At 39.0% G+C, this 72,089-nt stretch overlaps 1 protein-coding gene and 1 pseudogene across 2 annotated transcripts; both read left to right on the top strand.

Moving 5' to 3' along the window:
• The first annotated feature begins 12,367 nt into the window (after nt 1-12,367).
• On the top strand, nt 12,368-52,404 carry HPGD (15-hydroxyprostaglandin dehydrogenase). The gene is made up of 7 exons (XM_080674753.1): nt 12,368-12,623; nt 12,943-13,066; nt 16,417-16,523; nt 28,299-28,395; nt 43,559-43,635; nt 48,566-48,729; nt 50,331-52,404. Exons 1-7 carry the CDS (start codon nt 12,531-12,533, stop codon nt 50,467-50,469), a joined length of 801 nt encoding a protein of 266 aa, XP_080530879.1. The 5' UTR covers nt 12,368-12,530; the 3' UTR covers nt 50,470-52,404.
• Nucleotides 37,081-41,067, top strand: LOC308250579 (keratin, type I cytoskeletal 18-like; annotated as a pseudogene). Its single transcript has 2 exons — nt 37,081-37,157; nt 39,784-41,067. The product of its transcript is annotated as a keratin, type I cytoskeletal 18-like (transcript).
• Nucleotides 52,405-72,089: the final 19,685 nt, after the last annotated feature.

Raw genomic sequence — 72,089 nt, 5'->3', positions numbered from 1 at the left:
TCACCTTTCCTCAGTCTCTTTCATGTGTTTGCTTCTCTAATGTTTCCTTTTTGTTTCCTTTGCCTACCTCTGACACTAGGTAAAGGATATGGGAAGTTGTTGCACTTGACCATCACTATCAATATTGTGCTAATCAACTCAAGATAGTACTTTCATGAGAACTGGGGGGAAAAAAGGTTAATGGTGTTTACATGCTCATTAATTTCTTATTACACATTTATGAATTCAATGCTCTATGGATATTTATTCACAATGCTTTTGTTTAAGGGTGGAAAATCTAAGTGTCTGGAGAGGCCTACAGCCTAAATTATCATTTCTTACTCAGGTTGGAGAGTGGATAATTTAGAGGACTGCACCCTCTCACAATCCAGGACCACTGGCTCCTAACCACTCACCTGCCTGATTGCCTGATCACCCCTAACTGCTCACCTGCCTGCCTGATCACCCCTAACCTCTAGTAGCGTAAATGACTCCTGGAATTGTCAAAATAAAGAAACTAGAGAATGATGACGCATTTGTTCTTGTAAAACCCTTACCCATCTCTCAGAACCCAGCTTAGAAAGTATTTGCTTTGGGTAGCTTACCTAATCTATTCTCCATTTACTCCCATCTGTAGATAATTTGTTTCCTCTCACGCTATCTCTATGTACTTTTAATGACTCCTGTACTTACTCTATCTATTGTAATTTATTTATTTGCATATTTGCTTGTCTTATTAGATCAAGAGTTCATTATAGGCATGGATTTTTATAAATCTAGCTTCTAGCTCAATGCTTTGTACATTGAAAGCATTCATTCAAAATGTGTTGATGCATATTGCTAAGTTAAAGAACCAAGTCTGAAAAGGCTACATACTGCATCATCCCAAATACGTGGCATTCTGGAAAAGGCCAAGCTACAGAGACAATAAAAAGATCAGTGGCCAGGGGTTTGGGTGGAAGGGAAGAGAGGTTAATTGTTGGAGCACAGAAGATTTTAGGGCAGTGGAACTATTCTGTATGAGATTGTAACAATGGATATATAACATGAAATGTCAAAATGACATAGCACTGTTTAGCACAAAGAATGAGCCCAGTGTAAACCATGGCCTTTAGTTAATATTAATGTACTGATATCTGGATCACCAATTGTAAAAAATATACCACACTAATACAAGATAATAAGGGAAATGTGTTGGGGCCCAGAACTGACAAGTTGGGGGAGCTGAGAGGGTACATGAAAGCTATGTACTTTCTGCTCAATTTTCCTATAAACATAAAACTGTTCTAAAAATGCAAGTGGGTTCTCCTAAGAAATGTATTGAAAAATAAAATATTTACAGGGCATGATTTGTTTCAAGTTACTGAGCAAGGTTAATTTTTTTCTTGAACATTACAACTGCCATTTTAAACTATATTTAAAAACTCTGATGTCAGCATATTAAGATAAATTTGGCTTGGGAAGTCAGGGAGGTAGTGCCACAATTCAGAGAGATATGGCGCATGGGAGGAAGATCCCATTCTCTGAGCGGTTGGAGGTGAGGAGAGGAGTGATAATAAAGTTAAGTATTTTTCTCATGCTTTGCTCTTTCAGTTGAAACCAGACAAAATATACCATCATCTGCTCTCCTCACTTCCACCAACTTATCAGTTGTTTAAAGTCAGAACTTATTTCTTTATTTTTAAAAATCTTTGCCACCAGTTCCTTTGACTATAAGTGGAAGAGGTAACTTTAAGTTAAACTGAATTGACTTATCCAAGCTGGATTTCAGTTTGTACTGTACTCTATAAAATTAATAATTTCATACTTTTCTTTTTTTGTTCTTTCTTGGCCCAAATAATTTCTTGTTTAGATTTTCTTGAATTTTCAACTGTGCATATGCTTTCTACTCCCCTAGGCCTGCTCTCAGGTCTGTTTCTTTAACACAAGGGATCCCCTGACCCTGCCATATTCCAGTCGGGCTGCCATTTACTAGTTCACAGCAATAATTGAGATCATGTTTATCTATTTATACTGAAATTTAAATTTGATTTTATTCATTAATCACAATCATATTTTCTAGTTGATTTTTATTCTGTTGCTTTCCTTTAAGAATTACCAAGAAACCCTAGCAAAATTGCTATCTATTTTCCCCTTCCTCAAATCCTTTTGCTAAAATTCAGTCTTTGGAAATGTGTTTCAACTTTGCCAGGAACTTCCTGGGATCGATGAACACTGAATGATGTTCCAAGCACAGGGCTGGATACTTTCACACCCATCTTATCACTTACCCTGCCTTTGACATTGTTATAAAAACCATTATCCCCACCTCAAATTTTATACAATAGCCAAGAAGGATTAAGTGACTTGCCTCTGGTTACACAGCTAGTAAGTGGTAAGCTGGGATCCATGTGTATTGCTCTTTCCATTTAGGAAGGCTTACCTTTCCCTTCTTCTTTCTAAAACTCAGTCCAGAAAAACCTGGGTACTCAGCACCACCTAACTATACAGTTACTCAATGCCAGGATCTTATTCCATACAATTCTAAAAATCGCCTAAATATATCAACAACGTCTTCTAGAAATGTTACTCAATTCCAACATAAACCAGAAAAAAAAAATGGTAGTGGGTAATGAGCATCATACAAGTTGGCAGACTTTCAAAGTACAGCAGAATAATATAGCAGTAATGTACAAGATGGCGTCATATTCGACAGCTCTGTCATTTACTAATGGTGTGAAGTTGGATAATTGACTAAATATCTCTAAGCCTCACTTTTCTCTTCTGTAAATCAGAAGAAATCACAATTGCAACTTCATAGCATCATTTTAGGGAATAAAAGAGATAATGTGTGTAAACCTCTATAAAGCCTATTATAGAGTAAGCCCTTTATTAATAACTACCATTTTCATTATCATCACCATTATTACCACTATTTTGGAAACATGTTCCAGGAAACTAATGCACATCTGTTTAACCATATCAAGCCACTGTAACCCTAAACAGAAAAATACACTCCTCTTCCTAGTTTAATGTGAGGTTTCTGGGTAATTTTCAGTACCCATAAATCCCATTAATTTTCTTCAGGAAGATAGCATAAAATGTACTCCCTGGAACAGTGGATATAGCTGATAGAAATCTCCCAGAACAAACAGTTCTTTCCTGTCCTGCTCTCACTCTTTGTTTCTTATTGCAAGGAATTCTAAGCCTGGATGAGAGAGAGCGAGAGAAGAAGAGGAAGAGGAAGAGGAAGAGGAAGAGGAAGAGGAAAGAGCAGGAGGAGGAGAAGGAGAAGGAGAAGGAGGAGGAGAAGGCAAGGGATTGGGGAAGGGGAGGGAAAGCAACTTCCTTTGAGAGATACATGGGCTCTCTTATTAAGTTAAGCCCCAAAGTTACAGAGGGGGAACCTGAGGATATGATTTGCAGATGCCCATGTAGCTTGATCACATCAGCCTATATTAGGGCAAATTCCCTTGACTTCCAAGTCACAGATTCTAGACATTCCAAATCCTAGTGTTCTAATTCTTAGAACCAAAAATAGATTCAATGATGAAAGTTTTTCTACCTTAATTTATAAGGGCTATTACATTTACTACCTTAATAACACTAAGGATTTATGAAACATGGAAAACCATGTATTAAAAAATCTCTTCAATGCCTAGGCAACGAGCTTCTGAAAGTTTGCAGTACCCTCTCCCCTCCTCTCTGGACTGCTCCTAACTACTCTTGGGATTCAGGAGAAATAGCACCTACTACAGGAACCTCCTCTCTCCTCGCCCACCTCACTCCATATGTCTTTCTAACTCACACTGCCATACACCTGCCCATGTCCAAATTATTGTCTGCCTCCCCAGCCAGCCTAGGTTACAAGTGCTATTGAGTGCAGCCATTTGTTTTACTTACTGCATGGCTTCATGTCCTAGTGCAGGACATATCTTTGGTGCCCAAGAAACATTTTTTGTATAAATTGTACAATTTATATATGCTTAACATATGATATGCAAATTACTTTGGAGCAGTTGCCACACGATGTGGGAACACAGGTGTAACAGTTATTCAGAGGTTCCTCACTCTCAATCCTGGGGTTACCTGCAAGAGAGGAATTTCTTCCCCCCACCCTCACCCTCTGTCACATGTCACTGCCACGTTTTTGGCAGCTATAACCTTGGCCATTCAATTCTGTTCCAACTTCCCTTGCCTTCCACTTCTTACCACTCACAGGAATATGATGCCTTGTCAATTACATATCACAACTCTGGCTAAAATGTATAAATTCTTAATACATTTATAAGGTTCCCCAATATAGTTTTGCCAATAAACACATTCCATTTCCAAATTGGAAAACCTATCTTTTATAAGAGGAATTGTGCCCCCACCCCCACATTCATCTGTTAGAGGCCTCACCTCCAGGACCTCAGAATATGACTGTATTTAGAGAGAGGCGTTTAAAGAAGTAATTAAGTTAAAAGGAGGCTGTTAGGATGGGCCCTACTCTAATCTGACTGGTGTCCTTATAAGAAGAGGAAATGTTAATAGGCAGGAAGACTCCAGGGGCTCATGCACACAGAGAAATCATGTGAAAACACAGCCAGAAGGTGGCCATCTGCAAGCCAAGGAAAGAGACCTCAGAAGAAACCAAACCTGCCAACACCTTGATCTTGGATTTTCAGCCTCTAGAACTGTGACAAAATAAGTTTCTGTTGTTTAAGCCACAGACTGTATTGTGTTGTTATGGCAGCCCTGGCCGACTAATACATCATGAAAAGTTAAAATATCTCGCCTGTACTTTGGAACTATAAATCTATCCTTATCATCATTGTTTTTCCATTGTTAACTAAGTGTTTATCTCTGAGTCTAGAAATAAATATAAATATTCAGGAAGAACCTAATGATAATAATTTATCGATCACCAAGGCACTATACTGGGAATTTCATGGAATGTCAATTTATTCCCCACTTGGCAGGAAACCTAGGAATTAGCCAAGAGGAAGAGACTGCATTTAACAACCATTTGTCTAAGACAGCTGAATGTAGTGGAAACAGCAAAGGCTTTGGAACTTCATGAAGTGGGTTCAAACTCAAGTGTGTCGCTAAGTTTCAAAGTGTGACCTTTGGGTAGGTCACTTGTCTTCCATGAGCCTCATCTTTATCTGTAAAAACAAGAATAATAATATTTACCTTGCAGGGTTGGTAAAATGATGACATGAGATAACATGCAAAGAAAAAAAACATAGAAATAATCAAGAATAGTCAGCTCCTCTATTGTAACTTGTGGAGGCAAAGCCAAGACAAGAACCCTGCCCCAATATTAGAAGAAATTGCCTTATTAATGCAGGTTTTTTTTTGTTTGTTTGTTTCAATAAAGAAAAAAGCCTAGCCCAGCCAGCGTGGCTCAGTGGTTGAGCATCAACCAGTTGGATTCCCAGTCAGGGCACATGCCCGGGTTGCAGGCTCAATCCCCAGTGTGGGGTGTGCAGGATGCAGCCAATAAATTATTCTCTCTCATCATTGACGTTTCTATCTCTCTCTCCCTCTCCCGTCCTTTCTGAAATCAATAAAAATATATTTAAAGAAAAGAAAAAAAGTCTATTTCTGTATTGATTTATATGTGATTACTTAAAGATTAAAAAAGCTTATGCTTACTAAGTGACTAATGTGTCTGTCTGAGCTGGGCCTGTGACTAGCTGACACTGGGATGTTGTGCTCACTCCTGGGCACAGGGTGAAGGAAAAGCAGGCTCTGCCTTAGCAGGTCAGAACTGAGTCAACTGAGACTAGCGTGTTTGTGAAAATATATATTTGATCCAGAAATTTAATTAAAAAAAAAAAAGTGCTACTCAGGAGTCAGTCATACATTGAGTCAAAGCCACCTCCTTCAATATTAGATAAGTGACCTTGGCCCAACTCCCTCACCTCTTTAAACCTGTTTGCCTTATCTGTAAAACAACCTCAATAAGAACTACCTCACAGTTGGGTTGTAAATGCAATTATATACGTGTAGTGCTTAGTGATAATAGCATTTACATAACATTTGCTGTGTGCCAGAAACAGGTCTAAGCAGTTGACTTGTATTTATTTAATTCGGTATAGTCTTCATAACACTGTTATGAAGTAGGTACTATTATCATCCTCATTTTATGGATGAGGAAGCTGAGATTCAGGTAAGTTAAGTAACTTGCTCAAGGTGACACAGTTTGGAGGTGGGGGAGCTGGATTCAAACCCTGGCAGTCTCTCTGTGCTAGGCTGTGCTTTTAACCCAGGATGTCTGCTCCTGAATGTTTAATACCCAGTACCTGCAATAGCATGGAAGAAAAATAATCATCCCTCTTAATTTGTCTGTCAGTTCATTTTACATCATTTTATTTGTTTTTATTTTTAAAAACTTTAAACAACTAAATAAAATACAACCTGTACATAGGAATGCTTTCACAAAATTATATGGATGGTGGTTTGTTTCAGATTTAACTTAGTTTTAGTTAAGAATCATGTTTTTTTTTTCCTTTCTTTTTTTTTAATTGTTTGAAGTATTAAAAATAGTAGTACATATGTCTCTTTTTTTCCCCCATTGACCTCCCCCCACCCTCCCCTTCCCCCCAGTACATGCCTTTACCTGCCCCCCCCCCAGTGTCTTTTATCCATTGGTTATAAGAATCATGTTTTTAATAACTCTAATCATGTTGAGGATAGAAATATATAACTAATGTAAATGAAACTGAGTAATGCTGTAAGAAATGTATATCAAACTCCACCTCCCCTCCCCCCGCCTCCCCAGTATGCCCAGCTGGTGTATCTCAGTGGTTGAGAGATGACCCATGAACCAGGAAGTCACGGTTTGATTCTCAGTCAGGGCACATGCCCAGGGGGTTGCTGGCTCTGTCCCCAGTAGGGGGTGTGCAGGAGGCAGCCAATCAATGATTCTCTCTCATCATTGATGTTTCTATCTCTCTCTCCCTCTCCCTTCCTCTCTCTAAAACAAAACACACAAAACCCCTTGGTGTGTGTGTGTGGTGGGGGGGAGGGGGAAGGGGTTAGAGATGTGTTTACTGGTATACTATACATAATGCCCTGTAGAAATTTTTAAGTCAATATGGACATTTAATATAAAATATAATAAAATGTCAAAACATTCTTCTTCATACCAATGATTTTTTTCTTTTTTCTCTTTGGCATTATACTTATGATTACAGTGTTATTATAAAGGATACACATAGGATGAGGTATGGGAGGGATGCAGGGCTTCTGTGCCCTCTTCATGAAGTCAGGGCATATCACTATTCCAGCATATTGATGTGTTCACCAACCATGAAGCTCCACTGAGTTTTGGTGCCCAGGGTCCTTAGTGAGGTTTCATTATATAGGCATGATTGATTATATCATTGGCCGTGTGATTGAACTCGATCTCCAATAACACCACCACTCCCCAGAGGTAGGACTGGCCCAAAGTTTCAACCCTCTAATCATGCAGTTGGACTTTCTGGTAATCAGCCCCATCCTAGAGGTCCACCAAAAGTCACCTCATTAGCATAACAAAGACATCACTCAGGAAATTCCAAGGCCTTTCGGGGGGTCCATGCCAGAAATCCTGGGCCAAGAGGAGACAAATTCTTTGTCATAGCACAGTTGGGAAGATTGCCTAGAAGTTCATTAGATAGACATTCCAAGTGAGTCAACTATTTTAATATGACTGAGGAGCCACTGCCAACCCTGGCTCCAGGAATCATCTCTCCTCACTCTAGCTACCGACCTCTCTGTGAGCAAAACATTGTCATGTGAACAAAACAAGCTCCTATTTCTCTGAGGCCCTGTTACTTGAATCTTCTGTCATATGCATTTGATCCCATTCCTAACAGATACGAGGTTTCTACAGGTCTAGAATTCTAAATACTTATTGAAGACTAATAATGTATAAAGCACTGTGTACGGTGCACAAATATTGTTAAATATAGTCCTGCCTTCCATGAATGCACAGCACTGGGAGGAGAAAAGCTCAGGATCCATGGGCATGTTGCATTCTTTGTGAAGTCAGAATGGTTTGAATCCAGGCTCTGTAACCTTGAGTGAGCTCCTAAGCTTGGTATTCTCATTCACAAAATGGGGAAAATGATGCATTCCTTATTGTGAACTGATGTGTGGAGCGTGAGAGTTAATCTTTTTTAAATTTTATTTTTTAAATTAAATTTATTAGGGTGACATTGGTTAATAAGATTATGTAGTTTTCAAATGTACATTTCTATGATATGTGATCCATCTATTTCATTGTATGCCCACCAACCAAAGTCAAATCATCTTCCATCACCATATATTTGGTCCCCTTTACCTTCCCTCTGATAATCATCATACTGTTGTCTGTGTCTATGAATTTCAGTTTTATATCCCACATATGAATGAAATCATATGGTTCTTAGCTTTTTCTGACTGACTTATTTAGCTTAGCATAATATTCACAAGGTCCATCCATGTTGTTGCAAATGGCAGTATTTCATTTTTTCTTATGTCTGAATAGTATGCCATTTGTCTTAGAGAAGATTTTATGAACCTGATCCCAACGGTAAGGAAAGTAAAGGGAAAAATAAATTAATGGGACTATATCAAACTAAAAAGCTTCTGCACAACCAAAGAAACCGCTAAAAAAAAAACAACAAAAACAAACAAACAAAAAAAAACGGGAACCAAACAAATGGGAGACAATATTTGCAAAAAACAGCTCCAACAAGGGGTTAATATCCAAAATACTATATAAAAAACTCATACAACTCAACACCAAACAAACAACGCAATTAAAAAATGGGCAGAGGACCTGAACAGACACTTCTCCCAAGACATACGAATGGTCAACAGATAAATAAAAAGATGTTCAACTTCATTAGCTATTAGGGAAATGTAAATCAAAACTATGAGATGCCACCTCACACCTGTTACAATGGCTGAGGTCAACAAGACGGATAATAGCAAGTGCTGGAGAAGTTGTGGAGAAAAAGGAACCCTCATTCACTGCTGGTAGGAATGTAAGTTGGTACAGCCACTATCAAAAATTTTTATGATTCCTCAAAAAATTAAGAATACAGTTACCATATGACCCAGCAATTCCTTTTCTGAGCATTCACCTGAAAATTTTGGAAACACTTATTCGCAAGGATATATGCACCCCTATGTTCATTGCAGCATTATTCATGTTTCTAAGACATAGAAACAACCAAAATGTCCTTCGATAGGTGATTGGATAAAAAAGATGTGGTACATATATCCAATGTATTTTCTTCAACCTTACTTTTAAGTCACATTAAAAGGAACCACAGTATATAGGAAATCTCATCATCTGGTTCAAATTTTCTGACTTCTCTTGATTGAACATCCATCTCATGTTTATCTGAACTTCATTCATCAAGTACAAGCACATACTTTGAGCTGGATGCTGGAGACATCCAGAGATAAAGACACAGGTCTCCTTGCAAACACTCAAGAGATAGTGAGATAATTACAATGTGACTGGTGTACTCATGGTAGAGTTTTCCCAGCTGAGTTGGAAGACAAGTGAAGAAAGAGGGAGATGAAGGATAGTCAGGTGAGCAGATGCTGTAAGACATAGGCCTGATGCTGGGAGAGTGGGGAAGGTTTTAACCCACAGGGTTTCCCAGTGTGCAAAGAGGGGCTATGGCAGACATGGGCATAGAATGCCTCCCAAGTTTAAATATCTTAAGGATTTAAAAACGAAGATGTCTACATGTGATCAGATCTATGTTTTAGAATATCTACTTGGAGGACTGTGGAAACTGAATTGGGTTTAAGAAATTCAGGGGTCAAAACTCAGAAGGCTAACTGCTATTGCTATCATCACAGGAAAATGTCTAAGGGTATGAATAAAGACAATGGGAGTGGAAAATGAAAAGAAAAGGGTTAAGAGGTACAAACTCTACCTTAAATTCCAGACTTTTCTATGCACTGAAAACAAACAAAATAAAACAACAAACAAGCAAAACCTCTCACATTTTTCTCTATCTCATGTATTTTATATGAATCCAGAAGTAATTAGTTAGCACTAATTAATATGTACTGTGCCTTGTAAATTTACTAACACTAATTATTGTCATGAAAACTTCAAAGCATTTCTTTTCCTAGCCTTCTTTTCCTTATGTTCATCAGAGCACTTTGCATCATTAACTGCTTCTATCTTCTCAAGACTATTTTTCCCATATATGCTGCAACCCTTTGCTCTCCCAACACGTTCCTCCTCTCTCTCTCTCTCTCTCTCTCTCTCTCTCTCTCTCTCTCTCTCTCTCTCTTTAAGTAGGTCCATGTTCTTTTATTTCTTTTCTTTATTGATTAAGGTATTACATATGTGTCCTTATTGCCCCATTGCCCCCCCCCACCTCCCTCACACTCATGCCCTCACCCCCCTGTTGTCTGTGTCCATTGGTTAGGCTAATATGCATGCATACAAGTCCTTTGGTTGATCTCTCCCCCTTAACCCCCACCCTCCCCTACCTTTCCTCTGAGGTTTGACATCTGATCAATGCTTCTCTGTCTCTGGATCTGTTTTTGTTCATCAGTTTATGTTGTTCATTATATTCCACAAATGAGCGAGATCATATGATATTTATCTTTCTCTGACTGGCTTATTTCACTTAGCATAATGCTCTCCAGTTCCATTCATGCTGTTGCAAATGGTAAGAATTCCTTCTTTTTTACCACAGCGTAGTATTCCATTGTGTAGACGTACCACAGTTTTTTAATTTACTCATCTGCTGATGGGCACTTAGGCTGTTTCCATTCTCCTGTCTCTTTTGTTAGTTCTTTCCTGACAAAGAAACTGCTCCTGTTTTTCTCCTGTGGTCTGTGCATGTGCTAGAGGTGTTGAGCTTTGTTTGTTTCCTCTTATTTTTGTCCGCTGCTGTTCCCTTTCAATCTGATACCTCCACTTACTCTTCACATTACAATTTTAATGATCATGATAGAATATAAATATCTCTCTCCTTGTCTTAATTTCTCAATATTTTTTCAAGACCCATTTTCTTCTCTTTTAAAAAAGAAAAATATTTTTATTGATTTCAAAAAGAAAGGGAAAGGGTGAGAGAGTTAGAAACACCAATAATGAGAGAGAATTGTTGATCAGCTGCCTCCCCCAACAGGGGCACATGCCCTGACTGGGAATTGAACCCATGATCTCTTGTGTTCCTAAGTTGAAGCTCAACCACTGAGCCACACCCGGCTGGGCAAGACCCATTTTCAAAGCAACTTTGAGGACCTGCTTCAGTGGCTTACTGACAACATCCATCTCTCTTACACAGCATCCCCAAGCAGCCTTTCCTACTGAGCCAATCCCCTTCCTCCTGTGTCCTGTAAGCAGCAAAAAAAAAGTACACAAAGGTCACCTCCCCAGCTGCTTAGATTTCTTTGTTCATGAAAATAAATGCCCGCGGGTATTAGGCTTACGGAAAATAGAATTGAAGCCTGCGGGTGATAACATGAAACAAAGGGGAAAGAAAGAAAGAAAAAAAAAGTGACTGGATCACCAGTATAGCCCTGGCTGAGCGCATCTCAGCACACAGCTCCCACTCAAGTTCCTGGAGGACAGGGAGCCTCTGTCCCATACTTAAGTCCGAGCCCTGAAGCAAGCATGATTCAATGGGTAAGCATTCCATTGAACCCACAATTCCCCAGGCGGACAGCGACCTGGAAGTCCCGTGCAAGGGAACGATGCACATTCTTGCGGGGCGCTCTCAAGACGACATGCAGTTGATACTGAACTGAGACAGAAGTGCCAACAGGGTTCTTAAAGAACCAGCCGTAAAATCATAGATTCAAGTTTGTCAAAAACACAAAGAAAGTGAAAAAGAGTGGTGTTACTTAACTCCGCTCCCCCCATCCCCACTCCGAAGGCTCAGAATTCAGACAGAAAAGTAGATTGGGACAAAAGAGCAACATCCTTAAACTTCTGCTTCGTTTGCTTTTTTCATTCTTTTTGGGGGGAGGGGGGCAGTTGGGGAGGGGAGGCGATAAGGGAGTGGAGAACCTGGTCGCGGGAGGGGGGAACGAAGCTCTCAAGCCTCTTCTCCCAAGTCCTTTTATGAAGGTGGTCGTTAGCGCACTGAAGGGACAGATTTTTTATTTTTATTTTATTTTTCAATGACAGTTGACATTCAATAGTAGGTTGTATTCATTTCAGGCGTACAGCATAGTGGTTGACAATCATATACTTTACATTTGTCTCCTCCTCTCCCCCAATTTCCAGTCCCCACCTGGCACCATACATCGCTATTACAATATTAGTGATGGAAGGCAATCTTTTTCAGAAATAGCCTTTCTGCTTTCCCCGTCCGCTCGCGGCCAGGAACGCAGCCAGAGGTGGAGGGAAGGCTGTGACCTGGGTTCAGCAAAGAGTCAGGAAGGCAAAGATCGCGCGGCTTGGCTCCTGGGAGCGCTCGGGGCAAGGTGACACAGCCCTGGGTGCCCTGGCGCTGGCTTGACAGTTTCCTCCCCGCCCACTCGCAGGAGGGCGCCGGGCCGGGGTGCAGGCGCGCGCCCGGGAACATAAAAGCTGCGGAGGCGCGGAGACGCCTAGCAGCGGCCGCACCATGCACGTGAACGGCAAAGTGGCGCTGGTGACCGGCGCGGCGCAGGGCATCGGCAGGGCTGTGGCAGAGGCGCTGCTGCACAAGGGCGCCAAGGTAAGAGCGGCGCCTGGCCGCGGGAACTTTCTCTGCGAACCCGGAGACTCACCTCCCACCCCCCACCATCCCGCCTGCCAAGCCGAGGGGGTCCCAGGGAGCTAGGGACGTTGCGCCCCCAAGTGCCCACCGTGCCACTTCCCAAAGCTGCCGGGGCCGGTACCCTGGAATAGACCTCCAAAGCGGCTGGGAGAAAATCCGACCTTGAATCTCTGAATGTCAGGTGCCAACGGGGAGCGTCCTGTTGTTTATTTACTGTTCGTCTGCGTGTCTAATTCTCGAGCTGCGCAGGACCTGGGCTCCTCTGCTTTCCCCGCAGGTAGCGCTGGTGGACTGGAGTTACGAAGCAGGTATCGAGTGTAAAGCTGCTCTGGACGAGCAGTTTGAACCCCAGAAAACTCTATTCATCCATTGCGATGTGTCCGACCAGGAAAAACTGAGAGGTAAGCGAGGAGATCTGTTCATCAACGCGGGACGCTCCTTGAACAAGCAATAACCTGAAGGCAGCCCGTGCCAGAGAGTCAGCTTGGGGCAGGAAGCTGGAGAGCAGCTACCTCTAAGCTCCAGGAGATAGCTTGGAGTCCTATGCTTCCTACTGACATCCCAACAGCCACAAAAAAAAAACGAAGAGGGAGGGAGCCCAACCCTGAGAAATCCTTTTATTTTAGTCATTTGGCAGCGCATAATGTAATCAAAATCCCTTTGTGTATTCAAAGACAGTGCTGCTAACAGTAATTATTAAATGATTGAAACTGCAGATGGAACCTGGAAAGTTAAACAGAGGCTAAGGGACTGTGGCAAACAGCAACTTCTCCCAGAAAGTTGGAAAACACAGATGACAAATGTGGCAGTGTTTCTCTTTTAAAAAGTACTAGAGTGCAAGGTCGAGGGTCATCATCACAGACATGGTAGATGCTGTTAACCACGTGTTCTCTTTGGTTTTTCCCCTATGAGGTAGTAGTTTAAAAATAATAATAGCTGCGCTACAGTGTTAGAATGGCAGAAGAAAAGTTTCTATCAGACTTTCCTCAATGCTTTCCTGTTTCCGTCTACTCACTTAAAATAAAACAATCTACTTGTGAAATATCAGGGACGATATTGGCATATAAACGGATTTGGTCATATAGAGGTCCAACAGATATGCATGGAAAAAAATGTTTTTCTGGAGAAAAAAATAGAAAAATAAATATTTGTATCTCACAAAGTTTTTTTGAAAGACTGAGTAAAAAAACTTTCATAAAAGTCACTCTGGCCCTAGCCAATTTGGCTCAGTGGATAGAGTGTTGGCCTGCAGACTGAAGGGTCCCAGGTTAAATTCTGGGTTCGACTGTGGTCAAGAGCACATGCCTGGTTGGCTCAATTCCCAGTGGGGAGCGTGCAGGATTCTCTCTCATCATTGATGTTTCTATCTCTCTCTCCTCCCTTCCTCTCTGAAGTCAATAAAAATATATATTTTTTAAAAAGTCACTCTGCTACTCCTGTTCTTAAAGGAACACTGAAGTATGGCTTTCTTTGAAAATGTTGGGCTATTCTGTAAGAGATTAGAAATAGAATAGCATGTTAGAAAGGAAGTGTTCCCCTACAGTTAAGGGAAATTGTTTTAAAGGAAGATATGTAATTAAAATCTGAAAATGCTAATAAAGATTTATAATATGTATTACAAGCATGAGTAGAAGAGAGCTATAAACACAGTGCTGGTGGAACATATTTTGCCAGAGGATAAAAGTTTGTTGATTGCACATGACATTTTGGATCAAGAATAGAGGCATGTCAAATCTCAACATCCATGCAGGATGGAATAATCCACGGTATAGATCATCTGGAAGCTATTTCTGTCTGAATTTGTGTAGTTTCACATGTGACATTTAACCTTAATTGTTTTTGCTTTTCTGTATTTAAAATAAGTACCTTGGCTATAAACACATTCCTTAAGGATAAGTGATTGTGGAGGAGGAAACTTAGACACATAATGAGTGACCAGGAGAAGGCATGTGGTCATGAGAAATCCACATGTTGTCTGGAAATCAGCACGTATTTGCACTTCAGGAAAACACAGCATTGACTCTTCCAATTTCAGGATTTAGTGCTGCCTTTACTTTTCAAATGGTCTAGACATGTGGCCAAGGGAGACTTCATTGAAATCATGCAAATAGAGAGGTAAAAATGTTCTTGGAGAAGAATAAGACAGAACTCATTTTATAAATGAAGAAATGCAACCCCATGGTGGTGGTGTTGGGGGGAGTAGGTAAATTATAAAGAGTACCACAGCATATAAACATCACCAAGAGCAAGATTGTACGTTGCTTGGGCCCAACATTTAGTGGTATGTCAGAAAGAAGATGGTGTATTATACATTGGTAAGGTCAGAATATAAGAAATGCAGTGGAGACTAAAATGAGAAAAGAAAATTAAAGAAGTAATTAGACATACAGGTTTTTTGTTTGTTTTATGATATAGACAGATGATTTATTTTGAAAAAATTCACTATACTATTAAAGAATATCCATACATCTTAGGATTTTAATTTACTAACTCTCTTCATACAAAACACTGGACACTTTATACATTAGCTCAAATGATGGCTAATAGACATACATATTTAACAACCTAATTTCCTATAAGGTGGATGTGGAGTTCTGAAGGCAACATTCTTAGGATGGAATGCAAAAATAAATAAATAAAAAGAAAAGTTTTTAAGTGTTTTCTACTAGAGGATCTTTCCTAGAATCAATTTGAGATCTTAAGAATTATTGTAAAAATTCCATGAAAAAGGAAACAGTTTTTATTTTGTTGTTTTCCATTCCAGTATGGTAAAGGGTACTGGAAAGGGTACATATTAAAAAATCTTGCCACTATTTTTGACAATTAAGTTGCACAAGGAATTATCTTTTGGGGAACTCAGTATGCCTGGTGGTTGTTAACAGTTCTATGATTTTACTTGGATGTACTTTTTTTCAAGGAACTCATAAGTTGGCCCCAAGACCTGAGAACATATATTGTCATTTGGAAGAGCAGCCACAATTGTTATTTAGAGTTTCAAGTAATAGAACTAGTACCAATGGTACAAGGCCCCAGAAAACAGTTTAAATCAATAGAACTATGTAAAAGTCAACTCTGAGAAATGTGTTTCTCACACAAGAATAGGAAAACCTAGTATGAACTGGCTAAGGAGGGTTTGCAAGAACTGGATATGTAATTGGACCATGGAATGAGTGACCTTCAGGCTTCAGAATCTATGCAAACTATACCTTGCTTAAACACAGTGGAGGTTTTGTGTGTGTGTTTGTGTTTGTGTTTGTGTGTGTGTGTCTTTTAAAAATATATATTTTATTGATTTCAGAAAGGAAGGGAGAGGGAGAGAAAGATAGAGATAGAAACATCAATGAAAAGAGAGAATAATTAATTGGCTGCCTCCTGCACGCCCTACATGGGGTATCGAGTCCACAACCTGGGCATGTGCCCTTACTGGGAATTGAACCTGGGACCTCCTGGTTCATAGATTGATGCTCAATCACTGAACTACACTAGCTGGGCAAAATTAAGGTTCTTGATTCAGTAGGTCTGTGGTGGTCATGGATTCTGCCTTTCTAGTAAGTTCCCAGGTGATGCTGACTGATGCTGCTGGCTCACAGGCCACACTCTGAGGAGCAAGGCATTGAGTCACTAAGAATGTAATGTTCGCTATCAGGGTGGATACCTAAAAATGCATGCCATGGCACAGGATATGACTTATGACTTACATGTATATGTGGAAAGTAAGAACATACCTGTAATGTCTCTTTTTTGATATTAGATACTTTCAGAAAAGTTGTAGACTACTTTGGAAAACTGGACATTCTGGTCAATAATGCTGGAGTGAATAATGAGAAAAACTGGGAAAAAATGCTGCAAATTAACTTGGTAAGCCATCTTAGCCATGTTAATTGCCTAAAAGTGTTTAATAATGTTATTTTTCAAGAAAAATTTTTCTTATATTCACAGAAACAATACAATGACTACAGAAAGCCAGAAAAAAAAGCATTTCCTTTTATAAGTAGGAAGATATTTGAGATTTTTAATTATGAAAATATGTCTTAAAGTAATAAAAGAAAATATGAAAAGGAACATAATTTATTGCATTACTTAGGAGTTGGCAGACTATGGCCCACAGGCCACACTAGCCTGCCACCTGTTTTTGTGTGACCTGCAAGCTAAAATGGCTTTTACATTTTTAAGTGGTTGAAAAAAGTGAAAAGAAATGTAAAAAAAAGTGAAAAGAAATGTAAAAAAAAATGCTATAGTTATTCATTTACACACTAGAGGCCTGGTGCACGAGATTTGTGCACTGGGGGGCATAGGAGGGTCCCTCAGCCCGGCCTGTGCCCTCTCACAGTCCAGGACCCCTCGAGAGATGTCTGACTACGGCTTAGGGGTTCAGGCCTAAGCCAGCAGTCAGACATCCCTCTCGCAGTCCGGGGCTCTTGCAGTCCAGGACCCCTCGCTCCTTACTGCCACTGCCGCTGCGCTCGCCAGCCGTGACCCCAGCTTCTGGCTGAGTGGTGCTCCCCCTGTTGGAGCACATTGACCATCAGGGGGCAGCTTGTGTATTGAGTATCTGCCCCCTGGTGGTCAGTGCGTGTCGTAGCGACCAGTCATTCCACCATTCAGTCGATTTGCATATTAAGGTTTTATTATGTAGGAGGATTATCTCTGGCTACTTTCATGCTACAGTAGCAGAATTGAGTAATTGTGACAGAGGCCTATGATATGTAATGTCTAAAAATTTACTATCTTGCCCTTTACAGGAAAAAAAAAATTGCCAGTCATGACTTAACTTATTTATTTAAAAATAAATCTGAATTTAATAAATCTTAATTTATTAAAAATAAATCTTAATCTTAATTCTAGGAATACAACAGAAAACAAAGCCAGTGACTTTTGGACTTTGTAGTTACTAATAATTTTGTCCTGAAAATTGGGGTGTATATGCATGTGTGTGTTTGTATGTGCATGTAGTATATTGTGTAAGTTTTACAATGTTTGATGATTCTTTCACTTTTACTTAAATTATAAAAATGTAAAATTAGGAAGTAAAATGTCTGTTTCATCCATTGTATCACACATTTGTTGGTTATCCCATTTTATATACACACCTGACATGAGATATTGGGGTTTAGTAAAACCCAAACCTTAGCTAAAGGAAAATGTCCCATCTGAGCTGTGCATGAGGCCACCCTGGCCTTGCTAAGGTCACTCTCACTTGCTAAGTGGGTATAGGTAAAGTACAGGGAGTGTTCCCTACTTCATGATATTCAACTAGGAGATTATAAACTCCTTCAAAAAAGGAACTGTGTTATGTTCTTTATATTCCTCTCTCAGTAATCAGCCCAATATCTTGAAAATAGTGCTTGGTCAATAAATGTTTGACTTGAATCAACATTCCCAGAAGTAATTACTTAATTGTATTAATAATTTGATGGGTGTAATGAGAATTATACTAATTCACAAAAGAGCTGAATCTATAAGCATCACTTTGATAAGGGTACAAAGTTGCTCCCCAAATTTGATAGATGCCTAAACTCCTTTAAATGAAAACAAAAGCTTCCATTTAAAAGTACAAACATCCTCCTTGAAATTCTTTTTAAATTTTGTCTCAAGTGTTCCTGGATATCATTATATTCAAAATAATTTAAGACCTATGTATCAAATTTCCTCCGAAGTCTTTCCGGTGTGTGAGTGTGTGTGTGTGTGTGTGTGTGTGTGTGTGTGTGTGTGTGTGTGTAGAGAAAACTAACAACTGCTTTTCCTGAATTAAGACAATTCTATGATTTTTCTTCTACTTTAAACTAGTAATCTATACTAATAAAAGGGTAATATGCTAATTAGAACAGACATCTTCCAGACATCCATCCAGATGTCCTTCCACACAAAGCCACGGTGGCAGGGGCCGAGGCAGCGGTGGTTAGGGGCAACCAGGGTGGCAGGGGAGGGCAGTTAGGGGCAATCAGGCCGGCAGGCAGGTGAACAGTTAGGAGCCAGCGGTCCTGGATTGTGAGAGGAATGTCAGACTGCTGGTTCAGGGACTGGGCCTAAACCAGCAGTCAAACATCCCCCAAGGGGTCCCGTATTGGAGAGGGTGCAGGCCGGGCTGAAGAATGCCCCCCCCCCACGCCTCCCCTCCCCCCCTGCACAAATTTCGTGCTCCGGGCCTCTAGTGTAAGTAAAATAAAATTAAATATTTTATAATTGTGAAACATGCTTATATCTCTTGGCTAAATAATACTTTATCATGGCATATCAATGTTTAATGCACCATTGAGTTTGCTTAGTTATACCTAATTTAATTTTGTATTTGTGTCTCTACTTATACATGATTGTAGCTTATAATTTTATTTTCTTTCAATATTTCTATTTTGTTTGAGTGGCAATTATTTCTTTGCTGACTTTTATCTCCTCAATCTGTCAGTTTTTGAACAAAATGAAATCATATCTCAAAGGAGAGATGTTAATCTGCCTGCCTTTTTCAGTAATTCTGTTAGTTTGGACTTCATATTATAAACCTATAATATTTGGAGCATAAATTGCCAGTGATTATAATTCATTGATGTTTTATTTTATTTTTAAGTTGTATATCCCTTTGCAACCTATGATGTTTTGATCCATTCCATATTTCCATATATGAAATCAGTCATTTACCTAGACATAACATCTTGTATTACATTACTTTGAAAACATAAGTAACATTTTATGTTAAATTTATCTCTTGCTGATAGTATAATATGAGATCTTACTTTTTAAATCCCATCTGGGAACATCTGCTTTTTGTATTTGTGAATTTAAACCACTTATATTTATTTTTACTTTTTTAAAAAATATACTTTTGTTGATTTCAGAGAAGGAGGGAGAGGGAGAGAGAGATAGAAACATCAATGATGAGAGAGAATCATTGATTGGCTACCTCCTGCACGCCCCACACTGGGGATCGAGCCCGCAACTCAGGCATGTGCTCTTGGCCAGAATCGAACCCAGGACCTTTCAGTCCGCAGGCCGACACTCTACTCACTGAGCCAAACTGGCTAGGGCTATTCTTACTTTTTTATTTTACTTCATATTTTATATTTACTAACTTTCCTTTTTGTTTTTGTTCTTTTTCTATTACCTTCTTAAATTCCATTGGATAACTCTAATTTTCTCCTGCTGGTAAGAAAACTGTATGTTTTATATTTAATCTTTGGTGGTTAACCTGACTTATTATGAATTATATTTCATTGTATTCTTTGGTTGAAGGATAAAAAAAAAGATAATACAACCAATTGAGAGCTTCATGAATTTTTAAGAATATATTTTTATGAACTTATGCTACTCTCCAGAACCACAGTGACAATAATTTTTTTTTTTTGCTTCGAGCTAACCTGGTGAAAAGCAGAAATCATGCTGCAGCAGCTTTCTCCCTTTAGCATCACTCTTGATATTTCTATCAGTTCCATCAGTAATACATAGCTACAGATATATAGTCAAAGGTCACTAGGATATAAAGTTTCTATAGTCAATCTATATATATAAAAGCCTAAGCGGCTGTTACTACAGGTTGACCAAATGACCGGCCGCTATGACACGCACTGACCACCAGGGGGCAGACGCTCAACACAGGAGCTGCCCTTTGGTGGTCAGTGCGCTCCCACAGCCAACCTCCCACGGGCAGCCAACCTCCCGTGGTCCCTCCCCTCAGACTGGGCGAGATGGCCCTGATCACTGTCCAGGCAAAGGGACCTCACCCGTGCACAAATTTGTGTACTGGGCCTCTAGTGTATTCACAATAGGCACCTACTGTGTCTTACCTCTGAGAAATCAAATGTCAGAAAAGTGTGCAACAATATAAGAAACATGGAAATAGTAAAGAGATTGTCATGAAGGATTCGAATTGTCTGTCTTCATCTAGCTGAGAAAGCATTTTTGCTTGAACATAGCCTAGGTCAGTGGTCGGCAAACCGTGGCTCACGAGCCACATGCGGCTCACGAGCGGCGGTTTGCTGCTCTGTTGACTAATGAGTTTGCCGACCACTGGCCTAGGTGAATAAACATCTGCTCCAAGCTTGGAAGTTTCCTAAACTACCTGAAAATAGGAAATTCTGGAAGACCAACGGCATTTTATTTGACTCCTTTAGTTACAATTCACTCTCCTGGATTCTTCCTCATTGAAATTTTGCTGGCCTGTATTTTTCTTTGGACTCTTCTGACATAAGCCACTTCTTGGCTTAACACCAGGGGCTGGTGGCATTTGTTTAATCTTACATAGAATAATACATAACCTTTGTTACCCATATATAACTAAAAACATGTTACTGCCCCACCTACTTAAAACACCCATTGTAAGAGATTAGAGTCTGACCAATCATTGTCCTTCCAACTTGATTATCTCTGTTAGTATAATGCAAATATTTGCGTGTGTTTTGTATAATAATATTTTAGACACTGTTCTGAATGTAATTTGCCACACACAATTCTGTGTGTTCTTCTGTACATTTTTCTATATCCCATCCTTGTAAGAAAGTAACCACTTAAAGAACCTTACTACACCTCTCCCTCTTCTGAAATCTCACACAACATATTTATATAATGTACCAACTTTAATTTTTTATTATTTTATTTTAATTTTAAAAAATCTTTATTGTTGAAAGTATTACATATGTCCCATTTTTCCCCCATCAACTGCCTCCAGCCCCCCCAGTCCCTCACTGCCCCATTATCTGTGTCTATGGGTTATGCATATCTTCATACAGGTCTTTGGTTGATTGCCTCCTACCCACCCACCCTATCCCACCTTCCCTCCGAGATTCCAAACTCTGTTCCATGATTCCATGTCTCTGGATCCATTTTGTTCATCAGTTTATTTTGTTAATTAGATTCCACATAAGAGTGAGATCATGTGATACTTGTCGTTCTCTGACTGACTTATTTCACTTAGTATGATACTCTCCAGGTACCTCCATGTTGTCTCAAAGGGGAAGAGATTCTTTTTTTTTTTTAACTTATGAATTGTTTATTTCTGGAATTTCCCATTTAATATATTTTTTAATTTAATAAATCTTTATTGTTCAGATTATTACAATTGTTTCTCCTATTTACCCCCATTGCTCCCCTCTACCCGGTTCCCAACCCACCCTCTGCCTTTAACCCCCCCCCCACTGTCCTCATCCATAGGTGTACGATTTTTGTCCAGTCTCTTCCTGCATCCCCACACCCCTTTCCCCCTGAGAATTATAAATCCACTCCCTTTCTATGCCCCTGATTCTATTATATTCCCCAGTTTATTCTGTTCCTCAGATTTTTAATTCACTTGATTTTTAGATTCACTTGTTGATAGATATGTATTTGTTGTTCATAATTTTTATCTTTACCTTTTTCTTCTTCTTCCTCTTCTTAAAGAATACCTTTCAGCATTTCATATAATACTGGTTTGGTGGTGATGAACTCCTTTAGCTTTTTCTTATCTGTGAAGCTCTTTATCTGACCTTCCATTCTGAATGATAGCTTTGCTGGGTAGAGTAATCTTGGTTGTAGGTTCTTGCTATTCATCACTTTGAATATTTCTTGCCACTTCTGTCTGGCCTGCATAGTTTCTGTTGAGAAATCAGCTGACAGTCATATGGGTGCTCCCTTGTAGGTAACTAACTGTTTTTCTCTTGCTGCTTTTAATATTCTCTCTTTGTCTTTTGCTCTTGGCATTTTAATTATGATGTGTCTTGGTGTGGTCCTCTTTGGATTCCTTTTGTTTGGGGTTCTGTGCGCTTCCTAAACTTGTAAATCTATTTCTTTCACCAAATGGGGGAAGTTTTCTGTCATTATTTCTTCAAATAGGTTTTTAGTATCTTGCTCTCTCTCTTCTTCTGGCACCCCCATAATTCTGATGTTGGTATGCTTGAAGTTGTCCCAAAGGCTCCTTACACTATCTTCATATTTTTGGATTCTTTTTTCTTTTTGCTTTCCCAGTTGGGTATTTTTTGCTTCTTTGTATTTCAACTCTTTGACTTGATTCTTGTGTTCCTCTAGTCTGCTGTTGGGTCTCTGTATAATATTTTTTATTTCAGTCAGTGTATGTTTAATTTCTACTTGGTCCTTTTTCATATCCTCGAGGGTCTCGTTAAATTTATCGGCCTTTTCTAGGAAATTCTTGAAAAACCTTATAACCGTGGTTTTGAATTATATATCCAGTCGTTTGTTTTCCTCCATTTCTTTTGTCCGTGATCTGTTTCTTTGTCTCCACATTTTGGCTGCTTCCCTGAGTTGGTAGGGTGGCTTTGTGTGCTAGATTTCCTATATGGCCCAGTGGGTCGGCCTCCCAGTTACCTGAGATGGATACTCTTGGTGCACCCCTTTGTGGACTGTGTACAGCCTTGTTGTAGTTAAGTCTTGATTGTTGTTGGTGTCACTGGGAGGAATTGACCTCCAGGCCAGTTGGCTATGAGGACCTGCTGTGTCTATAATGGAAGAACTGCTGTGCTGGAGACACACTTATGGGGCAGGACTTGTTTCAGTGGGGCTTTGGTGCTCATTGAGTCTACCTCTTGAATGTGTCACTTATGGATGAGAGTAGTTGAAATCTGGTGTCGTCTCACACTGACCACTAGATACACTAGCTTCTGGATCTCCAATGGGGTGCAGGTCAGCCACTGTCTGAGGCCACCCAGCAGGAGCTACAGTGAGAACTACAGTTTTCTCCTCTTTGCTTGGGGTTTGGAGGTTTTGGAGCTGTCTGACCAGCCCTGCAGTTTGTTAGGTTAAGCTGCGATAGGGCAGGCCATTTATATGCAAAAGCCGCTGCATGGAGCTTGGGTGGGTTTGTAGATTGTGCGGAGCGGGGTCTCAGGGAGTCACTAGGCTAGGGCGTGGCAAACAGCGATGGCTGCCAGTCAGCCCTCTCTGCGTCTCCGCTTTTCCAAGTCCCCGCGTCCCGTGCCCCAGCGCAATAAACAATGATTGCTGCACGCAACTCTGTAAGAAAGTCACCCTCACTTTCCGACCTGATGGCAGACAGCCCAGCTTCTCCCCGTAGGAGTTTGCGTCCCCAGCGTCTCCCCAGAAACTGGAGTTCAGAGTAATCGGGAGCTTGTCTTCCTTCGGGTTGAAAAAAGCAACGCGTCCAGTCGCCCGCCGCCAGCCCGATTTGCACGCCTCTGTACCTCAGCTTTTCAGCGCTTGTGCACGTCTCAATGCTCTTTTCTCTTTCCTTCTAGTTGTAGAACTTCCACTCAGCCAGCTTTCCCGTGGTTCTGGGTGATAGACGTTTTGTCTTTTAGTTGTAGTTTTGAAATTGTTGTGCGAGGCAGCAGTTTAGGTGTTTACCTGTGCCGCCATCTTGGTTTCTCATCTTTTTTTTTTTTTTTTTTTTTTTTTTTAATGCTGCATAGTATTCCATAGTATAAATGTACCACAGCTTTTTTATCCACTCATCTACTGATGGGCATTTGTTTTCCAGATCTTAGCTATTGTAAATTGTGCTGCTATGAACATAGGGGTGCATACATTCTTTCTGATTGGTGTTTTGGATTTCTTTGATGTACCAATTTTTAAATTTTATTAACATTATTATTTTTAGAATGATTTTTAAACATGTGTAATTTATGATAGTATGCTATAAATTCTTCAAGGTAGAAAATTATTGGTTTGTGTATGGAGTAGATATTCAATTAATATTTAATGGATAAACAAACTGCCATCCTATGATACTTTACATCTATGGATATGTAATTTTGGATTTTAATGCAATGTTTGGGTGATTTCCTAATATCTCAGTATTACCAAAAAGTATTATCTTTCCTTTCACCTTGACTCCTTACCAAACTTACCCCTTCCTTATCCTTTGATCTCACCACTCTTCCCACACAAGAGGTACATTAAACCTCTTCCCAGTCTTTTGTTTCCATTAGGTCATTCTGTACTTCCTCCTCAGTCTGAAGCCAACCACAGCAGCCTTCTGTATAGCTGCTCAGAGCTTACTGGGAATGTTCAAAAAGAACTATTTGCATAATTATCAACAGTTATCTTGGCAATTCGGCAAAGATAGATTTAACTTTAAATATTGATAAGGACATTCTGTAATGTACTTATTGTACATTCTGAAGCTTTGATAAACCTAAAAAATTCATCCCCACACAAGTGGGATTTATAATCTAATTTGGACATGTAACTAGCATATATTGAATCCCTTGATATCCTATCTAATAAAAGAGTAATATGCAAATTGACCATCACTCCAACATACAAGATGGCTGCCCCCATGTGGACACAAGATGGCTGCCACAAGATGGCCAGCAGGGGAGGGCAGTTGTGGGTGATCAGGCCAGCAGGGGAGGGCAGTTGGGAGGTGGGGGCCAGGCCTGCAGGGGAGGGCAGTTAGGGGTGACCGGGCCTGCAGGGGAGGACAGTTGGGAGGGACCAGGTCACCAGAGGAGGGCAGTTGGGAGGGACAAGGCCTTCAGGGGAGGTCAATTGGGAGGGACAAGGCCTGCAGAGGGGAGGGCAGTTGCGGGGGGGGGGGGCGGACCAGGACTACAGGGGAGGGCACTTGGGGAGGACCAGGCCTGCAGGGGAGGGCAGTTGGTTGTGACCAGGCCTACAGGGGAGGGCAGTTAGGGGTGACCATGCTGGCACAGGAGGGCAGTTAGGGGCAATCGGGCCAGCAGGGGAGGGCAGTTAGGGGCGACCAGGATGGCAAGGGGGGGAAGTTAGAGGTGACCAGGCCAGCAAGGGAGGGCAGTTGGGGGCAACAAGGCCTTCAGGGGAGGACAGTTAGAGGCAACCAGGCTATCAGGGGAGGGCAATTGGGGGCAACCAGGATGGCAGGGGAGAGCTGTTAGGGGCAATCGGGCTAGCAGGGGAACAGTTAGGTGTCGATCAGGCTGGCAGGGGAGTGGTTAGTGGGTGATCAGGCTGGCAGGCAGAAGTGGTTAGGGGCAATCAGGCAGGCAGGCAGGCAGGCAGGCAGGCAGACGAGCAGTTGGGAGCCAGCAGTCCTGGATTGTGAGAGGGATGTTCCAGATTGGAGAGGGTGCAGGCTGGGCTGAGGGACAACCCCCCGCCCATGCATGAATTTCATGCACCAGGACTCTAGTGTTTAAATAAAAATGAAACAAAATAGATGGTTACTGCTGGTGATTTTCTTTTCAGAAATACAAGATTTGAACTTGGAAAGGGTATACATTTAGAATTAATTAAAACTACATTTTAGTCCTGAATTTGGAATTCATGAACTTTTATTTCTCTGATCTTGAATTTCCTGGTTTGTGAAAGAATAAAGATAACTTCTAGCTTAAATAAACCATGAGTTGTATGAAACATCCAGCACAGTGCTACTACAAAGTATTCACTCAATAAATTGCCTTTCTTCTCCAAAGTATAAAAATCTAAATTTTCTTCTTTCTCTCTGTCTCATTTCTATGTGAGTTGGATTCCTCTCCCCTACTCTACCTCAAAATGAAAAGTTGAAGAAATGGATAAAAACATTGTTGTCAAATGTACTCCCTTTTCTTGGTTACCAAGATGTTGATTACAAATTAAATTAGTAACGACTTTCTATTATTACTACTCTATAATTTCTAAAGATCCAATTGAACTATTATCATAGTTAGGCAGAGCTGGCTAAATTGTAAGTAATTTCTGCAAGGGGGAAGACAATAATATTTACCCCCTAAACAAGCAAAAATGGAAAAATATTGACCATGAAAAAGGGGGGAAAAAAAGAAAGATCATATATATTACTATATTTCTTGAGAACTGTATTGGAGAAAAGACAAGAACCTGAAAGGCAAAGCATTAGACCTTGTGATGTAGAGTTAGTTCAAGAGTGTTTCCATTTGAAAAGTTACTCAGTTCATATCCTGACAATGGATGGGAAAATTACCCTTTGTGCTCCTCCTCCACCAAAGACGTGGAAATCAATCTTGCTTTAAAAAAAAAAAATTGCAATAAAACTTACACATTCCCAACTTTTCTAGCTGGTTGTATCTTGTAGATGTTGAAAACACAAATGTGGGGTGTCAGCAGAGTATAAATAACTGAGAAAAAGCATAGTGCCAATACACATAAACAGAAATTCTGTTCAGAGGTGCTGGAGACTTGGGCAAAAGCTAGCAGCATCTAACTAACTTCAGTCATTTCAGCCAACCACAGTTTTCCCTTCTTATATAAACCATTAATGTTTTGTGTTTCCATTTTAAAGGGAATCATGTGGAGATTTTACTCATTATTCCTAAGCCTACTTAATATCAAAATGACACATGAATCTTCAATTTACTTTTTTGTTCTATACTCCTGTTAGGTAGAGAGGCAACTCTGAACTTTTCAAAAAACTCCCAAAGGACTTTCTAAATTAAAAGAAGGGAAACAGTAATATGTGCCCTCAATTCCAGACTCATTATTGTATCATTTTCTTTGCAGTATTATAGGGAATGAAAAAGGTAGGCGTTAAGATCTCAAAAGAAAATTTCCACCTTTTAGAAATCTGAGTTGGAAGGAAGAGAAGTTCTTAAAAAGGAAAATAGGATTTCAAATATAAGTTTCACATCACAAATTGCTTTGAGTAGTGGTGAATTCTTAAATGTTAGAATACAACAGAAAGGGTGTCTACCTATGGCGATGAGCAGGGAAGCAGAGGAAACCAGCAAAAGCACACTTGTATGCCGTGATGAGCACAATGAAGTGACAGACATTACTGAAGACCGTGTGTCCCAAGTAACAAAATCTCCCATTCGAACTGTGTAAAAGTTATGTGACCTCACACAACAGGGTTGTAGCGTCAGGACTGTTTGATGTTGCATCTCAGTAGTATCATCAGGACCCAGTTTCTTATCTGCTCTTCCACCTGCCATTCTTTATTCTAGTTTCCTCATGAGGATGCTAGCCATCGCACCTATAGAAAACAATGGAAAAGGAGTAATATAATAATTTCTTTCTGGTTTTCTTAAAAGTAACAAACATTTTTCATGAGCATCTTCTTCTACCACCCTTTCCCAACCCAGCTCCTTTCACTCCCCTCCAGCCAGTTGCCCCCCAGGTCTTACTGGCCAGATATGGGTCACATGCCATTTCCTAAACCAGTCTCTGGCAAGGAGAATGGGATTTCCATGACTGAATTAGGTTAATCAGTGTCTACACTAAAGCTGGGAGATCACCTTCCTCTGTATTAACTGGGGGGCGGTGGGGGGAAGTAGATACAAATGCAAAATAGAGTTTTTATTTTCTTAGATCTTGTAATATATAATAGTGGAAATTAAGGGAATTCACTATTATGTATTGATCCAAGGGAATTAAACAGAGCAGATGAATGCAGACTCCCCAGGCATGAGGACCATATGCTTCTAATAAGGGTAAATGAATTTTGTATCCAATCTTTAGAAAAGAAAAAGAATATATAGAATTCTTGATGATGCTGAACATTGAGTTAAAGTTGACAAAACACCATAGGGTTACAATCTTTATCATAAACTCTCAGATTGGGCAACTATGTGAAGTTTTGCAGAGATATAAGTTCCACAACTTTACGCAAACAAAAGAGAATCCAGGTCAATGCAATTTCAAAACCCTTCATTGATAAGAGTTGTTGAACTCTGCCTGGGATAGTAATAAATACATTGATGTATGATTATATGACAGAGTGTAATGTCTGTGTTGCTTTTCCCATTCATGCCCCTGGGTTAGGTTTCTGTTATCAGTGGAACCTATCTTGGCTTGGATTACATGAGTAAGCAAAATGGAGGTGAAGGCGGCATCATTATCAACATGTCATCTTTGGCAGGTAAGGACACTTGTTTTGTTAATAATAATTTCTTATTGGTGATTTGGACCACAGAAGTAAACCTTCAAAGTATATTTATTATCACCTCGGGTTTGAAATTGAAACTTTGTTTTAATTTTTGTTTGTTTTATTAATGGCTCTATGGAATTTTCTATTGCATATCAAACGTTTGAACTATATGTTTACTTCTATTATTTTAAATCGTGACTTCTTAAGTTATCTTACTGAAGTACTCTATAAACACACACACGTGTATTTTCCCAGAGTTACTTTGTCAGTGGTTATTGTGAGGTTCAGTAATACATGTGAAAGCACCTTTGGCAAAGTGAAAAGTACAAAAAGACGTTACGGTATCTCTATGTGATTTTAATAAGCACATAGAGTTTTAAAATATGGCAGAAGTAGTGATTGGGATATGCTGTCGGGAGGCCAAACTTTACTTCTACTTTCTTAGGGTCTCTAGCTAGGCATGAAAATTAAGCTGACATGAAATAGATTCACTGGAGAAAAACATACAGATTTTTATAGGTACATGGGAACCTCCAATGGAAAATGAAGAGCAGAAGAAGTGGCTAGTCCTAAGCATTTATAAATGAGGTTGAACAAAGGATATCAATTGTGGACAAGTAACTAAAATATACAGGAAGGCTAGAGGAAGATAACAGCTATTTTAACAAGGTCTGCTTGTACAGATTTCTCTTGGCCTTGATTCCTGGTCTCTGGTGATAAAAATGTTACTTTCTTGTTTAGACAGGGCATTTTTTCATTAGATTTTTAACTCCTGTTTTCTGGAAGAAAGGAGAGGCCCAAATGCCTTTCATGCACCTGTTGTTTTTCAAGTCTTTTAACCTCAAAATAATCTTTATGCCAAAGTGGCATACTTGGGGGTGGCCTAGCCTGCCACCCTTCAATGCTAATGTGCTATAATAAATAGACTGAAGCACATAATGCCTAAATATAGGCTACTCAGCCCAGGGTGAGGGAACCTCTGCTGTATGCAGTCATTTGGAAAACAAGGCTGGCAGATGCTCTGTCTTCACTATGGAGCCTTCAAGGTTACTGTGGCATTGGTGGACTCCTCTCCAATAGAAGGAGAACAGCAAGGAGGCATAGCTGCTCTTTTGAACCCCTCTCCCTCATCATCACGCCCCCCTGCCCCACCCCCGCCACCCAGTGATGGCAAACTTCACTCTTGCTCACATTCCAGTCTGGATTTGCTCTCATGGTTCATCTAACTACAAGAGAGTCTGGGGAATGCAGTCTAGCTGTGTGCCTGAGGAAAAGTAGATTCCAGTAGACAGTTAATGGTCTCTACCACCACGTGCAATCCAAACTGCTTCACTCAGGGCAGTAGGATCTACTATCAGCTGGTATCATGTTACTCAAAAGTAGCTATCAACTGTCAGCCAGAACTTTTGGAGCTACTTAGCCAGATCCCTTACTTTTAAAATTCTAGAAAAGAAATGAATGATTCTTAACTAGTTCAAGGGATATTATGAAGTTTTAGAAGTCTAATCAATAGTGACAGCAAGTCTAAACTATCCATGTCCACAAATAGTGAGACTTTCTTAAATTATCTGGTTGGTTTCCGTTAGTGTGGTCATTTCACAGCAGGTGCCCTCAGACCTTGTCCCCACCTCCCAGCTCCAATAATGTCTGGGTAGTCAGGTTTGGAGGTACCTATGACCACACCTGTGTCTGATGGTCAGCATTTTCCTCATTCCTCTGGGAATAGACGGTCCTTAAACCACCAAAACCTGCCACCAATGGAGACTTAGAAATCTCCTTTAGAAGTTCTAAAAAAAAAATAAAATAAAATAAAAGTTGCTTAAAGACAAAATGGCATCCCTAAAGTTATTATATACCTAATTCATAATTTGTTCAGGATAATCTGGCTGTTATTCCTAATATGACATCTACTAATTTCAATTCTAAGGCTAGATTAAGAGGTAAGAGCACGGGCCATATATAAAATATTTGACCTCAAAAAGGACCAAATTTCAGTTTCTGGGAGGCTAAAACCTTAAAGGTAAATTGTCAAGGCTAAATCTACATGATTTAGCCTTTACAAAATTAACAAAAAATATTTAATTTTTATTTAAAATGTAAATAAACCTGGGCAGTGGTCAAGAGACAATTGCATGGACTCTCTCTCTACAGCTGGGAGGGTTAGCAAAACTTGAACCAGGAGCACTATCCAGGAAGCCCCTTGTCCTGTGTCGCTGGAGGCATTGATTTCTTCTTAGGAAGGCTGGAAGGCCTCGGGTTGGATCAATTTAGGACTCTCTGGAAGTCATTCTGTGCCATAAGAGGAGGTTTCCTTCCCTAAAGACCATAAATAGAGAAATGCAATGTATACTGCTTTTTTTTCAATAAGAACATTCATTGAGCACTCACTGTTTCCATGATACTAGTTTAAATATTGTGTATGCAATTATCTCATTAATATTCACAACCCTGTGAAGTAGATTTCATAATCTCCATTTGGTGGATAAGGAAACCTCGACAGGAGAGTTTAAGTTTCTTGCAATAATGTTTAACATCAAGGAAGCAGTAGAGCTGGAATTCATGTGTAAACAGCCTGATAAAAGACCTCGTGTCTTATCTGAATTATCTAATTCTTCAATCTATGGTGTATCTGTTAACCTCTCTAAGCATGTCCATCTTAGCCCATGAAATAAAATTTTTTTTTTAATAATTCTTACAATGTGATTAAGCCAGTGTAATTTGCTAGTATCTTCAGGCCTCTTGGGCACTGCTTTAATATATTTTTAATGCTTTATTGATATATTGGTGAGATATATTATTAACAAGAAAAATACCATAGCTTTCTTGAGGTCTACGGATCTTTCTTGTGGAGCAAATATTTCAGATTAAAAATAAAAAATTGTTGAGGAGAAACCAAGATGGCGGCATAGGTAAACACCTAAACTGCTGCCTCGCACAACAATTTCAAAACTACAACTAAAAGACAGAACGGACACCATCCAGAACCGCAGGAAAGCTGACTGAGTGAAAATTCTACAACTAGAAGGAAGGAGAAAAGCTCACAGAGAATTGGAGGTACGGCAAAGGGTCTTTGTGCGCGCAGAGAGGAAGGGCGGCGGAGTGCCTGGCTGGCTTTCTCTGGCGGAAGGGGGAAGGGAGCCCCCGACCGCATTGAACCCCAGTTCTGACTGCACTGAACACCTATTCCGGGCGAGCCCCTGGGGACCCACGCTCTTGTGGGGGGAGTCTGGACTCTCGGGCGGAGACTCGGGAGCCGGGGAAGGCGGAAGACTGAAAGTCCGCTCACGCCAGTGCGCACAAAGGCTGCGGGAGGCTGCCACAGGCTTTCCCTAGCGGAAGGGAGTGAGAGGCTCCTGACGGCACAAAACCCCAGTTCTGACTGAAGTGAGCCCCAGTTCTGACTGCAGTGAACCCCAGTTCCAGGCGAGCCCCCGGGGACCCACGCTCTTGTGGGGGGAGTCTGGACTCTCGGGCGGAGACTCGGGAGCCGGGGAAGGCGGAAGACTGAAAGTCCGCTCGCGCCAGTGCGCACAAAGGCTGCGGGAGGCTGCCACAGGCTTTCCCTAGCGGAAGGGAGTGAGAGGCTCCTGACGGCACCGAACACCAGTTCTGACTGAAGTGAGCCCCAGTTCTGACTGCAGTGAACCCCAGTTCCAGGCGAGCCCCTGGAGACCCACGCTCTTGTGGGGGGAGTCTGGACTCTCGGGCGGAGAATCGGGAGCCGGGAAGGCAGAGGACTGAAGGCACACACGTGCTAGCAAGGGCAAGGCTGATGGGAAGCCAAGACTGAGACTCCACCCCATCCAAGCAGAGCACAGAGGCTATTGCAATTTGGCAAGTCTAATCCTATAAGGCTGTCTCCAGCACCGGACTTCTCCCAGCATAGACACAGCTGATCCTTACAGCCAACTGGCCTGGAGGTCAATTCTTCCCAGTGATACCAACAACAATAAAGACTTAATTACAACAAGGCTGTACACACAGTCCACAAAGGGGTGCACCAAGAGTGTCCACCCCAGGTTAACTGGGGAGGCAGACCCACTGGGCCAAATTGGAAACCTAGCACACAAATCTACCAACTCAGGGAAGCAGTGAAAATGCGGCGTCTAAGAATCAGATCACAAACGAAAGAAATGGAGGAAAACAAACGACTGGATATAGAATTCAAAACCACGGTTATAAGGCTTTTTAAGAATATCCTAGAAAAGGCCGATAAATATAACGAGACCCTCGAAGAGATGAAAAAGGACCAACTAGAAATTAAACATACACTGACTGAAATAAAAAATATTATACAGAGACCCAAAAACAGACAAGAGGAACACAAAAATCAAGTCAAAGAATTGAAATACAAAGAAGCAAAAAACACTCAACCGAAAAAGCAAAAAGCAAAAAAAAAAATCCAAAAAGTTGAAGATAATGTAAGAAGACTCTGGGACAACTTCAAGCGTACCAACATCAGAATTATGGGGGTGCCAGAAGAAGAGAGAGAGCAAGATACTGAAAACCTATTTGAAGAAATAATGACCGAAAACTTTCCCCACCTGGTGAAAGAAATAGACTTACAAGTCCAGGAAGCCCACAGAACCCCAAACAAAAGGAATCCAAAGAGGACTACACCAAGACACATCATAATTAAAATGCCAAGAGCAAAAGACAAAGAGAGAATATTAAAAGCAGCAAGAGAAAAACAGTTAGTTACCTACAGGGGAGCACCCATACGACTGTCAGCTGACTTTTCAACGGAAACTATGCAGGCCAGACGGGAGTGGCAAGAAATTTTCAATGTGATGAATAGCAAGAACCTACAACCAAGATTACTCTACCCAGCAAAGCTATCATTCAGAATTGAAGGGCAGATAAAGAGTTTCACAGACAAGAAAAAGCTAAAGGAGTTCATCACCACCAAACCAGTATTATATGAAATGCTGAAAGGTATTCTTAAAGAAGAGGAAGAAGAAAAAAGGAAAGATAAAAATTATGAACAACAAATACATATCTATCAACAAGTGAACCTAAAAGTCAAGTGAATTAAAAACCTGAGGAACAGAATAATCTGGTGAATACAATAGAATCAGGGGCATAGAAAGGGAGTGGACTGATAATTCTCAGAGGGAAAGGGGTATGGGGGGGTTCATAAAGAGACTGGACAAAAATCATACACCTATGGATGAGGACAGTGGGGGGTAGGTAAGGGCAGAAGGTGGGGTGGGAAATGGCTGGAGGGGAACTATGGGGGAAAAAAGGAGAAATAATTGTAATAATCTGAATAAAGATTTATTTAAAAAAAAAATAAAAAAAATAAAAATAAAAATAAAAAATTGTTAATATATAATGAGTTAATATAACTGATAATAAACCTCTATATTTTCAATTAAATGGGCAAAAACATAAACCTACAATTCACAGAACAGATAGAACAAAATGGCTGATAAACAGGAATAAATGGTCAGTCTCATGAGTAATCATGATGATGCAAATGGAAACAAAAATAAAATTTAATGTGTTAGCTATCAGATCAAATAGTCCTGACTGGCCAGAATGTGGTGAACAAGGATTGTCAAATACTGCTAGTGTATGGGAGCCACTGCTTTCATCTTACAATTATGTTACTAAACCTGCAGTGGAATCTTAAATTTTTTCCCCATTTTACACACAGAGTAAAGCCCTGAAAATATTTGGGGAGCTTACCAAAGTCTCAAGTCAAAACATGCCATTGAGAAGAGCCATTTGGGGATTACAGTTAGAGTTCCATTGGCTTTCTTGGCTAACAGCTTCATTTATCATACTACCCACCCCCGGGTGTTAATTCTCTTCTTACCTAAGAGCCAATATTTGAAACCATAATAAACAGTTTATCTTTTTCTCTTCTACTTGATTCAGTACCTTCATCAGTATGAAGGGAGACACCCTCTCTTCTTGATGCTTGGCCTCCACACCTGGTGCATTTACACTGTTTCCTATTGCCAGGGGCCAACCTGGACAGCCTCTGCTACCTCTCTGCTCACCCAGGGCTTTGTCACTAAGGTGCCCTCATCTCAGAGAGAATATTAAAATGTATTATCTTGTATTTTGTCCACTCACCAAAAGCTTCTATTCTTTCCATAACGAGATTAGTTTGACAAAAATTCAAAATATTATAATAGTAGAAGATAAGTGTGTAGACCTCTCTGGATGCACACTCTCCTCAGAAATGTTATCAACAATTTTATACCCTTGAAGTCATAGCATGTTGGTAGAGGTCAGCCAACCAAAAAAGTCTTTGAGAAGTTCTAGAGTCAAATTATTTTTCACCCAGCTTTATTGAGGTATAATTGACAAAATTGTAGAAAAATTATTTCCAATCTTTGCTTCCTTTTGTTTTCCAAACTTCCCTTCCTCACAGATTTGTCCTGTGCCCACCCTTATGCCCTTCCTCCCCACCCCCACTCCCACTCCCCGCTCACTCAATTAAAGGCATAGCTGTGGGTTACATTCAACTCAGCCAGTCTATCATTATGATCTCTTGCATAGATTCAGTGGAGTCCTTCACTGTCATAGTAAAAACCTTGACACACTGGTTTGGGCAGAGAAGTTAATGAGTAATGACCACTGACGCAGAGTAAACCGAGTATCAAATGCAATTAATAAGTTTAACAAACATAGGAGTAAAGTGGAGAATGATTCCTCAGCATGTTGAGGGAAGGGTGTGCTCTAGTCTGGAGGCCCAGAAGTTGTTCTGATCATTGTTAACCACACAGACATTTCGATATGAGTTTTTATTTGTAAACATAATGTATAAACCTGCACTCACTTTGCCACATTCATCCTTAACTATCAAAAGAGAAAAAGTTGGAAGGAACAACAGGAAAGAGTGAAGCTGGTTTAATGAGATAATTAAATGTCTGTGTTCCCATAAAACATCCCATAAGAGTCAAATATGCTTCTTAAGTACTCAGTTGCTAAAAATGGTATGAAGGACAAAGTAGTTGTCACAGGAAAAGGACTCTAAATTCCTGCTTTCATCTGCCTACATACTCAGCTACTGAGGTCTTGGTATTTGGGGGGCATCCTCTGAGCCTCTAAGTCACAAAGTGGCATTTTGTGGGAGATTATTTACTCTGAGCTGAAAACATTAGAATCTCAAGAAAACACTTGAAAATCATATATTTTTTAGCATGTCTTAAATATCAATCCAGGGACATACTCACTTGTGCTATAAGTTTTACCTAAAACTAGAGGCCTGATGCACAAAATTCATGCAAGAGTAGGCCTTCCTTCCCCCCACTGCTGGTACTGGCTTCTCTCTGGCACCCGGGACCGGGCTTCCCTCACAGCCCCAGCTTCGTCCGGAAGGTCATCTGGAAGGATGTCCAGAAGGACGTCCAGTCAAATTAGAATATTACGCTTTAATTATTATAGATAATATAATCAACTTGCAGTTTGTGTTAAGGTGGAAGTGCTAAAGTTACTACTTTAAGTAACAAATTCAATTTAATCAGACATATGTTGAGCATTTACAGAAAAAAAAAAGGAGGGGGGGACATAAAAGTAAGTAGGCAAAGTTTCCACACCAAAAGCGATGTAATCAGTATCTTATATCAATATGGCAGAACGAAATAGCATAGCACAGGCCATTTAAAGAGAAACAGGACATTGAGTTGCAAGGTCCTGGGACTCTCATAGCCTGAAGAGCAGTGGTTGGACTGAAATGTCACAACAGACCAGAATTTTCAGGCAAAAAAACATTGATCACCTTCCTTCATCTCTAGGCTAAAAATAAAAAAATCATGTGGTTCCATCTCTGCATATATGCTTGATACAAGTCACAGGGCCTAACAGAGTTAGCAACTGCCAAGTCCCAGGCTTTACGATAAACTATTGGCTCTATGATATCACATTTAACTTTCCAAGTCCCTTTAATAGAGGTCAATTTAAAAATTTTCAATATATAGTTGAACAACTAATACCAAACAAGCTTCATAACTTGGAAAGTGTGGTGAGAATTAGCAGTAGTAATAAAGGTAACTTTATTTGCTATATTTTAGTGTATATCATGGATGAATGAGCCTATATTTCTGGATCTTAATTGGTCAGATGCCAATGGTTATGAATATGTGAGCTATATTTCTTGCTTAGTCCTGGCACAGTTCTCCATGGTGTTCACTTTGTAATCTTATGGCATAAAATTATTAAAACTAGAAGGAGTAAGTAAGAATGATTAAATAGTTATAAATTGACCTTTTGAGGAATGGATAAATGATGTGGTTTCCTAGCCTGGGGAATGAAAAGACTACTAGGTAATATCTTCTAGGATTTACCCTGCATACATAATACCTAAGGACTTTGTTTGTATACAGATTCTGACTCAGTAGGTCTGGGAGTGTGTCCTAAAATTCTACTCCTGAAATTCTGATTCTGGTCCTTGAACCACACTTTGAAGAGCCAGCCTCCAATTTGCAGATGGATCTTCTTTGAGGGGCTAGGAAGCTCATCTCAGCATAGGCAATTACTGAATTTTTAAGAAGGTGGATTTTGGTGGAACGTTAGGAGCAATTTTCAGGGAATTAACAATGTTAATTCTTAAAGTTACCTTTCTGGAAAGATTTTAATTATAGAAATGTAGTTTTATGAAAGCTTATGTCACTTTTTATGTCAAGTCACACTTCGGTCCTTATGATATTTGTTATGATAAACATGAGATTGAGGCTAAAAGCAGCATCAGATAACATGTCCTATGATGTGGGAAAATCACATAATGGGGAAGTCCACCAGTAACTTTGGTCAGCTTTCTGCACGAACATTGATGAATAGATTTTCAGTGGTTCTCTTTTTTTCCTCGTATTAGAGAAGTGATGGTTAAAAACAGAAAGATGAGTAGACCGTTTTGTGTTTGTGGGATGGTTTTTTGGACGGTAAAGAAATGTGAGGAATACAGATTTCTGCTTTCTGGCACTGCTGCTGAGTTTGAGTTGTCAGGGAAAGATCATTATCCTTAGATTCTCAACTTATTTTTCTAAGTTGAATTTCTTTCGCACTTCTATATAGTCTATTTTACAGGGCTTCTCTTAATTTAAAAGAAAATGATGATATAGTACACTTTCCCTATCTAAGCAGATACCAGTTTTTAAATAATTTTTGAGCTTTTTATCTTCTATAAGATGTAGGGATCAAAGTTATCTCTTTTAAATATGGGTAGAAAGAATATTAAAGATGGAAAAACAAATATGGAAATTATGTTTTATTTTTTCAAAATGACTTCCTTATTTCTCCTATAATTACACATGTAATTTCCAGGTATTTATTTTTTTTATAATTATCTCATCAGTCTGTGGCCATTTGGTGTTATTATCCTGAGTGGTTATAGAAAATATGTCTCTGTCTTATGGGTAGACTCTCTCCCTCTATTGATATTTTTTTTCTAAATCTATAGTTATGATAGACATACACCTGTTACTAATTACACATGTTATAGTTTGAAAGCCTTTATACAATTCTATAAGTAAATTTGCACAATGGTGGGCCTAGAATAAGTATTGAAAAATGTGTACTTTTAAAATTCATTTTTAAGCACAAATAAAATATTTCTCACAATATTAAACAAAATTATATTTCTTTAGAGTCTACTTTCTCATTGTCACAATCCTTTGCTTTGTTGTTACTCTTAAGTCCTTTAACCGCACACATTAGGGGGTGCTGTTTATGCAAACTATCACATGAATGGTGTCCCCAGAATCCATACCATGCACACTTGGCACACTTAGCACAGTTCTCCGTGTTGACCTTTATTACCAGCATCAGAAGACAAATAGGTTCCCTGTGCATATGGGAATTAATTTGCAAGATTTAAAAAACCCAAATTAATTCCAGCAACTAATTGGTCCTGTGTCATTCTACTGGCCAACCTTCCCTAAAGTTGGATAGGTTTGATCTGGCTGTTCTATCAATGAAGTGCTACCCTACCCCTGTACCTGGCGTCCTCCCATTGGTTTTACACTTTTCAATAGAGTATATTTAAATATTACTTCATTATACTTTGTACTTGAAAGGTACTATACATAGATCTTAGATAAATGCACTTCTATAAATCCTTTTGAACTTGGATTAGCAGCAGTCCACAACTTGCCAAAATCCAGAAACTATTCCAAGTTAGGATTCTCTACCAGATTTTAGTGGCATTTAATTAATATTTTTATAAAAAGAATAGCAAATAGTAGTGCTTATTATTTGCCAGGCCCTGATTTCAGTATTTTATGTAAATTATCTCAAGCAAGACTCAACAGTAATTACTATTCCTATTCCAGTTCACAGAAGAAAAACACAGTGTTACACAGCAGTTACCCTTCCAAAGCTAACATAGCTCATTATGGTGGATTCAGGATTTGAACTCAGCCAGTCTGACACCCAAAGTCCAAAACCACTGTGCTGTAATCCCTCTTGATAAACTTGATTAAGAGGACATTTTTAAATGATTAAATATGATAAGAAGTAACACTCTGGTGAAATTTATTGGGGTGACATTGGTTAATAAAAGTATATAGGTTTCAAAATATACAATTCTATAATACATCATATGTATATTGAATTGTGTGTTCACCACCCAAAGCCAAGTCTCTTTCTGTTACTGTTTATTCCCTTTACTCTCTTCTACCTACCCCCATCCCTGTTATCCCTCTGGTAATCACCATACTGTTGTCTGTGTCTGTAAGGTATTGTTTTTTTTTCCTTCCTTTCTTTCTTCCTTCCTTCCTTCCTTCCTTCCTTCCTTCCTTCCTTCCTTCCTTCCTTCCTTCCTTCTTTCTTTCTTTCTTTCTTTCTTTCTTTCTTTCTTCCTTCTTTCTTCTTTCATCTCTTCACATTTTCTCAGTCTCTTTTGCTTAGTCACTTTCCTCTACCATAGAGGACTGCTCTATATAGTTGTGTAGGTTGTAAACCGCACACATTAGGGGGTGCTGTTTGTGCAAACTACCACATGAATGGTGTCCCCAGAATCCATACCATGCACACTTGGCACACTTAGCACAGTTCTCCGTGTTGACCTTTATTACCAGCATCAGAACACATTTTGTTTGAAGCACATGGAAATATTATATTTTGGTGTGTGGGTTTAACGTAAGTAGTAGAAGTATGGTTAACCAATACTGAAACCAAACCACAATAGCAATAATGCTATACATATAAAGAAAAAAATGTGTCTTAAGAACCAATGGAAAATGTTTGATTTCTGAAAATTTTTCACCTAACTAAAATTTTGGATGCGGTTGATCTGGCTTGAAAAAGAGTTTTTCTTCCTCCATTTAATATACCTTTTCAAAGCAGCAGACCAAGGTAGATAGTAAATCTCTCAACTGAAAGTCAGTTGAGCTGCTTGAACCTCTCACCTTCCTCCCTGAACGTGAGTTTCAGCACCTGCTTTAGCTTCTCCACAAACTACTGGACCCTGAGCTCTGTGCAGTTAGTTGCCAAGCCATCGGGCCCAGCTGGCCAGCAGCCTGTCCGGTGTCTATGCAGGTGCTGGGGGCTCGGGCTCCTGGATATCTATGTCCCACTCCACCAGCGTGTGGGGCAGCTGGGGGCCTGGAGGGTTGGCTTCGGGGATGTCCAGGGATCTGGAGGGTTATAGGGGTCATCCAGAGTGAGAAGGAGACTATGCAAAATGCCTGAATGATCGCCCGGCCTCCTAGCTGGAGAGGGTGAGGAGTCTGAAGGCTGATAATCAGAGACTAGATAGCAAAATCTGGGAACACCTGGAAAAGAAGGGACCCCAAGTCAGAGCTTGGGGGCATTATTTCAAGACCATTGAGGACCTGAGGGCTCAGATCTTTGCAAGTTCAGTGAACTATGCCCACATCACTCTCCAGATTGACAATGCCCATCTTGCTGCTGACGACTTCAGACTCAAGTATGAGATGGAGTTGGCCATGCACTGGTCTATGGAGAGTGACATCAATGAGCTTCAAAGGCAGTGTGATTGATGATGCCAATATCACTCTGCTGCAGCTGGAGACAGAGATCGAGGCTCTCAAGGAGCAGCTACTCTTCATGAAGAAGAACCACAAGGAGGAAGTAAATGGTCTACAAAACCAGATTGACAACTCTGGGTTGACCATGGAGTTGGATGCTTCCAAATCTCAGGACCTCATTAAGATCATGGCAGATATCTGGGCCCAGTATGAAGAGCTGGCTCAGAAGAATCGAGAGGATCCAATCTGGTCCCAGCAGATTGAGGCAAGCACCACAGTGGTACCTCGCAGACCACTGACATAGGAGCTGCTGAGATGATAGTCATGGAGCTGAGATATATGGCCCAGTCCTTGGAGGTCGACCTGGACTCGATAAGAAATCTGAAAACCAGCTTGGAGAACAGCCTGAGGGAGGTGGAGATATGCCATGCAAATAGACAGCTCACTGGGATCCTGCTGCAGCTGGAGTCAGATTTGGCCCAGCCAAGGGCAGAGGGGCAGCACCAGGCCCAGGAATATGAGGCCCTGCTAAACAAGGTCAAGCTGGAGGCCAAGATCACCACCAACCAGTGCCTGCTGAAAGAAGAGGAGGACTTCAATCTTGGTGATTCCCTGGACAACAGCAACTCTATACCATTTCATCCAAAAGACTACCACCCACAGGATTGTGGGTGGCAAAGTGGTGTCTGAGGTCAAGGACACCAAAGTTCTGATGTGTTAAGGCAGCAGACGTGGGGCACCCCTTGGGGGAGCAGAAGGCCAAGAAGCAGTTTATATTATTGGGGAGTGGGAAAGAAAGTCATTTGGCAAGTTGGGGAAAAACATTACAGATCACTAACCCATCCTACCTATTGGACATACATGTATTGTGGAGATAAAGAAAAGCTCTCTATTTAACTAAATTAATTGCAACTTGCCTAAATAAAATAATTGAAAAATAGAACTCTTTTTATTTATCATATCCCCAAACTGGAAAGATCCCACATATCAGCAGATGAATGTATATACAATTGATAAATTTAACTTTACAATGAAATACTATTCAGAAAAGGAAAATGCGCTATTGATACACACTACCACATGGATGAATCTCAAATTTATTATCCTGAGTGAAAGAAGTCAGACAAAAAAGAGTTTCACTATATGATCACATTTATATAAACTTCCAGAAAAAGCAAACTAATCTATTGTGACACAAAGCAGCAGATCAGTGGTGGCCTAGGGGGAGGGGAAAGAGATGACAAAGGGACATCAGGAAACTTAGGGAATGGGTATGTATGTCTATTATCTTGATTGTGGTTGTGGTTTCATGGGTGTACACATATGTCAAAACTTATATTGTATGTCAATTATACCTCAGTAAAGCTGTAAAAAATATAAAGAGAAAAGGATGCACAATTTCTGCACATCTGAAATTAATTTATGCAGCTTTTGATCTGTATAATATCAAAAAGTGAAACAACGCAAGCGTAAACGTTTTTGCAGGATAGCAGTGAAAATGTCATTGAAATGTTACAACAAGATTCATAAAACCAGGTGGCATTTTAAAAATGCAAACAAATTCCTTCTCTTTCTTGCTGCATGCTCAGTTCTACCTTTAAAGGAAAGTATATGTCTTGTGCCTCCTTGCTCCTTAAACAGAAACAACACAACAGGATTTGATATATTGTCTGTTTGTGACTCTTTGAACTAGCTTGGGTTCAGAAGTTCAGTGCCTCCACTTATGTAACAAAAATTCATTTCGAATTCAACTTTGACAACACTTCTGAACAGCAGCATCCCTGTGCTTTTTGTGGCTGGGTCAACTAGCTTATCTCGGATGCAGGTTCACGCTGCATTTCTTGCAGTCCGTGAACACCATCCCACGGCCACACTGCCTTTGTCTGAGAAACACTTAAGGAGAGGGTAAAACAGCAGCTAACTTCAAAGAACAAGAAGCAGCAACACCTGGTGCAACTATTTATTGCCTTCATCTCAACTCCTAATACACCTGTGTACACTGCGCAGGCATCGTGACTTCTTGTTGACTGATATCGTCGAACTTAAGTAACTTACACATTTACTTAACCTACAAACAAAACAAAACAAGGAGGGAACCACCTGTTACAGTACTTAGAGATCACTGGGCGGACGCACAGTGTGTGAATTATCATTCTCGGGATTTAAATTGCTCTTGGCAGGCACCCAGGGAGTGGTTAAGGTCTGCATTTATTGCTGAACTTTGGCACAACATGCTCAACTAATTGGTGGTGCTCTGGGACTAGTTAGCTGGGTGGAGATGAGCATGCCTCAAGCAGAATAATTGAGCATTATTAGCATGACTTTTGATAGTAATATCATTAAGAGTCATCAGGGATCACTGTTTCTTGACTCAGAAATCATGAATTTTAAAAATGTGAAAATTAGTTACTTCAAGGAATTAGATAAAAAAATGAAATATACAAATAGCTGTAGTTAAAAGGCTTACTGTTGATTAGATGGAGAATTGACAAATATGAGAGATAGGCTTGATAGTAATAGTTACTATATTAAAATGAGTTTTTCTTGCTGTTTTATTAAGGGGAGGGGGGGAGAATTGGACTAGAAGGTAGGGGAGAAAAGATGCTATACATGCTACAGTACTGCTTTTTCTCCAGACCATGAATTTAATTATATTTTTGATTAGTTCCTATTGCCTACATGTGGAAAGTTAAGCAAATTCTAATATTGTTTGAATTCTGTACATGATTATGAAAGGAAATGAATTAAAACCATAGATTCTCTAAATTCCACTTAAGCAATTTAAGCCTCTTCAGCCATTTGGAAACCTTTAAAAATGTAGACTATGTACTTTTAAAAAATCCAGACTTAAAGACTGAAAATGAGATGGTAATTTACTGGATTTAAAGACGATTCTCTCTAAGTTTTAGATAACATTGACTTCTCTTGACAGAAAGTCAGGGAGACAGAAAAAGTTATATATCGCTCTTGATTGCATCCCTCGGCTGTAACTTACCTACAGTGCATTCTGGGCAGTGCAGTAGATAGAGATCATGGGAAGAGTGACCATGCTAAGACGAGTGAGTTCTACAAAGCTGTCTGGTGATTATTTTAGTGTATTTTCTAGATTAATTTTAAAATGAACAGGCACAAATTATTCATTTGCATAGCAATTATTGGGTTTCATCTGCTTATTGTTTAATAAAATTGTTTAAATTTGTTGTTTGTTTTAGGACTCATGCCAGTTGCACAACAGCCTGTTTACTGCGCTTCAAAGCATGGCATCATTGGATTCACACGCTCAGCAGCGGTGAGGATGTAACAATCACAATATCTCTTTTTCTCTCTGTATATATGTGTAGCATGCATTCTACACAGTCGAGGGGAATAAGTTCAGAATTCAGTGCATCTGAGTAAAGTAAGAATATTATAGTTCAGTCTTTATTATAAAAAAAACTAGAGGCCTGGTGCACAAAATTTGTGCACTCAGGGGGGTCCCTCAGACCAGCCTGCACCCTCTCACAGTCCAGGAGCCCTCGGGGGATTTCTGATTGACAGCTTAGCACTGCCGTGGAGGCTAGAGAGGCGCCCACCACTACTGCTGTGCTCACCAGCCATGAGCCCAGCTTCTGTCTGAGCAGCGCTCCCCCTGTGGGAGCACACTGACCACCTAGGGGCAGCTCCTGTGTTGAGCAGTGCACATCATAGCAACCAGTCATTCTGCCGTTCGGTTGATTTGCATATTAGCCTTTTATTATATAGGATAGTTTTAGATCACGTAAAGGACCAAATAAAGAATAGATCATTTTATTTTTTTTAACATTTTTATTGATTTCAGAGAGGAAGGGAGAGGGAGAGAGAGATAGAAACATCAATGATGAGAGAGAATCATTAATTGGCCACCTCCTACACACCCCCTACTGGGGATTGAGCCACAACCTGGGCATGTGCCCCTGGCCAGAATCGAACCTGGGACCTTTCAGCCTGCAGGGCAGTGCTCTATCCACTGAGCCAAACCAGTTAGGGTAAGAATAGGTCATTTTAAAATGAAGTAGATTCTGAACGTAGATGTGTTATTGAAAAATATTCTAAGACTAAATAATGGGAAGATAGTTTTTAATTTTAAAATTTACTCCAAATCTAAAAAGTATTAACTTCCGCTTTCCTTAAAGAGAATTTGCAGTATGCTCCAGCCATTACCTGTCACTGAGTGAGAGCACAGGGACAGGCAGAAGGAGTGGGGCTGGAATTCACTGGGTAGTCAAGGAGGATGTCTCCATGGAGCCCTAGCATGTAAAGTGTACACAGCTTTAAAAAAAATTTTAGACCTAATTGACCACATGCATTGATAATGTAAAAGGGGCTCAGCCGGCATGGCTCAGTGGTTGAGCATCGACCTATGAACCAGGAGGTCACGGTTTGATTCCCAGTCAGGGCATATGCCTGTGTTGTGGGCTCAATCTCCAGTTTGGGGAGTGCAGGAGGCAGCCAATCAATGATTCTCTCTCATCATTGATGTTTCAGTTTCTCTCTCCATCTCCCTTCGTCTCTGAAATAATTTTTTTTAAAAAGATAATGTAAAATGCCTTTCATAATAACTGGAAAAAAGGTAGCTTGGATGAAGCTAGGTAAGCAAGGGAAAGTAGGATGAGAAATGACTCAAGATGTAAGCAAGAACCAGACCAAGAGGGGTTTATGGGTTGTAGTAATGAGCTTAGATTTTATTGAAAGTGAAACCATCAATATATTTTTCACACATAGGAGTGACAAGATCAGATTTCCATTTCAACAAGACCATTCTGACTGCTATTTAGAAAATATGTTGAGAGGACAAATATAGAAGAGATGAGGAAATTGGGAGGTCTCTGCAGTGGTTAGTCTAGGCTCTAGATGAAATATAGAGAGAGTCCAGACAGATGAAGAGGAAAATATTAACAACAGAAGAAATACTAGAATAAAGAAAACAGATGTGTGACTAGTAAATGTTCAATCAGAAAAGATAAGAAGCTCTCACAATCTTAATTTAAATTCACTGGAAATTTAATTTGCCAGGCTTAATCTTTAACTCAACTTTGAATGAACACATAAAGGTATTAAAAATCAAAATAAACCTCAAAGAGCATAAATCTCATATTTACAATTACAATACTGGGAACTTACACAGTCAACTCTTATTTCTGATAGTTATGGTCTATAAAATCACTTTTAAACACTGAATCAGAATTTCCTTGGAGCCTCTGGTCACAACATTTTGGTCAATTAATACATATGTGAATTTCTGTGTAAAGTTTTATGTGAATTTCTGTTTAAAGATACCTTATTTAATATGTATTGTATTGATGTTGAACTCATGGCCCACAGCACCTATACCTCACGCTTGAGTGAAGCTTATCTAACACACGTATTTTCTCTGTAAGGCCTGCTTGGGAACACTAGACATCGATTCAGCACTATGCTTGGGCGAAGGGGCATCTTAAATAGCAAAATCACAAACAAAAAGCACAAAAATAAGAAAACATGGACTAAATGCACTGTGAAAAGGAAACTTGTTTATAGTTAGAAGAACTGGAAGAAGAAAACAGAATATTATTCTGTTGAACCTCAGTTGGAACATTGGCATTGGGCAACTCAAGTTTCTCACAGCTCTGTGGCTTGTCCACAAATGACCCTAAAAGCCCCAGGGAATTTGGGGATTACAGATTAATTTTACCAAGTAAGCAAATGGAATCCCCAAATAATGAACTACATTTTGTTTTACAGCTAGTTCCAATAAATCAATGGAGTGAAAATTAAGCCAAAGATTGTCAGTCTGAAAATACTTAAATTTGTCTTCTAGATAATTAAAAGTATCTTTAGAATCAATCAAAGTCTTAAAACTTTCCACTAACAGTATTATTTAAGCAACTATTCTGTTATACAACCCTAATCTTTGAAAGAAGCAGTGTTCACTAGATAAGTGCAGTTTATTTTTATTTATTTATTTATTTTAACTTAATAAATCTTTATTGTTCAGATTATTACAATTGTTCCTCTTTTTTCCCCCCATAGCTACCCTCCACCCGGTTCCCAACCCACCCTCTGCCCTTAACACCCCCACCCCCGCACTGTCCTCATCCATAGGTGTACGATTTTTGTCCAGTCTCTTCCCACACCCCCCACACCCCTTTCCCCCCAAGAATGGTCAGTCCAAGCCCTTTCTATGCCCCTGATTCTATTATATTCACCAGTTTATTCTGTTCATCAGATTTTTTATTCGCTTGATTTTTAGATTCACTTGTTGATAGACATGTATTTATTGTTCATAATTTTTATCTTTACCTTTTTCTTCTTCTTCCTCTTAAAGAATACCTTTTAGCATTTCATATAATCCTGGTTTGGCAGTGATGAACTCCTTTAGCTTTTTCTTATCTGTAAAGCTCTTTATCTGCCCTTCAATTCTGAATGATAACTTTTCGGGGTAGAGTAATCTTGGTTGTAGGTTCTTGCTATTCATCACTTTGAATATTTCTTGCCACTCCCGTCTGGCCTGCATAGTTTGTGTTGGGAAATCAGCTGACAGTCGTATGGGTGCTCCCTTGTAGGTAACTATTTTTCTCTTGCTGCTTTTAATATTCTCTCTTTGTCTTTTGCTCTTGGCATTTTAATTATGATGTGTCTTGGTGTGGTCCTCTTTGGATTCCTTTTGTTTGGGGTTCTATGCGCTTCCTGGACTTGTAAGTCTATTTCTTTCACCAGGTGGGGGAAGTTTTCAGTCATTATTTCTTCAAATAGGTTTTCAGTATCTTGCTCTCTCTCTTCTTCTGGCACCCCCATAATTCTGATGTTGGTACGCTTGAAGTTGTCCCAGAGTCTCCTTATACTATTTTCATATTTTTGGATTCTTTTTTCTTTTTGATTTTCCGGTTGAGTGTTTTTTGCTTCTTTGTATTTCAAATCTTTGACTTGATTCTTGCGTTCCTCTAGTCTGCTGTTAGATCTCTGTATAATATTTTTTATTTCAGTCAGTGTATGCTTAATTTCTAGTTGGTCCTTTTTCATATCCTCGAGGGTCTTGCTAAATTTATCGGCCTTTTTTAGGAATTCTTGAAAAACCTTATAACCGTGGTTTTTAACTCTATATCCAGTCGTTTGCTTTCCTCCATTTCTTTTATTTGTGATCTGTTTCTTTGTCTCTGCATTTTGGCTGCTTCCCTGAGTTGATAGAATGGCTTTGTGTGCTAGTTGACCTATAGGGCCCAGTGGCTCAGCCTCCCCCAGTTACCTGAGGTAGACACTCTTGGTGCACCCCTTTGTGGACTGTGTGCACAGCCTTGTTGTAGTTAAGTCTTGATTGTTGTTGGTATCACTGGGAGGAATTGACCTCCAGGCCAATTGGCTGTGAGGGTCAGCTGTGTCTATCTGGGAGAACTTCTGTGCTGGAGATACCCTTATGAGACAAGACTTGCAAAATTGCAAAAGCCTCTGTGTTCAGCTTGGATGGGGCGGAGTCAATGGGCGGAGCAGTCAGCCTTGGCTTCCTGTCAGCCCTGCCCTATGAGGCCCCTGGGTCTCAGTGTCCTGTGGTAATCGCTGCAAGGACCTCTGAGAGAAAGCCCCCCTCGAGTTTCACCCACTGCCAGACAGCCCAGTTTCTCCCCGAATGAGTCTGGGTTCCAGAAACTCGCCCAGAACCAGAGTTCAGCGCAGTCGGGACCTTCTGTCTCCCTCCTGCTTTAGAAAACCAACTGTGCACTCAGCCACCCATCCCCTCTGCGGCATCTCTGTACCTCAGCCTTTTGCAATTCCTCTGAGTCTCAGTGTGCTTTTCTCTTTCCTTCTAGTTGTAGAATTTCCACTCAGCCAGCCTTCTTATGGTTCTGGATGGTGTCTGTTTTGTCTTTTAGTTGTAGTTTTGATATTGTTGTGCGAGGCAGCAGTTTAGGTGTTTACCTATGCCACCATCTTGGTTTCTCCTTCGATAAGAGCAGTTTAGATAATTATTTTCAAGAGTTTTCCAATAATAATCATTTAAAAAATTTAATTAGGTGAGGCTTTCTGGAATTAATTCAACACTTTAAATACATATTCTTTTACTTTCTGCTATGAACCAACTTTAATATTGTCATTGTTATAAAGCCAGAAGGATATCTGACTAGTATTTTTCACATCAGAGCCTTAGAATAGCTTTAATTATCAATTTGTCCTATGCTGTGCATTTGCAAGACTAACAAAAACTGACACTTTCTTCTTCCAATTGGCAGATGGCTGCTAATCTTATGAACAGTGGTGTGAGAATGAATGCCATTTGCCCAGGCTTTGTCAATACGCCCATCCTTGAAACCATTGAAAAAGAAGAAAACATGGGACAATATATGGAATATGCATACCATATCAAGGATATGATGAAATACTATGGGATTTTGGAGTGAGTAAAGCTATACATTTTTTTATTTGATGGAGCAAAGCACTATCTATACTAATATGCAAATTGGTCAGGACACCCTCACAATAACAACTGAACAGCAGGCTGTGTGGGGTGACAAGGCTGGCAGGGGGGTTAGTGAGGGACGACCAAACAACTGAACAGCAGGCTGCATGGGGTGACCAGGCTGCCATGGGGGTTAGTGAGGGACAACCAAATGACTGAACAGCAGGCTGTGTGGGGCGACCAGGCCAGCAGGGGGGAGGCAGTTGGGGGTGACCAGGCTGGCAGAGGGGGGCTGTGAGGGGAGACCAGGTTGGCAGAGGGTGGCATTGAGGGGCAGCCAGGCCAACAGAGGGGGGCATTGAGGGGCAACCAGGCCAGCAGGGGGAGCAGTTGGGGGTGACCAGGCTGGCAGGGGGGGCCATGAGGGGCAACCAGGCCGGTGGGGGGGGGGGGCAGTTAGGAGCCAGTAGTCCCGGATTGTGAGAGGGATATCTGACTGCCAGTTTAGGCCTGATCCCCGAGATTGGGCCTAAACTGGCAGTTGGACACCCCTTAGGGGTTCTGGATTGGAGAGGGTCCAGACTGGGTTGAGGGGACCCCCCCCCCATGCACAAATTTCATGCACTGGGCCTCTAGTCTACATATAAACAATAAAAACTGGGAGGGGGAATAAAGTTTTAGGTTGAGAAACTAATGCAAACTTCAAAGTTTGGTTTTGGCATACTCTGTGAAAGAAGTATGGGTTTCTGAATAGAATGTGTTTATACATTATGAATTTTGCTTAAAGATATAGACAATTCATTATTAATACCTTTAGCCACAATCAGGCATAGTGTGAAAAGGTGAAGTTTAGTTATCTTTGGAAGCAGTGATTCCTTATCTGCCTAAATTCCAAGCCATATTTACTTATACTCTTTGTGAAATTTCATATGGCCCCCTAACTTGAATCATTTTTATGCTAAACAATGGATCAACACATGTGTTTGGTGAACAATGTCTGAATTAAAGCAGTCAGATTTCACACTCATAGCTATCATGCTGATGGAATCAGACCATCTGGGACCAGATCCCAACTTCACTTCTGACCATGAACTTCTCCATCAAGCTCAGTTTTCTCACATGTAAAATGGGGATAATATTAAAACAAACTTAGGGGACTTTTGAAAGTTCACAAATAAGTTGATCCATGTAAAGTACTTAAAACAGCAACAGATTCAATAACAGACATGCAATAAATGTTAGCTATAATTCTTTCTATTTTTACTCTAATAACATTTCTGTCTGATAAGTCTAAGATGTACCAGTAGGATAAAGATGAGAAAATAATAATTTTGTCAATGTAAATAATAAATATAAATTCAGAAATCCTTCCTATCAAAATGATAGCAGGTTATGCTTGTAAATCTACTAGTTATTTTATCATATAACTTAGTTAATATCTAATTGAATAAAAAATAAAAAAAATGTTTATCAACTCCCTGATAAACATTTCCCTATTACCTTTTAAAGGTAGTAAATTATTCAAAAGTAACTAAAAAATAAAGTAAAAATTATGCCTTCATCTTTAGTTTAACACACCAGCGTTCCTTTCCTTTTAGCCCATCAACGATTGCCGATGGATTAATAACACTCATTGAAGATGATGCTTTAAATGGCGCTATTATGAAGATCACATATTCTAAGGGAGTTCATTTTCAAGACTATGAAGCAACTCCACTTCCTGTAAAAACTCAGTGAACATCTTATATATCAGCCATAACTGAAAATAAGCATAAGTGACATTCAGACCATATCTTCATTTGAATATAACTTTCAAAGTGAAATGTTATTGTAGGACACTTTCCTTCATGCATTTGATGTTCATTTTTTTCTAAATGGCTAGTTAAATATATAGGTAAAAAAATTAGGAACTGTCAAAAAATATGATGTGAACCAAAACTAGATTTTGATCCTATGGTCTAGGTAATGTTTAAAACAAAGGATATTCAAGGAATATTCTGCTTTTCAAAAAAATGTATTTAAATTTGTGGTTCATAAATATTGTTTTTCAGAACATCATTTTAAAGGGGATACTTGAATTGTTATTTAAATCAAACCAGATGTAAAAAACACGCCTCATTTTGTTTCAATATTAGCATTTTAAAAGAGGGAAGCTACTGACAATGGCAAATTTTTAGTAACAATAACTTTTACTTATACACCAGCTTTCAGCTGAACATGTTAGCTTTTAAAATTGTGACATATTTGGTAACAGTAGTTAAGGAATAAATTACAGTGTGCATACAATCCTAACTGAAAATCCGATGTATAGAAAAATGACAGAATGTAACTGGCTGAGTTGTTGATCCACAGTTCAGCTTCCCATCTGGGAAAAGCATTTTTTTCTTCCTTACTTTAAAAACTTTAATTGAGTCCAAAAATCTCAGGAATGAAATTTGTAATAGCTACAGCAGAAAAGATAGTTAGTGCTCCTAAAATGTTATATTTAAGATACACTTATTAAGAAAACAAATACAGATGTAATTTTTTTCAGATTACTTCTCATTTATTTTTACTAATTTCAAAAGTGCCTTCCTTTCAATGAAACTTTTCCCCCTCTCATCTCCAGAAGTTACTTAGTGTTCTATGTATAGCTATGCAGAAGAAGCCAATTTGTCGCAGCTTCAACTATAAATGTTTTTGTATGCTCAGAGCCATAATCACAAGAGGTAAAAATAGCTGTAGTGTATTTCTGTTTTCCCTGTCAGGTCTTTTAAGATGGGATCATTAAGTGCACCTGCTTTGGGTAACCCTATTTACAAGCAATAATTAAAGCTAATAATAGTGAAAGCACAAGATTTCTAATTCAATCCTTTCCTCTTATAACTTATACAAAATACAAAATGTAAATGTTGTATAAGTGATTCACTGTGTCTGCTAACTCCAGAGCTCCCAGCTTGGAACAAAATGTATCCACTTGAGATTAATAAATATTTCCTAGAGATCCTGAAGTGTTGCCATATCCTGCTCTGTTTTAATTCTGTCATAGAGAATAAGTTGCCTTCACTTTTAAAAGGGAATTTGAATATGAGTAACTGTTGTCTAGATCTTCACATAATGTATTTTAAAAACCACCAAGAAATGAACATCAGTGAATGTCTAATAGAGATAAATTGTATCATTAGCACAACTTTGTTCGTACATTATGGCAGTGACCAATCAGTGAATAACGTGAGTAATATATGTGGTGTGTCACTTATTGTATGTATTTTTCCACTGTAATGTTTAAAGCTATAGCTTAAGCTTTCCTTTTATGGATAATTCTTTGTATTGGCAGCCTTCAGTATACTTTGTACTTTGATTTTTAATTTTTTTCAAATTAATAAACTATGCAGACATTTACAACTGAGTAAAACTAAAAAAATGTGATTTATATTTTAAAAAGTTCTTTTACATTAAAGTTTATCTTCTATAAATAGCTTTAAATAAATCAAGAATGTTATATGATATCTCTAAATGCTGGTGGAGAGTGAACAAAGAATTCATTATGCCTTAATCCTTTAGATAAATTTTCACAGACTATGGTGGTTCCTATAACATGCCTAAATCCATGTTTTTCAAACTGTATGTATCACGTTGGATAGGATATGACAGAAGAAAATGAATAAAAAATGCAGCAGGCATCTCATGCATATATGTTCGTGCTCATTCTCAATGTAAAATATATTTCTTATTGTGGGCCCAAGCGAAGAGGGTTCAAAAGCTATTTGTTTTAAGATTGACTGCAATCACTGCCTCTAGACATCCTTCATTTCTGAATTTCTGACTGTTACCATTTTAATCCTATAGTTCCATTCAAACTTATTAGCACCACTTCTAATTCTTCTTACTAAAATTACATCATCAGCATGTAGTTACACTAAATTTTAATAGGGCTTTGTAAGTTTAACTTTGAACCATTAAACTATTCCCCATCCCCAGTTTTCAAATAAGACTGACACACATATATTCACTCATTCAACAAATAATTACTGAGCAGTTTGGGGGCAAAATTTATACACACAAGTTTTAGTGTAAGGTGTCTTATGTAAATATTAGTGCAGACACATATTGATTAAGGTCTGATCTGGAATATGGCACTGAAGTCTGAAAGAATCTATTGTTTACAAAAGTATTAGAGGCTGGCCAGTGTGGCTCAGTGATTGAGCATTGACCCATGAAACAAGAGGTCCCTGGTTTGATTCCCCATCAGGGCACATGCCCAGGTTGCAGGCTCCATCCCTAGTAGGGGATGTGCAGGAGGCAGCCAATCTCTGTTTCTCTCTCATTGATGTTTCTATCTCTCTAGCCCTCTCCCTTCCTCTCTCTCTAAAATCATTTAAAAACATTTTTTAAAAAGTATTAGAAGAGAACTAAGGAGCCAAACATGGAATGATGATATAACCCAGTGTCAACTGGAAAATAGAAATAACTAGGAATTCCATCACTGAAAATGATTTATTCAGGAAAAACAAAGGATTGCAATCCAGAACATGCAGACATGGTGAGCCACTTGCACACACTGCCCCCAGACAAAGATGTAGAAGGAACCTATAGAAAGGAAAAGAAATTCAAGAGGAGGGGTGGTTACAGCCACAGAGCTCTGTTGTAAACATTGAGTTCTTCCTATGCAGTTCTCCTGATGACATAGACTGCTTTTATTTGAAATTGTACAGGATAAGCCTATTAAGCGCAATCAGGCAATGAAAGGAAATGGCAATGTAAAAATTGGAAAGGAAAAAAAACTATCATTATTTTCAGTAGATGAGACTATTAATATATAGAATGTCCCCCAAAAAATGTATACACACTTTGAATGATTATAAAGTCAGTGTTTATTAACATACAGTTCATTTTAAAAATTTAAAATAATCTACAGAAATGACTAATTTTTTTTTAGTCATTGCCTGCTTTCAAATCAATGACCGTTCTGGTCCAGGCCCTGCTGGTAATGTGAAGCAATGGAATTGCAAACATCAACAATCATTTTGTTTGGTGTTTGTGGGCCCTCAATTCGTCAACTATAGCTGGTTTTGTACCATAAGCTTTATGGTTTATGTATTCCCATAAAATAGTGGATAAATTTTCTTTGTTCAAAGCTTAGTCTGGCTTCAGCCATTATTTAAATCAGTTAAATCTGAAACGGAGTGACAATTGAGTTATCAGCTTTTAAAGTGTGTATACATTTTGGGGGTGTTCCCCCCAAAATGTATACATACTTTGAATAAATATAAAGGCAGTGTTTGTATTTCAACTGCATTTTCAAACTTCCAGTAGCATTTTAGGATAAATCTCTTTTGTTCAAAGGTTAGTATGGCTAAAAAGAAAGAAACATCAATTGAGCCATCAGCTGTTGAAGTGTGTATATATGTTTTGGGGACACTCTGTACAAAAGTACAAGGGATTTAATATTAGAATTCATGACGACTTCAGCAAGTGTTATAGATTAAAAATATGATAACCAGCCAAAACCGGTTTGGCTCAGTGGATAGAGCATCAGCCTGCGGACTGAAAGGTCCCAGGTTCGATTCCGGTCAAGGGCATGTAACTTGGTTGCGGGCACATCCCCAGTAGGAGGTGTGCAAGAGGCAACTGATCGATGTTTCTCTCTCATCGATGTTTCTGACTATCTATCCCTCTTCCTTCCTCTCTGTAAAAAATCAATAAAATATATTTAAAAAAATAAATAAATAAATAAAAATATGATAACCATTCTGTTTAGCTGCTCCAAACAAGAGGTGGAGGCTGTTTCTCCTTCTCTTGAATATGGGCTGGCCTTGTGCCCTCCTTTGTCAAAACAATGCAGGAGAATAAATGTTGTGCGGTTTCCAAAGAAGCTTTTGTATGCACGTGTCCGCTTTTGTGCTTGAAATCCTGCCACCTCGTGAGCAAGCATGAGGAGAGCCTGCTGATGGATGAGAGACCACATAGAGAAAAACCAAAACACTTTTTAATTGCCAGTTCCTAGCCAACCCAGCAGCCAGCAGCAGAGATTGAGTGAGCCCCATAGGAGATTAGTCAAGGCTGACTCACAGCAACAGAACTACAGTCTCAGCTGAGCCCAGCCCAAATTGCCAACCCACAGAGTTGTGAGATAAATAGTTGTCTTAACCCAGTGGTGGGCAAACTCATTAGTCAACAGAGCCAAATACCAACAGTACAAGGATTGAAATTTCTTTTGAGAGCCAAAAACCGACTTCTGCGCATGGGCCACAAAGTTTCAATCGCACTGTACGCGCGCTCCCACATGTGGTATTTTGTGGAAGAGCCACATTCAAGGGGCCAAAGAGCCGCATGTGGCTCGCGAGCCGCAATTTGCCGACCACTGTCTTAACCCACTATTGTATGGGTTCTTTATAATGCAGCAATTGCTAACTGATGCAGGAAGGCTCTGAAAACAAAGATATTACAGGAAAAAGGTGAAAATCCTAAAACAGAAAAAAAGACATTTAAAATAGAGCATCACCGAAACTGGTTTGGCTCAGTGGATAGAGCATCAGCCTGCGGACTGAAAGGTCCCAGGTTCGATTCTGGTCAAGGGCACGTACCTTGGTTGTGGGCACATCCCCAGTAGGAGGTGTGCAGGAAGCAGCTGATCGATGTTTCTCTCTCATCGATGTTTCTAACTCTCTATCCCTCTCCCTTCCTCTCTGTAAAATATCAATAAAATATATTTTAAAAAATAAATAAATAAAATAGAGCATGTTTAATAACAAAAATTATTAAGTAGCTTCTGGCTTTCTTGGGAGGAAGGGAAGGAAGGGAAGGGAAGGGAAGGGAGGGAGAGGGAGAGAAGAAGAAAAGGAAGGGATAAAAACAAACCTAAAAAAGCTTGGTCAATGCAAAAAGTCTCATTGATGGCATAGGAAAGCCACCCAGGCAATCCGAGTTTGAGAGACCAAGACAATGGCAAAAAGAGAAGCTCCCTAAAATGATTATGGTGTTTTTGGTACTTTTCCACTGAGGCCAATTTTTAAATTCACGGAGATGATGAGAAACTAGCATAGCATGACTACTACATTGCAGAGAAGTAGAATAAAACAGTATTAAAGTGTTACATGGCTGGGGGTGGGGATTGGAGTTTAGGACTACTAAAACATCAGAATTTGAGAGGAAAAGATTATATAGAGAAAAGAACTACAGAAAAGAAAGATTTGGACCAGTTTCACTACAAGCCATTCAACACTAGTATAAGGTGGCCGCTAAGAGACTGGAAAAACTAAGCATAGCTCTCATCAGATTACATGTGAGGGTGAAAAAATAATTACGTGTTCTTTATGATTGTGAGGCAAGAGAAAATCCCCCAGGCTTTCATTTGTGGCCCACAAAAAGCTGTACTTTACAGGTAAGGGCAACCCAGAGATAGAGACCAGGCTTTACAGAAAATGAAACCCAGGCTCAAATGAACTTAATTCCTTATTAGATTTAAGTGATGTACCACTATTTTACTTGTCTGCCATAAGCCAATGAAACCTTCTCTGGAGAAAAATTATCATCCAAAGCTTCTCTAATTTTCATACACAATTCCTAGCATTGAATTAAAAATATCTAGACTGAAACAAAAAGAAAAGGGAGATGGACAATACAGAAAAACAGCATGAGAGGAATATGAAACTCAGAACAGTCTAACAGAGGTACAAGTAGGGTTTTAGAATAGAAGAAAAGAAAAATCAAGGCAGAAGCAAAATTTGAAAGTAATGTTCAAGAATTTTCCAAATGTAATCCAAGCTACTGATTTAAGAAACAATACAAATAACAAGAAGAAAAGCACACCTTGCCAAATGATAGTAAAAAGTACAGAAAACCAATGACCAGACCAAAACAAACAAACAGCAAAGGGGAAAAAAGCCAGAGGGGGGAAAAAAAGACAAATTACCTTTAACGTAACAAAAATAAAATTGGCAAGTGTCCTCATAACAGAAGCTACATAAATCAGAAGACAATGAAATAATATTTCAAAATTTCAGAACAAACAAACAATAAGCTCAGAGTTCTATACATGCAGAAGAAAAACTTTCAAAATTAAGGGTACAATAAAGAAGATGTTTAAAAAAAAAGAAAACACAGAAAATTTGTTACAACAGATCTACATTCAAAGAAATGCAAACAAGGAGTTTTCAGGCACCAAAAAGGATCCCTAGATGGAGGAAGAGAGATGCAGGGAGATAGAAGGGGTCATGAAAAAGGAAAAGGTGTGAGGAAAAAAGATTTCTTGTATGAAGCAATGAAAATCATTATTTCTAGGATTAGAAATATATGAAAACACAAAAGTCAAGAGGGAGCAAATAGAAAAGTGTTCTAAATTATTTATATTTTCTGGGACTTGGTAAAAACCACTAAGTAATGTTAGCTATTAAGAAATCAATAGTGTTTAATGTAATATATAAAATAATGTGTAAACCAGTCAGAGAAAGACAAATACCATATGACCTAACTTATATGTGAATCTAATGAACAAAATAAACTGATGAACAAAACAGAACCAGAGGATGGATACATGGAACAGACTAAAAGATGTCAGAGGAGAGGCGAGTGGGGCGGTCTGGATGAAAGAAGATGAAGGGATTAGCCAAAGGGCATATATGCATAGCCCAGGGACACAGTCAGTGTGGTCAGGGCCAGAGTGGAGGGAGACCAGGGCTGGGTGGAGGCGGGCAAAGAAGGAGGGAATGGGAGACATCTGTAAGAGAGTCAACAATGAAAATAAATTAAAGAAAGAAAGAAATTCAAATAATAATAGTTGTTAAGTCTAAAGAATAGAAAGAAGAAAAAAATCAGTATATATAAGGAGAGACCCAATAGAAAACAAATAGGTGCATAAGGAATGAAATTGTAAATGCAATCATCTTTACCACTCTCCACACCCCTCAATGGTTTCCCATTGCAGTTGGAAGAAAATCTCACCTATTTTCACTCCCCTTCTGTCTGACTTCTCTCTAGGCTCAGGAGCTTTGCTGACCCTGGAATGTGTCAAACTTTCTCTCCCCTCCAGGCCCTTGTGCTCACTCTTCTAACTAGATGGATGTTTTCCCACATATTATTGGCTCTAATATAACCTCAGTATGAACTCCTATTACCACTACTCTAAATTAACCTATTTAGCAATTCTACCCTAGGCTATCACATGGCCCTGGTTTGTATTTTTATCTTTATAAGATTTATTCTCTGTGAATTTACCTCTGCTATTTTTTTAAACTTCATATGTTTTTTCTACTCTACCACAATATAAACTCTATAGAAATAAGGACTTCATCTGTTTCAATTCATAGAACATGGTATGCATGAAGTAAAATGAATGAGTAAATGAATGAATGAATTGTTAAATGAATGAGTGAATGAATGAATGAATAAATGAAATATCTGTTAAAAGGCTAAAGCATCCTAAGCTGCCTTAAAAAAATATAAGTTCCCTGCCTGACTGGTGTGGCTTAGAGGATAAGTGTTGAACCAGGAGGTCACAATTTGATTCCCAGTCAGGATACATGCCAGGGTTGTAGGCTTGATCCCCAGTGGGGGGCATGCAGGAGGCAGCTGACTAATGATTCTCTCTTATCATTGATGTTTCTATTTTTCTCTCCCTTCCTCTCTGAAATTAATAAAAACATTATATATATATACACTCCCCCAAACCAGATGTTAATATTTCCACTCTTCTTTGTATTGATCAGATGACTTCTGCAATATTATGTTTAAGTATCACATTTTAAGAGGGCTTGACTATCTGGAGTTTACGTTTTGTCTTAAGTGCAATGGGAGAAGTATACAAAACTTCAAATTTTGGAGTTGTTGTAAAGAAGACAAGAATGGACATAGTTTTCTCCAGAGAATAGAATTATTAGTAATTGAAGATACAAGGAATGTGGTATGAGGTACCATCAGAATTAGGATACTCTAAATAACATTACATTTGCCCTGGAAGCAGAAAATTCATTGATTATTGAAATGGTTAAGGCTGACAGCCACCTATTAAGGATATTGTACCAGTACACAGCATATCTGTGTAAGTGGAAAGTTGGACCAAAGGGCTTTAAATTACTTTTAATTTTGTTTCTATTCTATAGTACTATATAATGGTCCTTGCAGTTAAGTTTATATCAATTTAATAGCATTCATAGTAATTCTTCCCATAATCAGAAAAGGCCAGTATGGTTTTCATTCACTATTTTGATTTTTTCTAACCTTTGTTAATATCCAGTTTCTCCTACTTATTTAATATCAGGGATATTTGGTAGAAGGCTTTTCAGAACTGTGTGGACCTACTTTGCTGCTTCTGCACTTGCTACCCCATCTTGTACAGCCACCTTTTAATAGCCTCTGGCAAGGACGTCTTTAAATGAGTCCCAGAGGCCACCCAATTTTGGGTCAGTCCAGTGCTTATTTTATTTAGATTTTGTGTCAAAGAGCTTACAATATGTTAGTTGATGAATGGTCTGGGCCATTCTTCCTGTCCATGGGAATGGGTGTGGGGAGATTTCCTTGGTAAGGAGGATGTTTGGAGTATAAGTTTTCTTAAGTAAATTTTATCATCCTTATCTGATGGCCCTTAAAGTGTTATCATAAGATTTATCCTTTTTTTGTCTTCTCTTCCTATATCTTATTTACAAAGGATTTTGTAAATGTACAGGAGTGATACAAGCAGACACCTATGGTTTTATGAAGGCAAACATGCCGCTATTTATGAAATTGAGTCAGAAAATTACATCTTTCTTGCCTAAAATCTTTTATTCTTCCTTGCCCTTTTTCTCTGATCCATCCCAAAGTCAAGTTCTCACAACATCTTACATGTGCTAATGTATTTTGATTTTTATCATAACTGCTCTCTAGCTCCCAGTGTCTGTCCTAGTCAATTAACCCTAAATACAATATTGGTATAATCTAACACATGCCTCTAAGTGGCTCAGTCCCCAGCTCCAAACCTTCTGCCTCCTATTTCCAAAGGCACAAAGTCCAGCCCTCCAGACAATCGTTCCAGGCCTTACACAATTAAACCACAATTCACCAGCCCCACCTTATCTGGGCTAATCCTTATCAAATTACAGGATTCCCAAATTCCAGCTCTAGATGTTTCTAACTTTATCCCTCTTTTATCTTTATCTGTAAATTTTCTTGGGAGAGAGTAGGAAAAAATGCAAGGGGGTTGGGTAGGATAGAAATCCTGCACATGGAAGAAAATTAATATTAGGGGTGGGGTAGGGGGGTGATGGGCCTTTTAGGGTAAAGATAGTAGGAAGAGACTTGGATGAATTTCAGGGAAATATGTTTTTCATATTTAGCCTAGTATAAATGCATAAGGAATACATTTTTTTGTTTGAATTGTATGTGTACAGATGTTTGCAATCATTGTTGATTTGGACTCAATGGAACAATGAATACATTTTTCATATGATAATCATAGTACCTAACACAGAACAGCAGGCCTTTCCAGGTTGCCAATAGCTCTTTGGTGCATAGTAAGTGCTTACTTATTACTTGCTGGTTGATTTGAACTGTTTTGGTGTGTGTGTGTGTGTGTGTGTGTGTGTGTGTGTGGCAGGGGAGGGTTTCAGCCATAATTCCAGACAGTTCTTTTTACTTGTGTTCTAAAACATCACACATCAGGCCCCAAGGTTGCTGGGTTTCTGGGTTGCTCTGTGTCCCTCAATATCATTTTATGCACAATACAACAGAACAGTGATTGACCTCTGCTTTCCATTATCTAAATCTTATTACAAGTTGTGGTGAGTGACTAATGAGGAATGCTGAACTCCAAACAGTTCTGTTTCTTGTCATTGCTGTAAAATATTCAAAACTTTAAAAACTAAGCAGAATAACTCTATTTGGAGAGCTCTTCGCACACATAGACAAACACAAAAACATAACTTGATGAGTAGAAAGCCAGGCAATCTCCAATGAAACTTTCTTTTTTAAAAGGCTACTCATTTTTTGAGGTTTCTAAGGCAAATGTTAGTGTCTCTTTTCATTACCTCCTCTTGGCTATTGAGCATTTTATAGTAGAGAGAAAAGGCTGAATCATCCCCATAGTCATTTTTAATCATGCGCTTCACTGAATCCATCCCTATTGGTGTTCTTCCCCTTTAAGATGGAAACAGACAATAAGAAATGGGGAAACTAGCCCTTCTTTAAACTCCCCCTTACTTAAATATAGTCAGTCAACACTTGTATTTCAGCTTATGTATGACAAATCAAATTTCAATGATGTATTAACCTGCATGTTAAAAACGAAAGTAATGGAAAACTTTTTTATTATTCCCTGCCCCACTATCTAAGGAGACAAACTTGTTTTACTTTAATTTAGTGCTCTTATAATCCAAAACAGTCATTTCCCCCAATAGAAGGAAATTTTTTGAGAAAATTTCATTTTCTTGAAGCTCTTACACAGAGTATTTACGGAGTAAAGTTTTAAGTTTGATTTAGTTTTAAATTTCAATTACATTTAATATTATAAGTTCTAAGGATACCAATAGTTCTACCTTCAATTTCCCATACATTTATTGAATAGCCATCTTGTGCCAAGCACAGTACTAGACACCAAAGAATTAATGATGAAATAGTCACAGGCCTGCTTTCAAGAGGCTCACAATCATGTTTGGGAAACAAATACGTACAGGGAAAAAAAGTCATCATTCCATGTTATAAAGATTGTAAAAGATTTATGGGTAAGGATGATGGGAAAATTATAATGGAAACTCTGCTTGAGGGGGGTTAAGAAAGGAAAAGGCTTCATAAAAAAAGGGACACTTGAGCCCAGTCTTGAAAGATGTTTAGGAATTTGTGGGGAAGGTGTTCCAGGGAGAGGAAAAATGTGTAATTAGCTCAACAAATGATAATTATCAGTTCCCTAAGAGTTCACTATACAACTTAGGGTTGAAGTTGTCTGAAGCTTTATAAGAGGTTTGCACTTTTGTTGGCCAATATGGAAACTTCCATGGATGTTGATAAGTAATATGAACAGGTTGGTGTTTGAGAATATAATCTTGGGGTGGGTTCAGAATGGAGTAAGGTAAGGGCTGGCTTGAAAATCTGGATAACTTAGTGGAGAAATATTCCAAAATTCCATAGGAGAGATGGTAGAGGTCTCAATAAATGCAGTAATAATGGAGATGAAGATGTAAACATGGACAGGACACAATTAGGCATCAGAATCAGCACTGTCACATGGACAATGAGCAGAGAAAAGGAGGGACCATTCATGGGTTTTCTAGATGCCATGTACAAAGTTTTACAGCAACAGCATCAATAACATTTATTGAGGACTTACTCTGTTCTAGACAGCAAGCCAAGCACTTCCTTTCAAATCTTGTAACAATCTTATAAGACAGACACCATTATTACCCCAATACTAAAAAATAAATGAAGTGTAAACTACTTTGGGGAGATTATTGAAATGTAACTGCAATTCCAGTAACCTTGAAGTAAGATTGGTTCAAAAATGTTCAAAGTTCATTATTTATTTTCTCCATATCCACATGAGGCAGAGGTCAAATATAAAATCCACTTTGTTTTAATAAATGGGGATGTTGACCTCCCTGGGGGGGGGTGGGGATGATGGCAGCTCAGGAATGAAACTCAGTCTCCTCACACCCATGCTGGAGAGCTTCTCTGGCTCTTCTAGAATGACTATGACTAGAGAAGGTATTGTCTCCAGTTTGCATTTCACAAATTACATTTCTGCAGAAGAGATTCTAGGAAAAACGTAGATGAGAGTTCAGGCTCTTGGCTTTAAGTGCAAGAAATTATGACACCAAGGTGACTTACAGAACTCAAGGGACAGAAATGCAGCTAATGGCAGAAACAAGTGGACCCAGGATCTCCAAAAGTGTCAGCACTGCAGTTTCTTCTCTTCTATTTGACTATTTTCTCCAGGGACTCCGGTTTCCTCCCACATCCCAGCAATATGCATGTGAGCGGAACTGGCGTGCCTATATTGCCCTAGTCTGAGTGCGTATGGCGGGTCTGAGTGGCCCTTAGATCAAAGGGTGTGCTGTCCAGAGAGAGTGCTTGTCTTGTCCCCTGAGCTGCTGGAAAAGGCTCTGGTCACCTATAAACATGAAATGAGGGGGTTGGAAAATAATAATCTTACTTGTTTTGATTGATCTTTCTTTAAATATATATAGAACTCACATTACTGTTTAATATTGAAATGGGGTCTTTATTTCAAAGACTGGTGATGATTTTGTAGCAGAAATATGCCATAGGAACTTCTTTTGTTCATATAATTAGCCTGCTAAAATCGGTTTCATTTTACACCATTTTGCTTAATGTAGTCATTTCCAAGAATCTATCTACAATGTTAAGTGAAGATTTGTTATAATAAAGTATTGATTTGATGCTGTATTTCATTTTAAATCTTTTCAGGAAGGCTATTTTGTTATTCAAAGAAAAATTGGTATTGACACCTCAGTGTGTTAAAATTACTTTTGATCTATGATTTGGGGCCAGGATGAAAGACCTGGGACTGTAGTCATACAGATCGATACTGCTTCTGCCTCAGACAACAGGATTCAAGACAATTTCTTTTTCTAATATTTTCATCTGATTTGAATAAATGGAATTCTGGCACCAGAGATTTTACCTAACAGTTTTCACCACTTAACTGGATTTTGTATTTTTTTAATGTTTTCTTTTAGATTTAGGTAATATCTATTGGAGCTTGCATCTCTTTCATGTTTTTGTTTGATTTAAATATCACACTAGTTTCTGCATTCTGACTTGTCCTATCCACAGAGTAAAATACACGGCCACTAATGGCTTCCACACTTTTACCTTTGTACCCATATTTGTGACACACTGAAAGACATTTACTTTCATTGTAAAACTCTTACAAGGATTCCAGTTGAACAAGGTCAGTTATGGTGTCCTTCTGTGAACAGGACAGTGACAGGAGAGAGGAATTATAGAGCAGACTTGATAGCACCCATGAGAATGAAGGGTGCTGAGCAGACAATTCTGAAAAATTTCTAATACATAGGTATTAAAACTCATGGAATGCAATATTTACACTGCTGTGAGTTGATGAACAGAAAAGATTTAAATTATCAGCCCAAACAATGGAATATTTCATAGTAGTAGTCTTCCAAACTCCTTACCCAGTAGTCTTACCAACTCTTTACCCAACTTGCATCCCGTGAGTTTTAATACCTTCTCCTTAAGGGCCACTCTTATACACTCATACCCCGGTCTTCTCCACAGCAATGTCTCACCATGCCTGCTCTTTTAGGGCAGCAAACAGAGCTACACATCTTTATCCTTTCACCACATTTAGGTGAAAAAGACATGCAGCCAAGGCCAGAAGGGCAAGAGCCAAGCATTTCACATTCCAAGCTTGACACGGTGATTTAACCTGCATATTAGTAGCATGTTTTTCTATGCACGCTGTATTAAGCATTCTAAAAAGTAACTTGTCCAGACAAGGTTTAAATGCAAATCAGGAATGATCCCACAGATAAAAATTCTAGGCACCAGAGGAAGGTAAGGAGATATTTTTGGATATAAAGACTCTGGTAGAAATCAAGTTGGGTGTCAGAACAGGGCTGCCACAGGCCTATATGTCAATACCAAGCAGAAAAGTAATTATTTGCTACTTTCTGTCAATGGGATTGTCCTTAAATATTTGAACATGATGATCTGAAAGTGAAGAAATTTGAAGACAGATTTCTTCTTTCTTTTCCTTTCATTTATTTATTTATTTATTTATTTTTAATATATTTTATTGATTTTTTACAGAGAGGAAGGGAGAGGGATAGAGAGTTAGAAACATCGATGAGAGAGAAACATCGATCAGCTGCCTCCTGCACACCTCCCACTGGGGATGTGCCCGCAACCAAGGTACATGCCCTTGACCGGAATCGAACCTGGGACCCTCCAGTCCTCAGGCCGACGCTCTATCCACTGAGCCAAACCGGTTTCGGCTCCTTTCATTTATTTAAAAGAAAACCCCTTTTTCCTTTTAAATGAAGTAGAAGTTATCATAAGGACACCAAATTAAAATTTCTAACTACTGATTGTTAGAAAATATAGCAGCCACAGAACCAAGAAGAGAGATGAGGATCAAGAAAATTGATTCCTAGCTAACCCTTTAAGTGCTGAATTGGTTCTTTCCTCAGAATTCTATTTTCATAAACTAGATATTCACACATGCCCTGTCTTCAGTTGTAAACCTTACACCAGACCATGTGGAACTCACAACTGTGGCTCGTACCATCTTGGTCATTTTCCTCATAAGTTAATTGCACATGGTCTCTTAGAACTCCTCCACATGTCTTGGGGCTAAAAGTGCCATTGAATTATATAGTACTTAGAATCTCTCACATGGTTAGATATGTATGTTCATTCTAAGAAATGAGTAAAGATCTGGTTACTATAGACTAGAAAGGGACTTTCTTTGCCAAACTAAATACGAGTCACATAAAATTTTCCTGTTTGGCAAACAAACCTCTGTATCAATGTTTTCCTGTACTTTTTTTCAAAGATTGAAAGAATAGACTCCACATAGAGGGACTTTGTAAATAATAGTTGGTTATGTGCTCAGAATTTATTTCACTTTTACTAAATGCGCTTAGATTTTTTCCTTTGCAAACACCCTTCACCCCTGTGCAATAGCCATGAATTTTGAATGGATTGACTCCATCCAGGTTTCAAGCTATATTATTTTTTCCCTATTTAAAACAAAAGAATTAGTCCATTAGGGGCTTTCACACAAGCCCAGATCTATCAGCATTTGGTTTCTTTCTGGCCACAGTGATTGGTCCAATCAGAATAAATCTTAAGACTTTTGTTAAATGGTTATAGAAAGTGACAATCTCTCGCCCCTTGGGTATGAATCATGTAACATGTTGCTCTTGTTACTACTGGCAGCCATTTTATGACCATGATCAAGTCAACCTGGGGATGAAGCCAGACTACTAGAGGAAGGTACAGCCAAGAGAATCATAGAAAACTGGGAGATCATCTTAATCAAAACATACCAGGATTTTTCAGATATGTGAGCCAATAAATCTGATTTATTACTTATGCTAATTTGAGTTGAGGTTTAGTTATTTGCAACCAACATAGCCAGACTAATATATGAAGCATCTGCAAAGGTGGACTTATCCAGGAAATGCAGACAAGAATATAGTGAAGGTTAAGAGGAGCACTACTGTTTATTTCCATTCACTGTAGCATTTTATGGACTCAAAAATTTCAGATGGAAAAAATGCAATTAATTAGGTACAAACACTCTTCTTATATTGTATAATATGTAGTAGTCAATTCAAGTGCTTTTTAATGATGCCAACTTTGAAAGTCCAGTTGCTTCATCTAAAATTTTCTCTCTACTAATAAGCTGCTCTATTGCATAAAATGCCCAACATTAGTCATGCTTACAAAATAAGACTTTGAAAGATCTTACTATTCAAAATTATAATCTTAGACGGGCAAGGTAAGAGCAATCATTTATTATTAAACAACTCAGCAGGCATTAGTTTATCAGACTAGCTCCAGCAGAGAAATAACCCTCAGGAAATCAAACACAAATTGTACTAGGTGGAGAAAGAAAGAATTCTGGACTATGATAATCTACAGAAGAAAATAGGTCTGAGTGGAGACCAGATCATAATAACGGTTAGGGGTGATGAAAGAATAGAAAAGTGATAAACATTATTTAAAAAGCAGCCTCACTTACTTTAATCACTCCAGAGCCAGCCTATGTAGAAATGTTAATAAATTATACCCTAATGTTTGGGCTACTTATTTATATGAGTATGAACCCTGACACCAACAATTGGCAAAGTAGTAGGAACATTCTGTAGAACTATAAGAGGGTTCAAGCCAGCAACCTGCTACAAACAAATGAAATAGATGCCACATTTTAAGCCTTACAATTTGCCTTCTTAGTCCCTTTCCATACCCACCTCACCTTCCCCAATCCTGCTAGTCAATGCTTTCTTGGTAGTCTGTCTTACAAGATATTTTCATGATTTCTCTGCTATACTATACATCCAAACTGAAAATGACCTAGCTTTGAGAAAAATTTCTACTTGTCTCACTGGGAGAAAGCAATGATTAACCACTAGACTTGCATCCAGATAGAACTGAAGCTGGTTCTGTTCTTATTTAATAAACTTTGCATTTCTAAAAGAAATGGAGTTGTTTTTTTCCTTCTATTCTGCTATCTATCTGCTACATCTTTAATTGACTTTAACACATCAAATAAAAGGTTATTTGATTTGAGAGGGGTTTCCAAATATTTATGGAGTTTCTTGAAAGAAAAATCTTTATAAAACCACTTTGGAAAATACTTTTTTCTTAAAAAAAAAAAAAAAAACACCTAAAAATATGCTTTGATTTCTTCTAACAGAGAGTGAGAGAGATAGAAAGAGAGGGATGTGGGGTATTATTATATTATTAAGGAGTAAAACTACCACTTGACTGCTTGGTATTAATATTTTATTTAAAAAATTATAATACTAAGAAAACTCTTTGGTGTGTAAAATTGCAATCTTTAGAAAAACTAATGCCATGTACTATTGTTTTGAAGAACAAAATCTTGCTCTCTATATCTGGTTATGGTATGCTCTCAGGGGATAAAACATCATTTAAGCCTCATTTAGATCCCTCACGGTGCAGTGGGGTTCACAACAAGCCAGCCTAAGATGTGCCTCAGTGGGATGTGGATTATTTTATGCTAAAGGCAACTGAAACCCTGTGGGCTCAAAAGAAACTTCTGGCCCCTCCCCCAATATCTGGAATTTGAATGAGGAGCCTTGCCCATAATAAGAAATTATCAGAGATAATCTTTTTGGCCTACATGTATGGCAGGGCAAACTACTAATTACTGAACATGTGCTCTCCCTTCAATGACCTTCTGAAGCCAAGGTGCATTCGCTCACCCCTAGCTCAGAATGGTTTACTAGTATATACCTCATTTTCCCTTTCTGTCTCAGAACTCCCATGTGTGTGGGGGTCTCTGACTCTCTCTTGCATGCAGTGCTCCTGTGTGCACAAAGTTAACTTTGATTTTTTTTTTTTTTTTTTTTGTGACTATGTCTCTTGAGTTGATTATTTAGCCAGCCAAAGAACCAGAGGAGGCAAAGTGGAATTTTTTCCCTTCCCTGTAGTACCAGTTTACCAGTGGATGAATGCCAAAACTTCCCGTTTTTTGATATTCTAACCTTTTACTTTTATTTTGTTTAATCGGGAAATATTTAAGATTACAGTTTATTTTAGGTTTCTGAATTTCACACCAGCTCATTTGCCAGCAGCTGTCCTTCTCGCTATATGGGGCTTTGGCAGAAGTAGACTAAGACGGGTAGAATATCAAAGCTTCTCAAACCACAGGATCTACAATGTCTTAATTTTCCTCATTACTCCCCATCCCACACACCCAGTCCCACTCTAGAAATTAGTAATACAATCCAGAAAGAAAACTGCAGTTACTAAATCAAATAGGGTGTAGCAGAGAATCCTAGACTTAGAAGAAAGGTCAATTTAAATTGGTTTACAAATTTATAATCAAACATTTATAAGTATGATGCCAAAAACTTAAAATTCAGAAAGTCCACTTACATATCATTCTCACTATGGCCCTCATGACGAGTTGATAATTATATGTCATCTTAACACCCAAAGAATCTGAATCCAATTTCCAGAAAATATGTAAAGTACTTATAAAAAAATTCTTGAAAAAAATGGCATGAGGCAAATTCAGGAACTTATTTTTTAATTTCCTCTGAAAATCTCTACCTCAAAGATAGAATCTTTACGTGTCTAAATGATAGTTTGAGAATATGGCTATATTTTCTAAAAGTCTTTTTAAATTAAATTTATTGGGGTAATATTGGATTATAACATTTTATAAATTTCAGGGGTGCATCTTAATAATACATCATCTGTATATTCCATCATGTGCTTACCACCCAGAGTCTAGTTAAAAATCTTAAAAAGTTAAATTCTCAATATGATTTCTAACCTTAAGTGTACTGGCATATTTTCAAGAGGAAAAACAACCAAAACAAAACTACAGAAGCCACCAGATTCTGTGTGAACAAAATACTGAATATATTTATATTTTTATAAAATCAACATTTTCAACAAAAATATCTACCATAACTTATTATTCTTACTTTCCTAGGTAAGAATAATTATTATTCTAAGAATAATAACCCACCAGCATTTCTCTTATATTTTACATTTGCAATCTAAAACTTGCAGTTGAGTTACATATCCTATATAATAAAAGTGTAGTATGCAAATTGTACCCTCCACCAGGAGTTCTTCTGGGAGTTCAACCAGGGGGCGAAGCCAGCCAGGGTAAGGAGGGAGTACCCAGCTGGCCACCACCAGCCACTAAGGACCCTACTAGTGCTCAAATTTTGGGCACTGGGCCTCTAGTATTATATATGATTATTTTAGATTTATAAGTTGTCTACTAATGTTTCATTTTCCTACTTTGGACCCATGGACCTACCTCCTCTATTTCTCCTCTGCCTCTCCCACACATTTTTAAGGAAATGGGCCAAAACATTCATTCAATATTTGAAAAATTAAGCTCCAGCTGAAATATTTTAAGATTGTCCTAGCCTGTGTTGCTCAGTGGTTTAAGTGTCATCTATGCACCAAAGGGTCACAGGTTTGATTCCTGGTCAAGGGCAGGTACCTGGGTTGCAGGTTCCATCCCTGAGCCTGGTCAGGGCCAGTTTTCTCACATCGATGTTTCTCTCTCTCTCTTTCTCTCTTCCCTCCCATTCTAAAAAAAAAAAAAAAAATCAAAGTAAACAATATCCTTGGGTGAGGATTAACAAAAAAACAAAACCACAAAAAGTATTAAAGTATTTTAGGACTATAGCAATGAATTTTATTTTTGTATTCTAATAATAATGATGATGATATCTTGAATTTAAATGTCTTTCTTTCAAAGCATTTGAGCATATTGCTTTTGTTTTTATTATTAATAGATTACCTAATGCTCCTGTGTCATATTTAAAGTCACCTGACTTACTGGCAGAACTAAGACTATAACCTGAACCTCCCACTAATGTTTAATGTTTACTCCACTAGATTATATATTGGCCAATTCATAAGGTACCCACTTCAATGACAGAGTCCAAAGGCCTCAAAATAAAGAAGGAGGTCACACCAATTAAGGTTACTTTCCCTCTGAGAGTGATCTCTGTCCCTTTGTGGTAGAGCTCACTTTTATTTTTAAAATCAGCTCCTTGCTTTTTCTTGCATAATTACTACCTAAGGAAAGACCTATGTGAGGTGCTGCCTTTGAGTCTAACTATATACACATACTTTTGTTAAAATATAGTCAAGAGGTATTAAAAATACTAAACTTTACATCGGAAAGGCACGTCTTAATTTCTAGGGGTTATGAAATTTTCTGAAAGAATAAATCCAATTTATTCCAAGTAGTGTGTGTCTAGATGTTGACGAATGTATGCCTTGGGTAAGCCATCTTGGTCTTGACTTGCTTATTCAAATTGTTTCTTTTTTCTTATAGTTTAAACTTTAAATATGGCCTTTTTGTTGCATTTTATAGCAAAGACTCTAGAGCACGAGCTGTTTGCAACTATATTGGATTTGAGATGACCTCAGGGGCTAGAGCTCCATATAATTCAGACTGTGGTAAATCAAATAAACATTTCAGCCTTTGTTTAAAAGAAGTCACTTTTATTACATGTCTTTTTTCTTTTTTTCTGGGCAGAGTGCCTTTACCTGCCCCGTTTTCTTCTGTTTTATCAGTCTTCTTTATTTACATAATAGTTTCCTTCAACTTTACAACTTACAATTGATTTGACATGAAGCTGGTTCTTTCTGGATCAGAAAAAAGAAAATATGTCATGTAGTATTATCCTTCTTTTAATCAAGCCATCTGGACATCTGGAAGCAGAGTCCAAACCTGTCAGCTTCTTAGGAAATAAAGCAAATGGGCATTATTCTAAAACAGAGGTGCTCTTTTCTCATCTCTCCACCTCATGGAAAGAAGTTTAATTTATGGGGATTTCTGGGGAGAGCAATCTGTGCCAGAGAGGAACTGCCTAGCAATCCTCACCCCCCAAAAACAGAGTTTCATCAAAACACTCCCAGATCTTTAAAAGTTTGTTCAAACTTTATTTAATTTTTAACAGAGGCTTTAGATATATAGGAAGAGGAGGAGAAGCTTCCAAGCCAAAATGTTCTCAATGGATGACAACCATGGAGGAAACAATGGTGTGTTGCTTCCTCAGCCACTCATTCAAGTTTGTGTTGTAAGACTTCATTAACAAGGACTGTTTACGGAGAGAAACCAAGATGGTGGCATAGGTAAACACCTAAACTGCTGCCTCGCACAACAATTTCAAAACCACAACTAAAAGACAAAATGGACATCATCCAGAACCACAGGAAGGCTGGCTGAGTGGAAATTCTACAACTAGAAGGAAAGAGAAAAGCACACTGAGACTCAGAGGAGCTGCAGGAGGCAGAGGTACTGAGATGCACGCATGGAGAGGGCCGGCAACTGAGTGCACAGCTGGCTTTCTCAAGCGGCAGGGAGACAAAAGCTCCCGACTGCACTGAACTCCAGTTCCAGGCAAGACTCTGGGGACCCAGACTCATTCGGGGAGAAACTGGACTGTCTGGCAGCAGGCAGAACTCGAGGGCGACTTTCTCTCAGAGGTGCTTGCAGCGATTACCATGGGACACTGAGACCCAGGGGCCTATTAGGGCAGAGTTGACAGGAAACCATTGCTTTCTGCTCCGCCCTGAGACTCTGCCCCATCCAAGCTGAGCACAGAGGCCTTTGCAATTCTTGTCTCATAAGGGTATCTCCAGCATAGAAGTTCTCCCAGCGTAGACACAGCTGATCCTCACAGCCAATTGGCCTGGAGGTCAATTACTCCCAGTGATACCAACAACAATCAAGACTTAACTACAACAAGGCTGTGCACACAGCCCACAAAGGGATGCACCAAGAGTGTCCACCTCAGGTAACTGGGGAGGCTGAACCACTGGGCCCTATAGGACACCTAGCATACAAACCCACTCTACCAACTCAGGGAAGCAGCAAAAATGTGGAGACAAAGAAACAGATCACAAATGAAAGAAATAGAGGAAAGCAAATGACTGGATATAGAGTTAAAAACCATGGATATAAGGTTTTTCAAGAATTTTCTAGAAAAGGCCGATAAATTTAGCAAGACCCTCGAGGATATGAAAAAGGACCAACTAGAAATTAAGCATACATTGACTGAAATAAAAAATATTATACAGAGATCTAACAGCAGACTAGAGGATCGCAAGAATCAAGTCAAAGATTTGAAATACAAAGAAGCAAAAAACACTCAACCAGAAAATCAAAAAGAAAAAAGAATCCAAAA

Source organism: Plecotus auritus (genome assembly GCF_963455305.1).
Source record: "Plecotus auritus genome assembly, chromosome: 6".
In the NCBI taxonomy this organism is placed as follows: domain Eukaryota; kingdom Metazoa; phylum Chordata; class Mammalia; order Chiroptera; family Vespertilionidae; genus Plecotus; species Plecotus auritus.
This window is presented reverse-complemented; position numbering and strand designations above follow the sequence as displayed.

What these genes read in the sequence shown, in the direction of transcription:
- HPGD (XM_080674753.1), top strand. Translation starts at nt 12,531, where the DNA reads ATGCACGTGAACGGCAAAGTGGCGCTGGTGACCGGCGCGGCGCAGGGC. An exon ending in CAACATGTCATCTTTGGCAG is followed by an intron (nt 28,396 to 43,558) that starts GTAAGGACACTT and finishes TGTTTGTTTTAG; the next exon opens with GACTCATGCCAGTTGCACAA. An exon ending in AAATACTATGGGATTTTGGA is followed by an intron (nt 48,730 to 50,330) that starts GTGAGTAAAGCT and finishes CTTTCCTTTTAG; the next exon opens with CCCATCAACGATTGCCGATG.